Consider the following 72089-nt stretch of genomic DNA (forward strand, 5'->3'; position numbering starts at 1 on the left):
GCTTTGTACTAGTGGGTCCCTTTAGCTTCTCGCTAGGGACGTTTTAATAATTTCGTTGTTCGAAATATTATTTTTCGTATTAATAATATTAACATGAATCATGAATGAACATCTAAAGCTTAACATCTTATTCATATGTTTGTGTGTGGGCATGCGTTAGTATGTACGTAGGTACGTACATGTGTGAATTAGATAAATAGCTATCGCATATATAATAATTAGTTTGTGAGTTCGAATCAATTTGAATTCATATTCTTATTAGAATGTGATTTACATATTGTATTTTACTTTGATAATTGCACTTTTACATACATATTATAATTTGTTAGAGAAACGGTCAAAGTTGAATTGATTACAAAATTCTTCTCGTGTGAGTTCAAATATTGTTGTGTATTTTGTCAGTCTTCCTATTTATTAGATTAAAACAAATATCAAAATCAAGAGAAAAAACTAATGGATTCCACATCTCATTATTTTATGAGTATGAAGATAAGTGAACAAATTAAAAGGTAGGAGTATTTTTAATTTTCCTAATCATATTAAGCTCGATGGTGTACTCATCTTTTACTTTTCATTTTTTCTGCGTCAACTCAGTGTCTCCTCATTTTCTCTTCACTCTGACTCTTCAAAACTTAGGAAATTGTCACATTCACTTCACCTCAATGTTTTTTTTGTTAAAATAAAACTATTATAATTTAAAAACTATAATTTAATAAATAATTAAAATTAATTTAAAAAAATGGTTAATAAATGCAGTTAATAAAAATGCAAATATTACATTACTTGGAAATAGAAAAGTACATAATTGAAAAATATATGAATCAAAAAGAACGAAACTAAAACAAACTTCGAGATCAAGCCTAGTCGAGATTTTTTTTTTTTTGATGTCCGTCTTCATCATTAAAATCATTTGAAGGCCGCCTTCCTAAAGATGGTCGGTGCTTTGCATAAAAAAAATTCATATCTTTCAAGCGTTGTTTTTCCTCATGCGCCTTTTTTTTGGCCACTTTATCTTTTTTCAAATGCTAAACATTTAGTGAAATTCAAATTATATTCTTCGAAGCTCATTGTCATTTTTTGTATATCTGTCCCACATGAGCTATGAAGTTTTGCTTGTATTACTGCAACAGTAGTACTGAAGTTCATGAAAATTTTGTCTAAGTGTGAGATCACCTACCTCAACAAAAGACAAAAAGGATAGGGACATATCACTAGAAACAAGGACAATTATCACTGGAATGTTTCAGTAGAGTATAAGGGAAATGAAAGGGGATTGCACGAGAAAAGATGGGAAGGGAGGAGGTGATAGCCTTAGAAGAGGGAACGAATGTGGAAGATTGATACTTGTGGAAGATTGATACTTCCAAGTGTTGGAGGTGAAAGGAAAGAGATTGAAGAATTAATAGTGAAAATTAAGGGGATATGAAAGTGGAATATTACTGGAAAAAGGGTGATGGAAGTGAAAGATCTTGTATGCTTATGAGTCATATTAAAATGATATTGCTAATTACCATATGATCTGAATGGTCACACTAACAACAACTTGATACAATTGATTATTTATTAGAAATTGATTTTAATAAATATTCAATAAACTCTTATAATTATTTGGAAAATATTATTTCATGGAAATAATGATTTTAAAACAACAAATAACACATTATTTCATATGGTATAAATTAACATGTTATGCACAACCTTTTCGACTAGATGAATTCCTTTTGTCTTTTACCAAAAAGTCAAGTTTTATAATTTATAAAGGAAGTGTATAAAATTTAAACTCCATGCTTTCTTTTTATAATGAAAACCATTGCCTCTTATGAGGTATGGGTTCTTCGTTTGTTTAGTAAAAAGAAATCAACCCTAGGATGCATGCATGGACATAATAATGAATTAGGGACATGTTTGCTTAAAGTGCTAATAACTAATTGTTAATATCTTCACTTTATACATATAGACATGAGACTTGCATTTGGTTCTTAATACTTCTATGCAAAATCCGAATTTGACACTCCCTCTCTCATTCTCTCTTGCTTTTGAAGACCAAGAGTTCAAGTTACTTGCATTTTTGCTCTCTTGAAAGTATTACTTTAGTTTTACTTTCAAACTTAAGAGTTTTATCACCAAGACTAGCATCTTGAAGTCAAGTTGAGTTCTTGTTGGTGTCTCAAAGGTTCCACATTCTTCATCAGCTATCAAGCCTCCCTAGAGGACCAAAAGAACAACAAATGTTGTTATCTTCATCATCTCTTTTATGGTTGTGTTTTTATCTTTCCATTTCTTGCAAGATGATCCTTGGTGGGTTGTTCACTACTACAAAAACACCCTTTTACGACACGCAAATGCGTGTCGTAAAACGCTCATACGACACACATATGCCCTTATAGCACTTAGTTTAAGACCAATATTATGACCAAACTAATTTACTTCTTCAGTATCACCATTTCTTCCAATCCAGTTTTATAACTTAGTTCACAAAACCATAATTTCAGCATACTCATTGACTGATTGACCAAAGTCAAATTGCTTACATTTTGTCATTGTTGCATATGATTTTTATTGCCACTTCTCCTGGATCAGTGGCTCCAGCTTTCAGATCTTTTGCACGAACAACTGTTGAAAAAACACCTTTACCATGTGCTGCAAGAACTTCATACCGGTTATCAAGTATATCTCCAAAGCGGTAGCCTATATGTGAAAAGGGTAAATGAGGAAATCAAATTACCTGATAATCTTTCCAAGTGGAATAAATAGTTGCGGATCCCTTTCTCTCTCCTATTCCATCGAATCCATCTTTGCACCAACGCCATCATTCCTTCTAACTTCAGTTCTGGATGTGCAAATGGTCCTATCAAGTAGCCAATGCTCTTTCAAGCATTTCATCGAACTCATGTAGTGCACTTCTCAAATCCTATTTTTTCTAGAACACTTATCAAATAACCATAACAGAACACCTCCAGGCCTATACTTTTCTTGAACATCCTATTCAACAAGTAAAGAAGAAATGTATAGAAACACAAAATTAGAGAGGTGGGATCAAATAAAAGAGTTGTAAAGAGATATGGTTGGTATGTTTTAAAAAGAAAACGAGATATAAACCTCCCCTGTCACTTAATTGGTCATGATGTACTTGATTGTTATATATTCTGGTTGATATTGTCGTGAAAACACCTGAGCCTTCAATAATGGTAGAATTCTTTATATTTTCCAATTGTCGGGGGTCTACCTCGTGTACAAAATCAATCTACTGTACAAAAGCTTCTCCAAAAAAAGAATAATTGTAAGTTTGTAACCGCAATGAAGGGCGGTCTAGAGGCTCTTCCCCAATAGGTGATTAAAAAAACCAAGATCGATCTTCGAGAGGTGGATGGAGCGGCTCCTTGAGATATTATGGAGTTCTGGACTTGGTTGAATATTTTTAGGGAAAGAGAGAGTCCAAGGAAGGAGTTGGGATCGAGCCGTCGTAAGAGTCTTCAATGACGGGGCTGAAGGAGAAGCGAATGTGCAAAAATAAAAAAAGAAACTCAGAGCCCTAAACCTTAGATGGCATCTTTTGGTATTTCGGTGGTGATTTGCGAGGTTGTATGAGGTTTGTTGTTGTCTATAGCTACTGTCGACTTCACCGGAAGCTACAGAGGGCGCTCGTGTAGTAATACTCTAAATCGTCGGCTTGCTAAGAGTAAGAAAATGAGTTCATTTCTAATGGAACCCTAGCTTTTCGTCGATTTTTTCAAGGTTGAAGCGGAAAATGAGAAAGAGTTAGGGAAACAAGAGTGAAATGCTCGCCATTCTTCTTAGGTGGACATGTTTGCGATTTTGTGTGGAATAAATAACAAAAAAAGCCCTAGTTTCTTATCAGGAAGAATGGACGCGCGCTATAAAAATAAAATTATAAAACGACATCCTTTGACGACACACATTTTATGAAAAGCACCCTCCGTATTTTTTATTCTTTCTTTTGTGACATTAATTTTAGGGCACGCAAGAATGTGTGTCCTAAATCCTTCAATTTTGGGAGAACTGACATTATTTTTAGGGCACACACTTTTGCGTATCATAAAACCGTGCGTATCATGGTTTGCGTGTCAGTAAAGGGGTATTTTCTAGTAGTGGTAACTTGTTTATTTTGTCCAAAGATCAAGTCTTCCATTTGCCATGTTTTTCAAGTTTATGAAATTATTTTTAAACTAAAACCCAACAATTGGTATCAGAGCCACCTTGAAAGTTTGGTTAAATTTTATGATTTTTGGAAATCTTAGTTTTTGGAGAATATGGATAACTTGGTTTTGTTTAAAAACAAGTTCATACATATTTTCTTTGACAACTTCTTAATTGTTTTTTTATGTGACAAAAACTTACATGCATTTTTTGTCACTTAAAAGTTGTCTTAGAAAAACAAAGATTGTTTTATGTTTATATGTATTTTAGAGTGCATAAACAAGCATTGGACCATTTGTGTTGTTATTTGTGTGATTTGGTTAAAAATCGTTTGTAAAATTCTTTTATTCTTAAAGCATGTAATAAAAGTAGCTAGTTTTTATTCTTGTTGTTTTTATGTAATAGATTGGTTTTAGACTAAATTTATTTTATGAAAAATATAACAAGATGAAGATGGAGGCCATTTTTGAATATATCAAGATGAGTTCACGGTTTTATAAAGATTTTATAAAAGTTCATAACTTTTATAAAGTTTTTATAAAATTGCAACAAAGTTGGTTGTTTTTGTAAGTGGGAGCTTAGAGATCACATGAAGAACAAGTTGTAATATTTGGTCCATTTGTGCCTTATGAAGGACTTAACACTTTTGTATTGGCTCACAAACGTGTTATCTAGTTTAAAGCTTGTTTATGGCAAATGCATGTTTGTGTTGTTTATTTTTAATGAAAATATTTTGTGTGGTTGATAAATTAGATTTTCACAAACTCAAACTATTTTTTGGACAAAATAAACATCACATGAATTTTGCTTTTCAATTTGCAAAATGAGAAAATAATATGATACAAGTTATAACTTTAAAATAAAAACCGGTTTTATAAAATCGTTAATAACGACAAATTTTGAAATTGTAAAATTATAAATCTAAAATGGTGATTTTATGACTTATTCAAACTCCAACATATTAAAAATAAAAGGAAGTTTTATTAGGTCATACAGTATACTTCAAACGAGCATGTTCGTGGTATACGTGGCCACAAACCACAATCTTGCACATTGTCCCGATGTGTCGTCGTGCGTCGTGGTCGTGTCCATTCTTGGTGGCTACGGCGGAGGCGGAGGTCCAATGGGATTTTGAGGCTTGCATTCTCAACGGTCATTTTTTCAAGTTTTTGATTTTTTTTACAAACTCAATACCTGTATAAACACAATAAAACCCTCACTTTTCATCAACTTTTACACCCTCATTCTCTAAACCAAAAAACACATGGATTTCTTTAAGAATTTTGACTCGGATGATGACGGAGAATTCATATCGACCTTCTTCAACGTTGTGCAACATCTTCATGATGAAGAAAGTTTGAATGTTGCTCGTATAAGGGCGGTCGTCAATCGTGATCGCCAAACCGCACACGACTTATTGGTACGTGATTACTTTGCCGATAATTGTCTTTATAATGATGAACGGAGATTAGTTTTTTTTTTACTTATGTTTGTTTGTTTGTTTTTTTAATTTAGGTTATTTAAGGAATGTAATGTTTTTTTAATTCTAGGTTAATTAAGTAATGTAGTTTGAAGTTGTATTTTTATTTTTGTAATTAATGAAAAACTAGTTAAAAAAATTCAGTGTTTTTTATTTTCAAAATATATAATTTTATTGTATTTTTGATTTAAAAATAATAAAAAAAAAATGGTGTGGAGTGGAGTGGTTAGTGGTGGGTATCTCATAGGTTTAATGGTAGTTAGTAGCGATGACGTGACACCCACCACTATAGTGGTTGATGGTGGATATAATGGATGGTCTTAAGTAATAAATAAGGTTCTATAAGGCTCAAACTCAAACTTAATATTGGATATTATCGTTAAAATTGAACCGTGTCAAAATTAAAAAACTGGGTTTTATATTTGAACCTTAAATGTGATTTTTTGAAAATTGATACCACGATTAATTGGATGCATGCAATTATCATGATATCACATTTTTAAAATAGAATAATAAAGCATTCAAATCCCTTTTCAAAAGCAAGTCTATGTCATCCAACTTTAGAAACATTTGCACACCATTTGTATAATGCTTGTGGGATAAAGGTCGCCTAACCACTTGTGTTATCTTTTGGTGGCCAAAGTATTTTTACGATTTCTATAACCAAGTTATATGTCAATTATATAAGTTTTTTTACTTGGATGACTTGATTGGAAACCTCTTGTGATAAAGGTCACCTAATCAAGAGTGTTCCAAGGCATAGATGAGACCAAACATGTCAATTTAACAAATGGATTGTTAAGGGTCTCATACATCTAGGAATTACAAGTAGTGTAATTAATAAAATCTACTTACCTTGTTAAAATTGAGTAAGTGGGATAAATGTCACCTAACCATTTATTTAAATTGTAACTTAGATCCTAGACTTAAAATAAATAATGTTTTTGGAAACAAAAGGGTCTTAGTTTTAAAGAATTAAATACTAAGTAAGACTTTGTTAAAGTTTTATAGATGGCTCCACCAACTATTGTAACACACCACCACCCAATGGACATTCGATCAATGCTTGACAAAGAAAAACTGGGCCACTCTAACTTTTTGGATTGGCACAGAAATTTGGGAATCATTTTAAAGCAAGAAAAGAACGACTATGTCCTTGAATCACAAGTCCCGGAAAAACCACCTTTTGTCCCAAAGGTTGCACATGATGTTTGGCTTAAGCATGTGGATGATTCACTTGATGTTTCATTGCTTATGCTTGCCACAATGAAACCTGATCTTCAACGTGATCTGTAACTCTTCACTGCCTTTGACATGATTGAACATCTCAACAGATGTTTGGTTAAAAAGCTAGGACTGAAAGATTTGAAACTGTTCGAGCCCTTCATGTCTGCAATATGGAGGAAAATGGGAATGTGAGCACTAATGTTCTCAAGATGAAAAGCCATCTGGATCAATTGGATAAATTGGGCTCTCCATATCCACTATACTTGGCCACAAACTTAATTCTGAACTCATTGCCAAGTCTTATGATACTTTCATCATGAACTACAACATGAATGAGTGGGATAAACCTATCTCTAAGCTGCACAAGATACTCAAAACTGCAGAGAAAAACATCCCAAGGAAACCCCCACGTGCTCATGATCCGATAGGGACATGTCAAAAAGAAGAAACATGGCAAGAACTCTAAAGGGAAGCCACAAGTTGGCAAGGGCAAGGGAAAGAAAGCTCCCTAAAACCCATCACCCAAGAAGAATGAAAAGGTTGCTAAAGATGACACATGCTTTGAGTGTGGTGTCGTGTAACATTGGAAAAGGAATTGTCCTAAGTACCTTGACAGGTTGAAGAACAAGAAGGCCTGAGAGGTCACTTCAGGTATATCCATTTTCATGATTGAAATGAGATTATTTACTTTTTCGTCAAATACTTAGGTATTTGATACTGGTTGTGGAACTCATATATGTGATTCATTACAGGGGTTTCGAAAGAGTATGGAACTGAAGACATATGAGATGGTTTTGCATGTTGGCAATGGAGCACGTGTTGCAGTCCAAGCATTAGGATATTTTGATTTATGCTTACCATCTGGTTTGTACTTAACATTAAACAATGTGTGTTTGATTACTTCTATCACTAGAAACATTATTTCAGTTTCACGTTTAAGGAAATCTGGTTATGACTTCAAATTTGTTGATGATAATATTCATTCCTTCTTGAATGGAATATTCTATTTTGAGGCTAGACAAATAAATGGAATTTATGAATTGAACCTAGATGACACTTCAAATGTAACACTTAAATTTGCAAAGTTTCACTTTTAACACCCTTTATTGAAAACCCTTTCATTTTGGTCCTTTAGTTAGTACGCGGGGTGTACTAAGTGGTACGCTTGGCGTACTAGCCCGATGTATGATCGAGGATATCACCCACGTACGCGGGATGTACGCAAGGCTGGGGAAAACCCTAATTTTTAGGGTTTGTGCCCTATTTAAATGTCTTAAACCCCATCGTGGACCTCTATATACCAGCCTCCATCCCCCTTGTCCCAGAAACGAAACCCTAGAGTGATTTGGTGAGTTTTGAGCTTGAAAGAGTTTTGTTGGTGGTTTGTGAAGGAGAAGAAGAAGAGGAACACTTGAAGGAGTGGCTTTAGCTTGTAGATCTAGGGCTAGCTTCCCATTTTCAAGCTTTTTCAGGTAAAAAACTCACACCTTGATGATCATATATGTTAGATCTAGTTTTTGGGGTATTCTGTGCACTTTTGAGTCTTTTGTGTTAAATGTGAGCTTTTGATCTACTACAGAAGCAATGGATGCTAGATCTTAGATCCATTCAGTCCCCATGTTCATAAAAATGTCAACTTTATGGAGTATTTGGAACCATACATGTATTAAAACCTTTGTTAAGCTCTTTTTGAGCTCTTGAACCCCATTAAGCCATGCATGTATGTAAAGTTGCCAACTTTACGTGATAAGTAACCTTTAGGGACTAGATTTGAGAGTTTGGAGAAAAAGTCTTAATTGTTTAAGTGCTTAATGAATAAGACATGAGGACATGGGGGAGTACGCTAGGCGTACCAGCTGAGTACGCCTCGCGTACTCAACAGTGGTGGTTTTGGTCTTGAAAGTTTGGGCGTAGTTGGGGCATTAGACATATGTTTTGGGCTTAGGGCTAGGATGTTAGGCTTCCTTGGATTTTAGGCCCATGATGGATATTGGGCCTAATTTTGAAGATTGGGCCATAATTTGGGCCTTTTGAATAGTTGTGTTGGGCCTTGGCTTTGGGCCAAGTTAGATAAAGGGTAAAATGGTCTTTTACCTTGATCATGGGCCAAATATCTTAGACTTTTGGTTATGGGTCAGAATCCAATTAATAATTAGATGTTATGGATTTTGATAGCGCGGGGATTTTCCTGGCCAGCAGTCAAATATTCATTCGAGTGATTTAGCAACTAGATGTGAGTTTTCTCACCGTGTTTAGCGGGTCGAAGGCACCAATGCCGGCCCATGGTTTATTATGTTAGGATGCTATATGTTTGCGTGACTCTTGCATGTGTTATGTGCGTGTATGCTTACCAGGCAAGGCCCGATGTCGGGCGGGGCCCAATGACTATTATGTATGCTATTATCTTTGTGATTATCGCATGTGTTTGTATGATTATATGTTTCTATGTTTATATGTATATCGGGCGGGGCCCGATGCCAGGCGGGGCCTGATGACTGACATATTTTATACCGAGCGGGGCCCAATGACGGGTGGGGCTCATTATGTATTTATTATGTATGGTATGTGGTATTTTAGGGAACTCACTAAGCTTTGTGCTTATGGTTTTCAATTTATGTTTCAGGTACTTCTGGTTCGAAAGGGAAGAACTCGTGATGATTGCAGTGCACACACCACCTCGTTCCATATTTTTGTGATTACTCTGATGTTTCATGATGTATTTGACACACTTTGTTCTATCTTGGTTTTTATGATGATGTTTTGATTACAGTTTTATTAATTTAAAAACGAAATTTTTGGTCTTAAGTTTTGGGACGTTACATCAAACGACAAGTCCCTTTATCATGTTAACACTAAAAGGATCAAACAAGGTTTGAACCAAACATATCTATGACATTGTCGACTTGGACACATAAACAAGAAGCGCATATCACACCTCCAAAAGAGTGGACTTTTGGGGGCAAATGACACTGAGTCATTTGACATATGTGAATCTTGATTATGTGGTAAGATGATAAAGTCCCCTTTCTCCGACACTAGTAAAAGGGCAAGTGTTTTATTAGACATTATAGACACCGATGTCACACCCCCAAACCAGAACGGCGGAAACGTTCGGGGGCGGAAGACTTCAGGTAAGTATCACAACACATGCAATATAGTAATCAAAGTACAAACAACCATTGCATTAATAAGTATAAGTTTTACATAAGTGTTTAAACATTACATATTCAAACACCAAAGTAGGTACAGTAGAAGACAAGAGTCGCGGTACGGTACTAGGTAGTCTTCTCAAAAGCTTCAGGAGTGTACCTGTCTACTGGATTCCTAAGAATACAAGTTATTTTGAAAGAGTAGATCAGCATTTAGGCTGGTGAGTTCATAAGTATTTTATTTCTATAAAGTATACTCTAAGTTCTTTGGAAAAGTTCGCTGGTTCCTCCAGAAAATCCTATATTTCCTGAGGTGATAAACTGATAACCTCAATAGTTCACTCTGCAATTTCTTAGTTTATACTAATTATATATAACCTAATATCGAATGGACAGTTAAATGGGTGTATCTGCCCTAAGCCCACAACCAAACAAGGAACAGGAAGTAAGGCGGAAGTCACACATTTCACTGTTAATCGGATATTACTTATGTATAACTCTGATGTAAAAACTAAGGAATTATAGAATTAACCACTAAAGGTCATTTATGTTATACTAGTTTACAGAGAGTGAATGACTAAGTTCCAATTGTAAAAGTAGTTTAATCCCATAAACCGTTTCATTTGTAAAAGTAGTTTAATCCCATAAACCATTTCATTTGTATAAGTGGTTTAATCTCATAAACCGTTTCATTTGTAAAAGTAGTTTAATCCCATAAACCGTTTCTTTTGTAAAAGTAGTTTAATCCCATAAACCGTTTCATATGTAAAAGTATTCTTAGTTATATCTGTTCTACAGTAAAACATTAGTATTAATCATGGAAAATATTATATTATCCATAATACTGCTTTGTGGTTTTAAATGTTCCAAAACCAGAAGTACAAGTATATTTTCCATACTTGATTTCATGATACGTAGTTTTTACTGTAAGTAAAAACTAATAGAAGGTATATTTGGTCAGGATGTAATTATCTTTTTCTTACTGTTTTAAGAGAAGTATATTACTTAGTAATTTACTCGTTGTTTTATCCATGTGAGTTCTATTAACCATACTAATATTACTGATGTGCCTGATGCGACGTTCTTCAGGCGTCGGAAACGATATGATATTTGACACCCTAGGCCTGCCGGCCAAACTGTAGCGAACAGTGAAGGTGCGGGATTGTCAGTCCCATATAGATCTATACACAAATTCACGCCCTCTCTACATGAGATTCTGGTTAATAAGTCAGGACTTAAGGTCGTACTTAGATAAGTACACCATGAAGAGTCTCACAAATTTATTATTTCAACGAGATTTACGATGTGTTATTACCCCGAGATTGCTAACCCTGGTACACTGTATTGTATCCTTGTTAATGTAAACCCGATATGATGTATTATTACCCCGTGATTGCTAACCCTGGTACTCTGTATTGTACCCTTGTTAATGCAAACCCGGTATGATGTATTATTACTTCTTTAATAGATTATCCATATACTAAAAGTATTATACATATCCTGGTATAGGTAAATGAATTGTTGGTACTTTCCTTGGAATGTGAATCATACTTGTATATTTAGTTTTGAATCATAAATTATACCTATTACAATTTATATGTTCTATCTGATTAGCATGATTTCTCATGGATGAACACCTTTGCTCAGCATGATACAAAGGTAATGATACCGAATGAGGTAACCTTTTATATTCATATATATATATATATATATATATATATATATATATATATATATATATATATATATATATATATAATTAAGAAGAAAACGACCTTCGGACACATAACACCACCTTAATTCCACATCCAAACAAGGAAAAGGAAATAAGATAATTCATTAGTCCTAAGCCATTCAAATCTTATTTATATATTTATACATATATAAACATGATTTTGGCAATTATAATTTGAAATAATTTATAAAACCTTTTTCAAAGAATTTAACGGAGTTTACATGACTTTAAAGATTTAACATGACTTTAAGTCATTTTGGAAGTATTTTGGTAATCCTTAAAAATATAAGGAAACCCTTTGTGTGATTATTATCACATACAATTATTAACACAATTTATATTGTGTTAAACTTGTATCCCCCCCCCCCCTAAAAAGCATTTAAAAACCATTAAAAATGTAGATTATTGGGGTATGAACTCACTTCATAAGTGGTGATTTGGGCAGCGTTTCGTTTCTATAGATGATCTTTCTCGAAGAAACCGCGAGTTTTGGAGTAAAAATCGGGCTTTATGCGGGCAGCACTTCAACTGGAAAGAGGTTATCTTCTCGAGAATTTTGGGGCTTCGGGGCATACTTCGGGTTTTTGATACGATACCAGGGCCTTGGGGATTTTAAATATGCTTGTGGGGGTAGAAGATGTGAAAAAGGATGAATTTTAGGGTAAAAGGTGTGAATTTCGAGGAAGACCTCGCACCCTTATATAGGGCCGAAGTCTCGGACCGAAGGAGGTTAGTCATCAGCACGCGTCGGACATGCGAAGGGGACACGGAGGCTAGATGCACGTGCGGAGGCGTCTTAGGATCCGTCTTAGACGGTGCCTAGGACGCGAGGCGTGTCGGATGCCCACTGGACCTCGGATTCAGACCTATCAGCGATGGACACGAGTGGACACGGGGAAGCCTCGCATTCGAGGTGACATGTCCGGATTGAGGCCATGCGATTTTTCCCGGTTTTCCACTAATTCTCGGTTTTTGAGCAAAAAACTTCTAAAATTCATAACTTTCGCATACGAACTCCGTTTTTGACGTTTCTTTATATGCACGCGTAGGTAAAATTATACTCTACGACTTTCGTTTAGACTTCGTCGGCTAATTTTGAAGTTATTTTTAGTTTTATTATTTTTAACAGACCGGGACAGGAAATCCGTTAAAAATTCATAACTTCTTCATCCGACGTCCGTTTTCGTCTGTCTTTTTACCGTTGTACTACTTTTGACGAGACCTTCGATTCTCATTTAAGTTGTGTCAGCTAAATATCGATCAATTTATATTTCGAATTTTTAGTTGTCTACTGCTAAACCGAAACTTAGAAAAATCATAACTTCCTCATACGAAGTCAGATTTTTACGTTCTTTTTATGAAAGTTCTCGGTTTAACATATTCTACAACTTTCATTTAGATTGTTAAGGCTAAAAAGCCTTTTATCGAAAATTCACTTTTTACACTGAACAGTGTTTTGTCGGTTTTGTCGTGGATCTTCGATTGGTCATAACTTCTTCGTTATAACTCGGATTTCAGTGTTCTTTATATTTTTGGAAACATTGTTACAATCTCTACCACTTTGTTCATCCCAATCACGATTATTGGTCAATTTATTTTTGACCTAAATTTGACTAGTGTTACATTATCCCCCCGTTAGAGGGAATTTCGTCCCGAAATTAAGTCTAACGTGATACTCATGGACTAGGGGAAAGATGTGGATATTTTTGTTTCATCTAATCTTCCCTTTCCCAAGTGAATTCAGGTCCCCGGTTTGTAATCCAGCGAACCTTCACTAACGGGGTAAGATTTTGCTTGGTTCTTTTGATTTCCCTATCTATGATTTCCATTGGTTCTTCTACAAAGTGTAGACTTTTATTTAACTTGATTTCATCGAGTGAAATAACAAGTGTTTCATCGGATAGACACCTCTTTAGATTAGATATGTGAAAGGTGGGATGAATGTTATTAAGTTTTTGTGGTAGTTTAAGTTTATAAGCTACAAGACCGATTCTGGTAAGAATATCGAATGTTCCTATGTACCTTGAATTTAGTATTCCACGCTTTCTCAAGCGTATCTTGTCCTTCCGGGGTGAGACCTTCATATGACAAGGTCATCAACCTGGAATTCCAAGGGTTTTCTTTTATCGAAGCCGTAGCTTCTCTGATTAACTCTGGAAGCTTTATGTCGCTTCCTGATTCGTATTTTCTTTTTGGTAGTTTCTTGGAATAATTCCAGTCCAGCGAGGGTGTTGTGTGGAAATTGGACCTCTAGCAAGTTGCGTATTACCTAATTTAGTCCAGTGCAGATAGGATCTGCACTTACGACCACAGGAGGTTTCGAATGGAGCAACTTTAAATGCTATCATGGTAAAGGACTCAACTAATTGGTAAATGGGTATCCCATACTTTACCATAGTCGATCGCATATGCTCAAGACTACTCTTGTTCCCAAGGATTTTTGAAGTGACTGCCTGAGCTGGGAGATGATTCTATTATCTCGACGGAGATAACAGTTATTGCAACACTGTACACTCTGACTAATCTCTCTATCACACGTTCTAGTTATGTTCTCTATTTGCCTGTTTCTTCAAAATTGTAGGAAGTGCGCGGACCTGGCTAATCTGTCGACGATCACCCAAAATGGCATCAAGTCCACCTGTTGCCTCGGTAACTTGATTATAAAGCCCATTGTAATCCGCTACCACTTCCACTCAGGTATCTCCGGTTGTTGTAGTAAGTCTATGGCTTTTGCTTCGATAAGACTCATACTTGGCTCATCCACCATCACCTCGTGTATACAAGTCGTATATAATTTAGATTTCACAAAACATTCGGATGGGTGACTCTGCCCCAGGTCCACAACCAAACAAGGAACAGGAGATAGGGCGGAATTACACATCCTAAATCTTGTTAAGTCTAAATTATATACCACTCTCGTATATACACTTAGCAGTGATAAATTAACCTGATGAGATCTTAGTCTCTATTCTTGAACTTGACCTGCGGTACAATGATTTTCCTATGAGATCTATTGGGTACTTCGGTGGTTACTGACTTCTAAGACTACTTCGGTGCTTTTCGTTTGAAGTTTCATGTCTACTGATTAGGCCTAAAGGGTGTGGTACCCTTCGCATGGGTACTTCTGAAGTTTTGAAATGAGAGACAACCTAAGGGTTTTCGTTACGGATTGGAAGAATTTCATCTTATGGCTGATTAAGGAAAAAGTTCTCTTACACAGCATAAGAATTTTCACATGGTAAGGGCCAGACCAAACCATGTCGAATGAGGATGTTGGAATTTTCTCGACAAAATAGATATTAAGTCGTTCTGGGAGGAATGATTACTAGGATGATGAACATTCCTATGTACCTAAGTTTTCAGCACTTCCGATTTTATTTTGTTATTACTGTTACGAATCCCCTTTTTTATTCGAAATTGGTGGGTACTACCAATACGAGGATTCTGATAATTTGAAATTATGAACTTTCATGAAATGATCCTTACTAGGTCTCTCTATAATCGCTTGGTGTATACAAGTCATGTATAATTAAGATTGGTAAGAACTTTGACTGAGCAACCCTACCCTAAATCCACAACCAAACAAGGAACAAGAAATGAGGCGGGATTACTTACTCTAAGTATACAAATCTTAATTATAAATGACCCTTATGTATACACTAAGTCATCATAGCTTACCTGTTAGGGTTTCAAATTTTATATAAATGATGTGATTTAATTTGGACGGGAGAGTAATCATAATTATAGATAATTATCGGGGTTTGGAAGCGTACCAAAATATAGCAGGGTTCTTTGATGCCTTCCCATGCATTGGTGTCAAACTCCTCCTGCTCCCCCATCGTTCTTCTCTGTTGGACAGTCCCTCTTGTAATGTCCTATTTCACCACAAAGGTGGCATATTAGAATGGTTCCAACATTGGTAGTTGAAGTGATGAACTCAACCAGAGTTCTACAGATGCGGGCGGTGTGCCCCTTCATGTTGCATCTATTGCAATTCAGCTCTCGGCAACCTCCATGATGATAGTAGTTGCACTTGATGTAGTGGGGGAGGTTTCCTAAGTACGGCGTGGTCGGTGCTGGAATAACAGGGTTGATGGGGGTATTTACTGCCCCAGTTTGTTGCCCTCTATTAGGTTCTTGAGTTAAACAACTCCCTTCCTTGTTCTCGAACTTTCGTTTCAGGATATTAGGCTTGAGGTTCGAAGTGTCCTTACAAATAGGTACTCGTTGTTGTACTTGGCCATCACCACGATCGGGGTTACCGATAGCATTACCACTAACATTTGCATTGTTAGCCTTAAGGTGTGTCATGACAGCTGCTACAGCTGCTGTGACTGCAGCTTGAAACGTAGCCGCATCTATTTGAAGGATTGGTGTTTTGGTGGTGGGTTGGTTACGTTTCTTTGGAGGCATGATTCTGTTACATGATAAGAAAATGAGTTCGTGAGCGACTATCGTTGGCTCTAGATGTATTCCAACCATTTGTATCTACGTATAAATCTTTCGTTTTGTTATATTGTTCTCAATGATTCGCCCTGCATCCCTATGATGCAGTCCTGGTAAGGAACAGAAATAAGTTTCTAGAATGGTTATGAACCGAGTATCATCCGAACTAAGTTACCTTCGATTGGTAGATATCGTTTTCAAACTTTCGAAATGATTTGAAAACAATTCATAATAAAGTCTACATAAAATGGACTTATGAATTTGAGAAGTAATCACTATCAATTGAGATTTCGTGATCTGATTTATTGTTATTAGTCGTGACAAGAAAAGAGGATAAGCTCAAAACCTAATGTGAGTAATGTAATCACTAGCTCACTAGGTTGAATCGATTTACTAGTTATTACTTAGATGAAAAGGTGCTCAAACCCTTCACATGAATCACGCGTGGTTTTCCTTTGTTCTATGTTCTATTCTGGGTGGTAATGATTTGTTTTCTCCTGGTATCTATAGGATGTCCTTCTCCTCCGTAGGTATATTGAATTCCCGAGCTATCTTACTTCCGATTCTGACACTGATTCCCATTACTTCGTAATGAAGATTTTGAATCTCGGAAGTTTATGCGAATCTCTCATTGGTGTCCTTAATAGGGTAAGGGCGCTAAATGATTTCTATATTTTATTTACTTATCATCTGTTTCTTTCTCGGAATTCTCCTAATGAAATTTTGTTGGATCCTCCTTGACGCTTCTATTGATTGCTATAGTAATTACATCTATCTAAGGGGTTTACACGAGAATGGGAATGTCTAAAGAATCTATGAGAAAATTTAAATTTTTACGAAGGTGATCCTTTCGGGTCCTTCTATAATCACATGGTGTATACCGATTATATATAATCCAGATCAAATAGACCTTCGAATAAGTAATCATACTCTAAAACCACATCCAAACAAGGAAAAGGAAGTAGAGTGAAAATCACATATTTTAAGTCTATGAAATCTCAACTATATATAACCTTAACGTATCCACTTAGTAATTATAGACCTATCGGAAAAGATCTTTTTAACATTTCCCCAAAGTTATTTATGGTATCTAAAATACTTCCATGGTGTTTTAGTTATGAGTTTAGACTTCTAAATATAAGAAGTTGATAAGTTTTCAGTTTTCTTGTTATAGCATCCTAAAATACTCCTATAGTATTTTAATCTTTATGTTTGGTTCTAGAATTCTTCTGGTACCTAGGTAATTTTTAGACTTTTTGCAACACTACAATCACTCCCAAACACATGTTGGTCATATCTCAAATGAATATAGTTGATCAGGCTATATTGATCCCAGATATGATTACGTCACTGTTTAGGTTTAACTGTAATGTCCAACATCCAAATACTTTTATTTTGTTCTTCTTGTGATACTCATTCTAGTATATATATTCTGCATGTACTCATACTTTTATAAAATATTGTTATATTTTTAAAGTATAACTCTTGGTCATAGTGTTTTTATCCCAATGAGTTTATAGTTGTATATCTTTTATGACTGATATACTGAGTTCACTATAAACAATGCTCTGATAACAATCTGTCACACCCCCAAACCAGAACGGCGGAAACGTTCGGGGGCGGAGGACTTCAGGTAAGTATCATAACACATGCAATATAGTAATCAAAGTACAAACAACCATTGCATTAATAAGTATAAGTTTTACATAAGTGTTTAAACATTACATATTCAAACACTAAAGTAGGTACAATAGAAGACAAGAGTCGCGGTACGGTACTAGGTAGTCTTCTCAAAAGCTTCAGGAGTGTACCTGTCTACTGGATTCCTGAGAATACAAGTTATTTTGAAAGAGTAGATCAGCATTTAGGCTGGTGAGTTCATAAGTATTTTAGTTCTATAAAGTATACTCTAAGTTCTTTAGAAAAGTTCGATGGTTCCTCCAGAAAATCCTATATTTCCTGAGGTGATAAACTGATAACCTCAATAGTTCCCTCTGCAATTACTTAGTTTATACTAATTATATATAACCTAATATCGAATGGACAGTTAAATGGGTGTATCTTCCCAAAGCCCACAACCAAACAAGGAATAGGAAGTAAGGCGGAAGTCACACATTTCACTGTCAATCGGATATTACTTATGTATAACTCTGATGTAAAAACTAAGGAATTATAGAATTAACCATTAAAGGTCTTTTATGTTATACTAGTTTACAGAGAGTGAATGACTAAGTTCCAATTGTAAAAGTAGTTTAATCCCATAAACCGTTTCATTTGTAAAAGTAGTTTAATCCCATAAACCGTTTCATTTGTATAAGTGGTTTAATCCCATAAACCGTTTCATTTGTAAAAGTAGTTTAATCCCATAAATCATTTCATTTGTAAAAGTAGTTTAATCCCATAAACCGTTTCATTTGTAAAAGTATTCTTAGTTATATCCGTTCTACAGTAAAACATTAGTATTAATCCTGGAAAATATTATATTATCCATAATACTGCTTTGTGGTTTTAAATGTTCCAAAACCAGAAGTACAAGTATATTTGCCATACTTGATTTCATGATACGTAGTTTTTACTGTAAGTAAAAACTAACAGAAGGTATATTTGGTCAGGATGTAATTATCTTTTCTTACTGTTTTAAGAAAAGTATATTACTTAGTAATTTACTCGTTGTTTTATCCATGTGAGTTCTATTAACCATACTAATATGACTGATGTGCCTGATGCGACGTTCTTCAGGCGTCAGAAACGATATGATATTTGACACCCTAGGCCTGCCGGCCAAACTATAGCGAACAGTGAAGGTGCGGGATTGTCAGTCCCATATAGATCTATACACAAATTCACGCCCTCCCTACATGAGATTCTGGTTAATAAGTCAGGACTTAAGGTCGTACTTAGATAAGTACACCATGAAGAGTCTCACAAATTTATAGTTTCAACGAGATTTACGATGTGTTATTACCCCGAGATTGCTAACCCTGGTATTCTGTATTGTACCATTGTTAATGCAAACCCGGTATGATGTATTATTACCCCGTGATTGCTAACCCTGGTACTCTGTATTGTACCCTTGTTAATGCAAACCCGGTATGATGTATTATTACTTCTTTAATATATTATCCATATACTAAAGGTATTATACAAATCATGGTATAGGTAAATGAATGGTTGGTACTTTCCTTGGAATGTGAATCATACTTGTATATTTAGTTTTGAATCATAAATTATACCTGTTATAATTTATATGTTCTATCTAATTAGCATGATTTCTCATTGATGAACACCTTTGCTCAGCATGATACAAAGGTAATGATACCGAATGAAGTAACATTTTATATTCATATATATATATATATATATATATATAATTAATTAAGAAGAAAACGACATTCGGACAAATAACACCACCTTAATTCCACATCTAAACAAGGAAAAGGAAATAAGATAATTCATTAGTCCTAAGCCATTCAAATCTTATTTATATATTTATACATATATAAACATGATTTTGGCAATTATAATTTGAAATAATTTATAAAACCTTTTTCAAAGAATTTAACGGAGTTTACATGACTTTAAAGATTTAACATGACTTTAAGTCATTTTGGAAGTATTTTGGTAATCCTTAAAAACATAAGGAAACCCTTTGTGTGATTATTATCACATACAATTATTAACACAATTTATATTGTGTTAAACTTGTATCCCCCCCCCCCCCCTAAAAAGCATTTAAAAACTATTAAAAAGGTAGATTATAGGGGTATGAACTCACTTGATAAGTGGTGATTTGGGAGCGTTTCGTTTCTATAGATGATCTTTCTCGAAGAAACCGCGAGTTTTTGAGTAAAAACCAGGCTTTATGCGGGCAGCACTTCGACTGGAAAGAGGTTATCTTCTCGAGAATTCCGGCGCTTCGGGGCTTGCTTCCGGTTTTTGATACGATATCGGGGCCTTGGGGGTTGTAAATATGCTTGTGGGGGTAGAAGATGTGAAAAAGGATGAATTTTGGGGTAAAAGGTGTGAATTTATCGGAAGATCTCGCACCCTTATATAGGGCCGAAGTCTCGGACCGAAGGAGGTTAGTCATCAGCACGCGTCAGACATGCGAAGGGGACACGGAGGCTAGATGCGCGTGCGGAGGCGTCTTACGATCCGTCTTAGACGGTGCCTAGGACGCAAGGCGCGTCGGATGCCCACTGGACCTTGGATTCGGACCTATCAGCGATGGACACGAGTGGACACGGGGAAGCCTCGCATGCGAGGTGACGTGTCCGGATTGAGGCTATGCGATTTTTCCCGGTTTTCCACTAATTCTCGGTTTTTGAGCCAAAAACTTCTAAAATTCATAACTTTCACATACAAACTCCGTTTTTTACGTTCTTTATATGCACGCCTAGGTAAAATTATACTCTACGACTTTCGTTTAGACTTCGTCGGCTAATTTTGACTTTATTTTTAATATTCTTATTTTTAACAGACCGGGACAGGAAATCCGTTAAAAATTCATAACTTCTTCATCCGACGTCCGTTTTCGTCTGTCTTTTTACCGTTGTACTACTTTTGACGAGACCTTCGATTATCGTTTAAGTTGTATCAGCTAAATATCAATCGATTTATATTTCAAATTTTTAGTTGTCTACTGTTAAACCGAAACTTAGAAAAATCATAACTTTCTCATACGAAGTCAGATTTTTACGTTCTTTTTATGAAAGTTCTCGGTTTAACATATTCTACAACTTTCATTTAGATTGTTAAGGCTAAAAAGTCTTTTATCGAAAATTCACTTTTTACACTAAACAATGTTTTGCCGGTTTTGTCGTGGATCTTCGATTGGTCATAACTTTTTCGTTATAATTCGGATTTTAGTATTCTTTATATTTTTGGAAACCTTGTTACAATTAGAATCTCTCAAGCCCAACAATTAGAATGTTTACTTGTTTTGTATAGTATTAGTGTTGCGAAGTTGTTTAATCGATATGTCGTAATAATCACCAATTTGTTTTATAACGATTCATAAATTTATAAAATAGTTATTTTTCTATTTAAAACCCATAAGTTATAAAGTTTTGTATATTTTGACCCAATTATTTTATTATTAACATAATTGACCAAAAATATTAGTTTGACGTATTCAGCCCCTTATTTTGGTAAAGTTGGCAATTTTTAGCCATTTTTATGAAAAATGACATATTAGGTCATTGAACTATATTTCTTGACATTTTTGGCCTAAACACTTAATTAAATAATGTTTTAGACCCAAAATTTTATTTTGGACAGTTTCAGCCCCTTAGTTAAAAGATTTGCATTTAAATCCACACTTTTCGCAATTTTTACAATTTTTACCCAAAATCCATAATCTTTGCATTTTTAGTCCCTTTTGATAAATAAGGCCATTTTAACCCCTGAAATAGGTTTATTTACGTTTATAGCCCCTGTTTTGAGAAAACTTTCCATTTCAGCCCCTTGAAGTTGATTTTTTTCGCATTTTTGGGCCTAAATAGCCGAAAAGCCCAAATTTTAGCCCATTAGGCTAAAATTTACATTTTTAGTCCTTTAAAAAGCCTAATATTTATAAAAACTCTTATTTTGGTTGTTTTGACCTTTTGATCCTTGTAGAAACCGTGAATGACATCTTTTTCCCCATCTTTTGTTTATTTATCAAAAATAGTCCAATAACAAATTTTTATGTTGTAGTGTGTTATTTTAAAGCTTGTATAGTAGTTTATCTTGACATGTTAAGTGAAATATGACCTAGATCACATATTTTTCCTTCTTGAACTATAGATCTCGAAATATCTTTCATTTTTAGCACATATTTACCACAAAAACACAAGAAATCACACATAACATACAAATACACATAGATCTTCACATTTTACTTGTATTCTCCCCCATAAATCATATGAAAACCGAAAATAGAGGGGTATGAACTCACCTTTTCTTGTTGTTGTCGGTTTTGAAGAAAGAAATGGAAGAGTTTTGGTCCTAGTAATCCTTCTTGGGTGGATCTCAAACTTAGAGTTTTCTAGGATGATGATCATGAGTTTGTGTGAGTTTAGAAGAGATTCTTGATGAAATAAAGAGACTAGATTATGGATCCAAGCATCAACTTACCTAGGATGATGATTTTTGTGGAAGAACCTCCTTGAAATGTTCCAAGATCTCGAAAATTTGAATGGAGAAGATGAAGCTTTTCTAGAGAGAGTGTGTTTGAAAGAGGTTGATGAAATATGTGTGTGTGTGTGTTGTGATCTTCGGCCGTGAGTAATAAGAAGAGGGAGAAGAGAGATATAGTGAGTTGACATGCATGGAAGTATGGGAAATTATAGCATTGTTACATGTTGAATAATAGGAAGGTGGCATTTCCTAGTTAATTCTCCCCACCATTCTTCTCGTTTTCATTTTTTTTTGTTTTCTACTTGGGCCGAGAGAGAGAGAGAGAGAGAAGGAAGAGAATGGCTTGGGCCTTTTGTGCTTGAGTCCATAATATGAGGCCCTATTTGATAATTTTCGGCCCATTGGGCTTTTAGAGTAGTTCACGGCCCAATTTAGCATAAAGGAATGGATTTGAGTCTATTAAAGCTATTTGGATTTGTTATGGCCCAATAAGGCACATTAAAGGTAAACTAGTCCATTTTAGGCTTATAAGGCCCAAAAAGGTTAAGTCTTATGAGAGTGGGTCCAATGAGAGCCCATTTAAGAGTTCTAAGCCCAAAATAGTCACATTGGAAGTTTATTGGCCCATTAGGCCCAATAAGGAAATCCTAGTCCATAATGGACTTAAATCGGGATTTCTAGGGTTTCCAACCTTTTGTAGACTATTTGAGCGTTTGTATGGAGTGTTTGATGGAATTTGTTGTCATTGAATAAGCATCATACATGCTTTCAAGTTTTAGTTACAATGTTATCCTTGTTAATTGTTTACAAAGCATCAGAATTCCTAGTTGTGACAGTCTGAGAGGAGAAATCAGACTTTACTTGATATGGTTCTGTAACATCCCAAAAATCATGACCAAAAATTTCATTTTTTATATAATAATCATAAAACAATTTTAAGAAAACATCATCAAGTTATTTCATTTCATCAAAGCTAAAGATCATATGTCTCAAAAGCATGTCATAGTATAGTAACAATGTCAGAGAACAATCCCAAGAACATCATAGTGCGGAAAATAGTGGTGTGATGTGCTGCTACCGTGTCGACTCCTTTCCCTGCGAAGAAGAAGGACCTGAAACAAAAAATATAAACCGTAAGCACAAAGCTTAGTGAGTTCCCCCATCATACCACATAACATAAACACATAATGCCTATTCCTCGGTATCTTTCAACCGGTATCTGACTGGCATAACCGAAAGGTGGACTACCCTTCGGTATCTTTCAACCGGTAACCGAGAGCTGACCTCCCATTCGGTATCTTTCAACCGGTAACCGGGAGCTGACCTCTCCTTCGGTATCTTTCAACCGGTAACCGGGGACTATTTCACCCCTACCACTACCACATAATAACATAACATGAACATACTGCTAGGCATGCATGGGTACTGTCTACCCCTTCGGTATCTTTCAACCGGTAACCGGGGACTATTTCACCCCTACTACTACTAACACATATATCATAGCATCCTAGCACATAAAGCATATCAGATAGTGGCATACCAGACAATTATCACAAAGACAATCATCTAACAAACAACTCCTACTAGTGGGCCGACATTGTGGCCTTAGACCCACTTTTACTGGAAGGTAACTCACCTCAATGTCGTACAGTAAATGAACTGTCCTCGGTGTTGGGATCAACTCTCCTCAAAAATCTACACATAACATCTCTTTTAATTACTTTTTCAAACTTATAACCCCCTTAAGGGTCAATTCTGGGTAATGGTTAAAGTCAAAGTCAAAGTCAATGCCCTGGTCAAAGTCAACATCATGGTTGACTCAACTAGCCGAGTTGGTCCATCAACTCGTCGAGTTCCATAATTCAGAGAACCTCGAATCCGCGATCTAACTCATCGAGTTACCCTCTAACTCGACGGGTTTCTCCTTATAACAGAATCGGGACTTTCCATTTGAACTCGTCGATTCCTTCCTTGGACTCGTCGAGTTCTCCTTCATACAGGTCGGGACATTTGCTCATTGACTCGTCGAGTTCATCCTTGGACTCGTCGAGTTCTTGACCTTTAAGTCCATAAACACGTCTAACTGGTTGTATCATATTCTAGACTCAACAAGTTTGCTAAGTAACGGAGAAGGTTGGGGAACCACGACCCAACTCGCCGAGTCCTAAGAACGACTCGTCGAGTCCCCCATGATCCAAATCTATCCAGTCGATTTCAGTCGGGCTTAATGCATCCAAAACATAGATTTTGCCTCCTAGGGTCGATATAACACGTAAAGTTACAAAGTTTACGTTCATGAATGGGCTACATAGCTCAAAAAGCCCTAAAAAGTGGTTCATGGGATGCATGAGACTCCCATGGCCATAAAGTTGGCACCTTTATGCCATAGAGCCCCTCAAAGACTCTGGATATGAAGTTATTACCCCAAAACATGGTTTCATCCATGAATGCATCCAAAAATGGCTCCTTAAAGCCCTAAACTACACCAAGAAGAGATCTAGTAGATGAATGGACAGGGTATAGACTTTATACCTCAAATGAGATGGAAATGGAACACAAACTCCGGATCTACTTGCTTCCTCTCGAACTCCCAAGCTTCCTCTTCCTTCTCAAGCTTCAAAACCACCAAGAACACACAACAATGGCTCAAGAACACTCAAAATGGGCTAGGGTTTCGTGACTGATGTTTGGAGGTGATGGAGGCTAAAGTTGAGGCCAGATAAAGTGTTTAAATACGGTGCAAACCCTAAAAATTAGGGTTTCATTATGGCAGCCCTACTCGTCGAGTCGAGGCTCTCGACTCGTCGAGTAGATTTCGAGTCCCGCGTCCAAATTTCTCCCATTCCTACTTGACGAGTTTGGGGCCTCCAACTCGTCGAGTCCCTTTGTAAAAATGCATAATTCTTATTTAAAATACGTACCAGGAACCGGGCATTACAGGTTCGATCCATGATAAGCAAGAGTACTCTCCCTTTATCCTTTTGGAATTATGCCTTACTCACCACACCCCGTGTCTTGAATATGGCACCAACTAAGAAGGTAGATAAGACACCTTATGAGATGTGGTATGGAAAAGCTCCATCCCTATTTATATGAAATTTTGGGGTTGTGACGCCTATGTTAGACAAGAGGCTTCCAGCAAACTCGAGCCTAGGTCTACCAAGTGCATCTTTGTAGGATATCCTAAAGATTGTATAGGATATTGTTGTGATATGTTCTTCGAGCTTAACGTCATCCCGGAATAGCTTCGCCTAGGTTAAGCCTGAGAATCACAACAAAGAAAGAACCGGCGTTAGTCATCGTCCGCGAGGTGGTCCCAAAACGAAGCTCCGACTGTCTAGTTAGTGGTCGTATGAGAGAATTAGGTTTAGGTATGGGATAGAGAATGAGGCGATCCCTTCTCTTGGAGAAGAAATGATCCTTTTATACCTGTTATCTTCTACATGTGATCCCAACATGATTTTTTGTCCCGTCTGGGCCAACAGGACGTGGAGGATTCCTATTGGCGGATCGTGCACCACTAGCAGTTATTTGCTATTGGTGCAGAACTAACAGAGGACAGCGCCTTGGGCGCTACACTTATCGCTATGGGGAGTGGCCAGTACTATTTTGTTGTTTTTAGACCGGAGTTTCTCGTTCTGAATTGGACCTTGGCGCTAGAGCGCCGGGGTCTAAGCGTGACGCCGCGAGGGTGAGGGCCCAGGCCTAATTACTTAAGATGGGTAGTGACCGTTAGCTAGGTCGTCCTTTAGATAACCATTTTGTTATCTTTGATGTATTCCTAGAGGGATACGTTAACAAGTACCCTAGGCTAGTAAAAGTCAGCGATAGCTTGGGATAGCTGAGTTGTTCTGGCTTAGATCATGACACGTGGTTGGTGGAGATGGTTCTGAAGTCCATTGATGTGACGGAGCCGTCTGCGCAAACGGTTTCATCATGGCAACTGTTCGATTTTCCTGCTTTGTATTTAAAACTTCCTTTATCGGGATCGGTTTTACTTTCTTTTTTCTACTTCCTCTTCTTCGATTGCCTCTACCTTCTCTTTGCTTATTTTCTCTTTCGTCTCGTCTTCGTTATTGGAAGGCAATGGCGTCCGCGTGATCTGGGAACGATCCAACACCAGAAGAGTTTGAATCCCTTCAGTTTCAGTTTGGGTTTATGCCATAGCACGATATGTAATTTCCGAAGGAAGGGCTATCATCTATCAACCACCGACAGGGAAGGTTGGAGTCCATGTGTCGATTTTCGAGGCAGTGTTGCGGTTGCATATATCCGATTTCTTTGATGAAGTCATGCATGAGTATGGATTCTCTATGGATGATCTTACTCCTAATACCGCCAATAAGATCGTCGGGTTCGAATTGGCCTGTCGGGCCTTGGGTGCTCTTTCCCAACTTCGGACTTTCCAGACTTTCTTCAATTTGTCCACCCAGTCTGGTGTACATAGTTTTTCTTAGCGGCGAAATACTCACGCGTTCATCGTTAATCAGAGAGCGCCCATGAAGAATTGGCAGGATCAGTGGTTGTGGGTTAACAACGACCTGGTTATCCTCGCGTGGTCATCTCCTCGGATTGAGCACCTCAACTGTCGGGTGTCAGTTTGTCTGTGGTTCAGGCGTTGAAGGGGATTTGCTTCAACGGAGAAGACTGGGAGGACTGCACCCAGGTGGCGGCAAGGATGAGCGCTGCTCGTTTTGTCGGTTCATGTTATACAACGTAATATTTGAGCTATAAACATTATTTAATCAATAGAATGTTATAATTTGTATTTTGATCTTTGTGTAATTATCATTCCATGTTTAGTGTTTGTTTCTTGATTCAGTTGGGGCAAGCCACTTACGATGTATTAACATAAAAAATGCAGTGGTTAAAATATACTTAAAATTGATATAATTTTTTTTGAAGTACTAAGCGATAGTGGATTAGATTGTTTTTTTAAGTTAATAGATTAGGTTTCTATGAGATTTTCTTAAAATAAAAAACTAAACAAGATTACAAAACAAATTTTATTTATTTTGTTCAAAGATTTTACAACCTAAACCACAATCAATTCCAAAATCGTTTCAAATCCCAATTCTTTCACAAATATAAAAATATTTTGACAAATTCAAATCCTCAAAAAAAAACCATCCAGCAATCCAATCGTCCTTAAAGTTCTGGTTTTAGTTGCAGGCCAAAGCCAACCGACCCCACCGAGTCCATGTCGATAAGCTCCGTATCATGATGCCACGATCCACCTGAGACGGCCGTTGACATTGAACGAACTGATTCTGATTCTGAGGTTCAAATGCGACAATTTCTCTCGGCAGGCCGGAATTTTAGCTCTTTCAATTTTGTCATCTTTCCATATTCTAATCGTCATTATTATATAGTGGATGGATTAGTCCCACATCACCTTCGGATTCTCTCTCCTCCTGTTTGCTTTATCTCATACACACGACCAATAAGGTAAAGCTATAACAAACCCTATTCATTCTAATTTTGTATCATCAGCGATTCAGGTTTATCTTATTTTGATCGAAATACATCTTCTTCCATCTCTTTACCTGATCAAAATACATCTTCTTAACAAGCGACGCGACGCGACTTAATATTAGGTTCGTTGATTTGCTTTTGACGTTTGATGTTTAAGGTTGATGAAATACGGTTGGTGAATTCATCGATGATCGTGATTACAATCGTATCGATATCGAAAGGCGGAATAACTTTACGTACCTCGTTCTTCGAGTTTTTTTTTATGATTCTTCAATTGAAAAAGATAAGAATCATATGATATACTTTTTTCTTTGATTATTTATCTCAAAGCATGCAAATAAACTTTATATATGCATCTACACACGCAATTAATCAATCGTTTCGTTCTGTTTATATTTCTTCGTGGAGTTATTGTGAATTACTTGTTTCTGTTTAGGATTTTAGGGTGGATCCTAGAATTGTTGAGCTTTCTGATTAGTAATTCGTATATTTCTTGCTTCAATTTAGGATTTTAGGGTTTTCTATGGCTTGATGATGAGTTTTGTGGCAGATAGGAGGCTTAAAGGGGCAGTTATATGGATGTAGATTATAGTAAACAGGCTGTTGGTGGGATTGCTGCCCCAAAAAAAAGATCAGTCACTGCTTTGAAAGATACTGCTGGCTCTCAAAATGGAAGTCCTCAATTCTGCAACCGAATTGGTTGCTGTGGCAGACTTAACCACACTAAACTTGCTAAAAACAAATGCCTAGAGAAACCAAAAGCTTCAAGTTCAAAGCCTTCCTTCCGTTCATCTTCTCTCAAGGAAGTTACAGGAAGTTCATCAAAGACTTGTTCTTCAGTCACCAATGTGAAAAAATCTCCATCAGAATCCGAGAAAAAGAAGATAGAAAGGATCCCTAAAGAATCAAGTAGTCTTCCAAAAGAGTCTGGAATTCAAGAACGTAAGTTGAAATCTAGAAACACTGAAGTTTCATCATCAAGCTCAAGGGTTAAGAAGGTTTACACTCAAAGTGGTTCCTCTGTGATGGAAAATAGTCAAAACGAGTCAAACAATGGCAGGAGGAGAAGATTCTTTCAAGGAGAAAGCAGTTCATCTGGTAAAGGGAAGAGAGTCATTGGGGTATCAGCAAATGAAGGACGCCCTGTTGTCTCTACTTCTGGAATTTCCATTTCTGACCCTAAAAACTCAAGAAACTGGACAGCTTGCAGAGCAAACAGTGTTTCATCAGTGAGGACAAAGAGGTCATTGAAGATGGACCCTTCAAAAGAGTCCATTGACTTATCATCGGTCAACTCTGCTGATGTGGTTTCTGATTCATCACATGCTGAAACTCTTTCATCTTCAGAAGAAACTTCTGTTACTTCTTCAGATCATCCTGTTGTCCGATTTGTGAATCAAAATGGAACACGAAGTTATAACATTGATGGGATTGCAGATGTAATTTCTCTCATTCTGTTCAAAAGACATTAATACCCTTGTGGTGTGTATGTATTAATAATCTTGTGTGGTGATTTGTAGGTACTATTGGCACTTGATAGGATTGAACAAAATGAGGAGTTAACATATGAGGTAATTAATTAGTCTTTAATCTCTATTGGAGGGTAAATTTGTAAATAGTTCTTGACCAATTTTTTTTTTTTATCTACAGCAATTACTCTCACTTGAAGCAAATTTATTCCTTGGTGGGCTTAACTTGTATGATCAACATAGGGACATGAGACTGGATATTGATAACATGTCATACGAGGTTTATTTTATTTTCTAATCTGTCCTTTCTATTTTTAGAAAATCTGTTTGTTTTATGGTTTTATGGGAAGCTTTTTTTTATTGTTACAGGAACTACTAGCACTTGAAGAGAAAATGGGTACAGTGAACACAGCATTATCTGAAGAAGAATTATCAAAATGCATTAGAAAAAGTGTGTACGAGTCTGATGAAAAAATGAGGCATAGTTTGGGTGCAGAGGACAACAAATGCAGTATTTGTCAGGTGATTATTATTATCTATTAATTTTGATGTAAAAAAGTTGAAACAATTGGTATTAAGGGTTACATAAAATGTGTTACAGGAGGAGTTTGTGAGAGGAGATGAAATAGGAAGATTGGGATGCAAACATGGTTACCATAATTCTTGTATAAACCAGTGGCTGGCATTAAAGAATTGGTGTCCAATTTGCAAGTCTTCACCAAAACCTTCTTCATCTTCTTCTCTTTTATAAAGAATCCGATATGATAATCGTACAAATCACATGTCATTTTAGTCTTTCATTTTCTTTTCATATGTACATACATTAAAACATAGATTTCTTTTTGGAAAAAAAAACATTAACCCAGGCTTCTTATATATAGCCTTGTGGACCCATTTCAGTGGAATTTACTTTCTCTTTATGAGCATTGTGGTTTATTTGTTACATATTGCTATTATCAGTAAAGAAATGAAAGTATGTTGCAAAGAAATGGAAGTTGTTGGTATTATAGGTAAAAGTTAATGTATGTTGTTTATATTGGTAGAAAGAGTAAAGTATTTTGTACCTATATTCAACTTACTTACATTTCACTACAAATATAAGCATTATGCTATTATTTGTAAATAAATGAAAATACATTGCTATTATAAGTAAGGAATTGTACGAACATTGTTGTTATGTGTAAAGGAAATGCAAGTGTGATGCGGTATTGGGTTACATATTGTTGTTATGTGTAAATAATATATATATATATATATATATATATATATATATATATATATATATATATATATATATATATATATATATATATATATGCACGTTGCTATTATGGGTAAAAACCGAAATACATTTCCTATATTGTTAAAAAGAGTAAAGTATGTTGATATTTCTTGCAAAAAAAAAATTCTTCGTTTAAATAAAAGGAATATCAATGTAGTTTCATTAATTTGTTGATTACAGCGTTCTACTTTCATTTCTTTAAATTACAATATTGTACTTAAAAATTCTATTCACTGTAGTAATGTCATCCGAATGCAAAGCAATTTTTAAGGCCATATTTTGGTAGATTTTTTAGACTATAATATGCCGTGACAAAAAAAAGGTGAAAGTATAATGATACGATTTGGTAGATTTTTTCAAAGTACAATAGCTTAATAACAAAGGTTTAAAAGTAGAACGTTATAATAGAAAATGAAAGTAGGATGTTATAATACACAAATAGATGAAAGTAGATTTGCCATGTGGTAGAATACCTACCTTTTTTTGTTTGAAAGTATGATTTTATAATACACAAATAGATAAAAGTACGATTTGGTAGGTTTGAAAGTAGAACGTTATAATAGAAAATGAAAGTAGGATGTTATAATTCACTATTTTTGCTGATGATAATAATAAGTTGTAGGGTAGAATAACTATCCTTTTTTTTCATGTCGATTTTTAGAGTACATAAAAGCTATGTGGCAAGATGAAAAGTGTATTTTAAGAGTGATAAAAGCAATGTATTTTCAGGATTGATGGTAGGGGTGTGCACCAAACCGCATAAATCGCCCGTACCGCACCGCACCGCATAATGCGGTTTAGAACTTTTGCGGTGCGGTTAACGGTTTGTTATATCGTTAAACCGCACTATGCGGTGCAGTTTGCGGTTTTCAATTACAAAGTCGCGGTTTAAACCGCACCGCAAATATATATATATATATATATATATATATATATATATATATATATATATATATATATATATATATATATATATATATAAAAGAAAGTGTATTGTTTCATCACTAGGATTAATAAAATAGTAATAATCGTCTGATTACAAGTTCGTAACAGTTAGAATCTTATGTTAATTAGCCTAAAATTAGTGAATATAGTCATACAATAGGAATTAATTAACAAACGTACTACAGAAAGCAACTTGTTTTTGAGTTTTTTTGCAAAACATTTCTAGTTTCTAGTTTTATATCTCAAAAGATCGAAATGTTTTTTAGATTTTTCAAAAGTTATAAAATGTAGCAACTCATCAAACCGCAAAACCGCACTTAAATCGCACAAACCGTCCGCATCAAACCGCACCGCATAACGCGGTTTTGAACTTTTGCGGTGCGGTTTCAAAAAAACTCAAACCGCATATGCATTGCAGTTTGTAGTTTTGACTTTAAACCGCACCAAACGGCACCGCGTAGACCCCTAATCGATGGTATATAATTGTTGGGTTTAAAGGAAATTTAGATTGGTTTATAATTACCAACCTAGATGACTTGTTATATCTATTAATTTATACTTGATAATATGGGATATCTACAGAGAAGTTCTAATATTTTGGGCAAATTTTTAATAAAGTCATAAATTTTATTTTTTGAATAAAATAGTCCTGACTTTTTTACCTTTTGAATAGAAAAGCCCAAGAAACCGGCTAATTTATTCACTTTAGCCATTTTTGACCTGTTCAGTAGGTCATGGGACCAAATTGTTAATTTTTCGAAAATAATGGGACTTTTTTGCAAATTTCGTCAAAATTTTTACTTAATGTATAAACATATTTTTTACATATCTATATCTATTTTTACGTATTTGTGTATTTTTTATGTTTTTATATGTATATATTTACGTATTTTTATGTATTTTAAATGTATAAACATATTTTTTACTTATTTATATGTATTTTTAACCATTTTACATAATTTTTTATGTATTTTTATGTATTATGTATTTTTATGCATTTCTATGTATTTTTACGTATTTATGTATTTTTTAAAGCTTTTTATATAGATGTTTAAGTATTTTAAATGTATAATGTATTTTTGACGTATTTATATCTATTTTTAAGTATTTTACATATTTTTATGTATTACGTATTTATGTATTTTTTTTAAGTGTTTTATATAGATGTTTTTGTATATTTATGTATTTTAAATGTATAGACGTATTGTTTTATGTATTTATATGTATTTTTAAAGTATTTTACATATTTTTTTGTGTGTTTTATGTGTTTTTTATGTATTATGTATTTATATGTATTTTTGCGTATTTATGTATTTTTTTAGTTTTCTTATATAGATGTTTATGTATTTTTATGTATATTAAATGTTTAATTGTATTATTTTTATGTGTTTATATATTTTTTACGTAAAAATAACACAATTAAACATTTAATATACACAAAAATACATAAACATCAATATAAGAAAACTAAAAAAATACATAAATACGCAAAAATATACATAAATACATAATACCTAAAAAACACATAAAAACACAAAAAAGTTATGTAAAATACTTAAAAAATACATATAAATATGTAAAAAAAATACGTTTATGCATTTAAAATACATAAATATACAAAAACATCTATATAAAAATCTTTAAAAAAATACATAAATACGTAATACATAAAAAATATGTAAAATACTTAAAAATCGATATAAATACGTAAAAAATACGTTTATACACTTAAAATACATAAACATCTATATAAAATGCTTAAAAAAAATACATAAATACGTAAAAATATATAAAAATACATATAAATACATAATACATAAAAAATAACACATAAAAATACATAAAAAAAATATGTAAAATGGTTATAAATACATATAAATAAGTAAAAATATACGTTTATACATTTAAAATACATAAAAATACGTAAATATATACATATAAAAACATAAAAAATTCAAAATACGTAAAAATAGATATAGATATGCAAAAAATATGTTTATACATTACATAAAAATTTTGACGAAATTTGCAAAAAAGTCCCATTATTTTCGAAAAATTAACAATTTGGTCCAATGACCTGCTGAACATGTCAAAAAGGGCTAAAGTGAATAAATTAGTCGGTTTCTTGGGCTTTTCTGTTCAAAAGGTAAAAAAATCAGGACTTTTTTATTCAAAAAATAAAATTTAGGACTTTATTAAAAATTTGCTAAAAATATTGAGACTTTTCTGTAGATATCCCTTGATAATATTCCATGAGGAGTGAAGGTAGATTGTCATGTAGTTGTGTGGGCATACCTTTTAATATTTAGTAAGTTGGTGAATTCATGAAAACATTAATTTAATTAGATTACATTCATACAATATATATTACAAGTAAATAGTTAGTTGATAGGGTTGAATGTGCATCTATATCCTAAAAAGTTTTTCCAAAATTTATTGGACAACTAGATGAATGTGTGCATTTTGTATAATATAAATTAATATTAATAGATATATATCTTAAAAATAACTAATATATCGCTATTAACTATGATAATTATTCTTATACAAAAATAAAAAGTTTATACAAATTAGTTAATGTATTAATTAGACCAAAGGAGATCTATTATTAGAAATTAGAAGGCTGAAAGGGAAAAAAACTAATACTTTAATTATTTTCAATTTTGATAATGATGGATTTTTTTTAATTATTTTCAATTTTGATAATGTTGGATTTTTCAAATGATTATTTTTAATGTAATGTAATTTTCAGTTTTATATATATTTTTAGTTAAAGTTAAGTTTTGATTTAATATTTTCGTCAAGTATTTGTGTTATTTAAATTAAAAAAGAACTTTTGGAAAAAAAAATATTTAAGAAAATAGTATCAAGCCATTTTAGTAGTTTATTTGATATTTAGCACCATATTTAAATTAAAAACTTAAATACGATAGGTTGGAAATTAAAATTTTAGTATTATAATTAAATTAATAAATTCAAAATATTTATAAAAAAAATAGTCTAATTGATTACATATTAATAATTAACATGCTATCTTGAGAAGTATCATAAATTAAACATTTAATATGACAAAAGCCTTATATAAATAAAGTAAGTTTATGATAAATAATACATTACAACCATTTTACGAATAACTAACATGATGTATTTAAAGAAAAAAACTAAAAGGTGATACAAATATGTTATATATTAATGTATGAATTATTTAAAACAACAAGGTGTTGACCCGTTCGTGCGTTGCGACGGGACAACCATGTAGTTTTCAATTGCATAATTATGTGTCGATATAGCATCAATGATTATATTTTAAGCATTAGATTAACGTTGTTTGATATAAAAGTTGGTTAATGTACAAAATCACAAACAAATGATTTCCCAACATGAACAATCTATCTTATTAATAGATCAGAACGTTTTCATTTACTTACAATAGAAATCTCACTACAAATTCCTACACTACTCTCAAAAGATTACACTTAATAGACCAAGAACAGATCCAGATTATGAACATTCTCACAAGACTATAAAACCCTAACTTCGCAGATTGAGGTAAGAAGAACTTGAGAGAGAATGAACAGATACACTCCTTTTTTCTGAATGAACTCTTATCTATTTTTTCATTTTAATTACCTGACCCAAGTCTAAGTACCCTTGGAGTATCCAAACCCGGAATATGACCCAAATGTATAATCCTGCAATCATTTGAAATAATTTATCATACACAAACTAAAATAATAAAATATTTGTAAAAGAAGTCAACTATAAGTTTGACCAACATTAAATCACACATTTTAACACCTCCCCTCAAACTGATAGTTGACAAACTTAACTAACTTTAAAAGGATCAAACAAACCAAGAAGATTAACAAGAATATCATGTTGAGATACATTAAGTCCCTTAGTTAACATGTCAGCTATATTTTTACCTGAATCTATATTAACCAATTTAATTATATTGTTTGAAATTTTTTCTCTTATGAAATGCACATCAACTTCAAAGTGCTTAGTTCTTTCATGAAAAACAGGATTTAATGCTAACTTGATAGCCGAATCATTATCACAATACACATTACTAGAATTTGAAATATTAATACCAAGATCAAAAAGCACTTTAATTATCCAAATTATTTCACACGTGACAGAACCTAATGCCCTATACTCAGATTCTGTAGAACTTCTAGAAACTGTGTTTTGTTTTTTACTTTTCCAAGAAACAAGAGACTTGCCAAAATAAACACAATAACCTGTTACAGATCTCCTAGTTGACAGACATTTGGCCCAGTCAGCATCAACAAAACCAGAAATATCATATGAACTACTTTTAAGAATAGAAATACCCTTTCCTGGACTAAACTTCAAGTATCTTAACAATCTTAACGCAATTTCCAAATGTGACCTTCTTGGACTATGCATAAACTGACTCAAAGTCTGCACAGTATAAGAAATATTTGGCCTAGTAACTGTTAAATATATTAATTTTCCAATTAACTTCTGATATTCAGTAATATTATTTAATAAAAATCATTTTTATCCAACCCTTCTTTATTAACCTTTTGACAAGGATCAAGTGGAATTTTTACAGGTTTACAGCCAAGCATGCCATACTCATGTAATAACTCCAAAGTATACTTCCTTTGAGACAAACAAACACCACCTTCTATATCAATCACTTCTATCCCTAAAAAATACTTCAATTTCCCTAAATCTTTGATCAAAAACAGAGATTTTAAAAAAGTTTTGACACTTTCAATTTCAGTTAAACAATCACCTGTAAGTATTATATCATCCACATAGACCAACAAAATAACAGTAGAACCATTTTTAACTCTAACAAATAAAGAAAAATCATTTATACTCTGTTTAAAACCAAAATCAGACAAATAATTGCATAACTTTTCATTCCACTTCCGTGGAGCTAGTTTCAAGCCATATAAAGATTTTTTTAATTTGCAAACACGACTATCCCCCTTTGTATGATAGCCTTGAGGTAATGTCATATAGACATCCTCATCAAGACTACCATACAAAAAAGCATTGTTAATATCTAACTGAAACAAACCCCAACTGTTATTAATAGCAATAGAAATAACAAGTCTAACAGTAACTAACTTTGCTACAGGAGAAAAGGTTTCAGCATAATCTAAACCCTCTCTTTGATTATACCCCTTTGCAACAAGTCTTGCTTTATACCTATCAATTTCTCCATTAGATTTATACTTTATCTTATAAATCCACCTACAACCAATTGGTTTTCTGTCTTTGGGCAAATCAGTTATATCCCAAGTATTATTTCTGTAAAGTGCCTCCATCTCATCATTCATTGCTTTGATCCAATTAGGATCAGAACAAGCTTCAAGATAAGATTGAGGTTCTAAAGTTTTGTTAAGATTATAAATAAAACATTTGTTTTCTTTGTTTAAAAAAGAGTAATTAACAGTTTTTTCAATACCATATTTGTATTTCCCTTCAATGACATAATCATTAAATTTTGTAGGAATTTTTGGAGTCCTATAAGGTCTGGAGGTCGGATCAGAGTAACTAGAAGAGGGCATTAAATGAGACTGACTAATTTCCTCAGTCTGATTAGAGGAATTGGGGTCATCCTCATCAAACCAAGGCACATATAAATGATCATCCTCAGTAGTATCTGTAAAAGTAGTATCTGTAATTGGGACAGAATGACCAGTATTAGAGCCATTAGTTGGATGGGTTACACCCAAATCATCAGAAGTAGAACCATCAAACAAGGATTCAGACACAATAGACTCATCATAGGAAAAAGGATCAAGGGACATGGATTTAATTTGACCAGAAATCAAATTTTTAGTAGAACCTGGCTTCTTCATTTTAAAAGGAAAAACACTTTCATAAAACTTCACATCCCTGGAAAAGAAAGTAAAACCAGAATCAAGACTCAAAAGTTTATAACCCTTTTTCTCTTGAGAATAACCAATCAACACACATTTTTCAGATCTTGAGGAAAACTTATCTAATACATTCAATTTTGTAGCAAAGCACAAACAGCCAAAGACTCTCAAGTTATCAAATTTAGGACTATGCTTATATATTTTTTCAAAAGGTGACATTCCACCCAAAACAGAAGATGGAGTTCGATTGATTAGAAAAACAGCAGTTAAAACTGCATCACCCCAGAATTTTAAAGGCAAACCAGATTCAAACAATAGAGACCTAGAAACATTTAGAATGTGTCTATGTTTTCTCTCCACAACACCATTCTGTTGTGGAGTGTATACACAGGATGTCTGATGAATAATACCTTTGGTTTCAAAAAAATCTTTAACTTTGTGATTAACAAACTCAGTACCATTGTCAGATCTTACAATTTTAACTTTAACAGAAAACTGATTTTCAACCAGATTTAGAAAAGACAAAACACAAGAAAACACTTCATCTTTTGACTTAAGAAGATAAACCCATGTCCCCCTAGAAAAATCATCCACAATAGTCAGAAAAAATTTAAAACCCCCAACTGAAGCTACTTTGTATGGACCCCAAACATCAAGATGAAATAAGTCACCAATGTTTTTAGAATTATGAAGACTAGTAGTGAAAGATTTTCTAGTTTGTTTAGCCTTGTGACATATTTCACAAGGTGGAAGCGACTTATTGTTAAAATTCAGTTTATCTTGTAAAACATTTAAGGCTTGCTCAGCTGGATGACCAAGCCTACTATGCCAAATTAATTTTGAGACAAAGCATTTAATAGTACTGGAATTGCAAGAGAGCTTGCCTGAGGGAGTACTGGAAAGATAGTAGAGTCCCCCTCCCTCATTACCAGTCTCCATGGACTGTGAATCCTGCACCATACAATTATATTCATCAAATAAAACTTTGCATTTACTATCTTTGCAAAGTTTATGGACATACAAAAGATTTACATTAAATTCAGGTATGACAAACACATCAAATAAAATAAGATTATTTGAAAGACTCATATTTCCAATTTTTTGAACTTTAGCAGTTGATCCATTTGGGTGATCAACTCTCAGATTAAGATTAGACACATTAACCACATCATTAAGATTGTATTCAGATGAAGTCATGTGTTGATTTGCCCCAGAGTCAACAACCCATTTATTAGATTGAAAAGAGTTGTTAAAGACATAATTACATGAAGTACCTGCCATATTGGCACTAGCAGTTACTTCATCCACAGATTGTTTATCACTGATAAGTTGATGAAGCTTAGAAAATTGATCCCCAGTGAGAGACCTAAGATCAGAAGAGATAGAACTGGAAGTGGAAGAGTCACCATTACTATTATTAGATGTAACATTATTTCCAGAGAAAGACTTTTCAGCGTTATTATTAGAAAAATTGTTACCAGAAGAGTTGTTAAAACCTTTATTGAAACCATTTCTTGGTTTGAAATCCTTAGGATATCCAATCAATTTAAAGCATTTTTCAATGGTATGACCCTTCACACCACAGTTCTTGCATTGAAGATTTTGATTAGGACCTCTATTTCTCCTATTATCACTAAACTTACTGTTGAACACAGAGGTGGTTTGAGACTTAATAGAAGAATTGGACACAGAACCATTTTTTTGAAAAGATTCTTCTCTAGATATAATAGAAAAGGCAGTTCTAACATTAGGTAAGGGATCAGTTAGGAGAATGTGACTTTTTACTTGATTGTAACAGTCATCAAGCCCACTTAAGAACTGCATTAGTTTCATAAGTTTTGAATGGTTATTGAATTGGGTAGAGGCAGTACAAACACATTCAGTTAAATTTGTTAAACCATCAAATTCTTTCAATAATGAATCAAGTTTATTGTAGTAGTCAGAAACAGATAACCCGTTCTGTGTCAACGAGTTGATTTTTTGATGAATGTTAAAGACAACAGATCCATCTGATTTAAAATAGGTTTCATTTAGTTCATTCCAAATGTCAACAGCCTTTTCAGAGCAAACATGTCCTGCACAAATGGTTTCAGAGATAGATCCAAGAAGCCAAGAACACACAACAACGTTTGCTCTTTCCCATTTAAGAGATTTAACCGGATCATTAGCAATTTTAGTTACTGTTCCCTCCACAAATCCAAGTTTGTTTTTGGCTTTTAGAGCTCTAGTCATAGAGCTTTTCCAAATTCTAAAATTTTTGGTTCCAAGAAGCTTAAAAGAAATAATAGTTCCAGTTACAGTGTCGGTAGGATGAATATACAAAGGATAATCAACATCTGGTGTTTCAGTGGACTTAGTCCCTGATCCACCAGGAATCTCACCAGCAGTCATAGAGAATAACAATCACAACAGAAAACAAAGAGAAACTGAGTTACTTAATGACCAGGATATTAAGCCAATATGATGGTGAACCAAGATCAATAATCAGATCTCAAAGAAAAAGAAAGAAAACAAAACAGAAAAGGTAAAAGAATGAGAGCAAACAGACAATGAACTCAACAGACCTGAACACAGGATACCAGGACGAAGACCCTGAACAGAAAACAGTGAAGAAGACTTACAGCGAGAGTTATTATGTCTTCTACTCCAGCAATGAAGATTCACGATCTTCAAATCAACACGTACCCGCAATTAGATGAACACAGAATTAGGGTTACACAACCCTAGGTTCGATTTGTAACGTATCAGACAACAATCGCCTCTCCTAGGGTTTGTCCTACCAGAGTTATTTCAGATACAAGGTCCGATCTCGACTTCGAGTTAACCGGAGCCTGAATCCGTTCTCTAAGAAGGTTAACAAACCCTTATTTTGGAGATTAAGCGATCTTCAATTTACAGTCGTTTTAACACGAACCACCAGATGGATTCCTTTGAGTCTCCAAACGATCTGCACAAAGAAAGACAAATCGCAGTACCAAAGAACTCGAAACAAAAAACTAATGCGGAAGAAGGAAGAGAAACTACGAACACAAACCTTTATGAAGAACTTCAGTGATGTCGTAGAATCCCGATTAGAGCACCGATGGCTCTGATACCATGTACAAAATCACAAACAAAGGATTTCCCAACATAAACAATCTATCTTATTAATAGATCATAACGTTTTCATTTACTTACAATAGAAATCTCACTACAAATTCCTACACTACTCTCAAAAGATTACACTTAATAGACCAAGAACAAATCTAGATTATGAACATTCTCACAAGACTATAAAACCCTAACTTCGCAGATTGAGGTAAGAAGAACTTGAGAGAGAATGAACAGATACACTCCTTTTTTCTGAATGAACTCTTATCTATTTTTTCATTTTAATTACCTGACCCAAGTCTGAGTACCCTTGGAGTATCCAAACCCGGAATATGACCCAAATGTATAATCCTGCAATCTTTTGAAATAATTTATCATACACAAACTAAAATAATAAAATATTTGTAAAAGAAGTCAACTATAAGTTTGACCAACATTAAATCACACATTTTAACAGTTAAGGTTTGATAATATTTTGGAATGTCACTCACAAAAAGATAGTTCATTGGTTGATACAAAACTATTTGGAATGTCATTCACAAAAAGATAGTTCATCACTTCATTGGTTGTCTGCATTTGATGTTGCAGTCTATCTAATATTATTTATTAAGCACTCCAACCTCCATTCGAAATAGTAAACAATCAATTTTTGAAGGTATAATCCATCTTCATATGTTTTGTAATATATGATTGTAATTTACTAATTAAATTATTGTTTTGTCAGTAGATTATGTGATTTTTTAAAGTTAATTCGTTACTTTCTTTCACATTGTCTACTTTCTTATTAACGGAATCTTAATCATTATCGATGCACACATGTGGTTTCCTCAACAAATGTATCATTCATAAACAAAGATGGGTGGTTTCCTCAACAAATGTATAATTCCTAAGGCTTTGGGGTATCGTCACAAGTGGTTTCTGAGTGAAGAGGAGGCCATGTCATTATTTAACCATTTCATAACCAATCCATTAGGTTGTAAATGGTGGTTACTAGTAGCTAGACAGTAAAGATGCAAAAAGAAGAGAGAAAATGTGAGGGAAAGAAGAGGGAACCAATCAAATTGATCATCTTACTCCATCTTCACAGCCACTCCAAGCCACTCTACAACCAAGTCATCGGTCCATGAGGCGGTGTTCACGCATCCTTTGGACTGTTACGTCGGAAATCACGTGTCTCTTTGCCCACCATTCTGATAGCCTAAACAAAGACAATACAAAATCATTGGAAAAATATCAAACTTACTTGAAAAATCTAAATTATCACATAAACTTACTCGAGTTTCATCCATGAAGATATGAAGGGGTATCAATTTTTATTGAAGAATGATTTTTTTAAGGCTTTTACTGTTTATGGGGTACCAATTCGGTACAAGGAATATGTTGGGGCTGATTTATTTATTTATTTTTGAAGATTTTGTATAATAATCCGTGCTAAGGTATAGTATTAATTTTTCGGTTTGGGTTCGGTATCTTCGGGTAAAACTCAGTAAACTAACTGGGTAGTGGGTACTACTAGACCTGTCAATGGGGCGGGTTTTGACCCTGATTCGCTCCAAACCCGTAAGAATTTTACGGGTTTGGATTGTAATTTTCGATTCGTTTACCCGTTTACGATCCATACCCATTTACCCTTTTAATAAATGGGTCGGGTATGGATCATTGTCGATCCGCTCCACTTATAACCCACCCCATTATATATATATATATATATATATATATATATATATATATATATATATATATATATATATATATATATATATATATATATATATGACAACAAAATATACAACTTGATGTCTAAGTAAAATATGATTTTTATTGTATTGGACTTTGAGTATTTATTAATGTACATCTTGCTTAAGTAGACATTTTATTTTTTTGAGAAATATTACTTTGTGGAACACATAAAAATTATGAAAATTTAATATTATAAAAGGGTCGGGTTAATGGGTCAGATATTCGTCGATTCGCTAGATATGGGTATGGATTCGACTATTCAAGACCCTGAGGGTTATTGGAGCGGGGCGGGTCATGTTTTTATTTTTTTAAAACGGGTTTGGATCAATGGTGATTCGCTCCAAACCCGTCCCATTGACAGGTCTAGGTACTACCGAATAATGGGGTAACAAGGCAAGTACCGGTTCGCATTTGGGTCTAAATACCGGTTCGGGTTATGTATTTGATCCGCTTTCGAAATGAAGTGTCTGACTTGTTCCGGTTGTGCTGAAGCCTGAATGCTAGTGCTTTTATGCTCAAGTTTTAACATCGATTGAGACCCAGAAAATGGCGTCTGTCTCTTCCTTATCCTTATGCTTCCTTTCTGCTCATGCCCAAGCTCGCTCCAACAAACCTCGTAAACAGCTTGCCCCCAAAAAACCTAATCCCAAAAAGTTCAACAGCATTACTACCCCTCGTCCAGAGTCTATTTTCTCCGTCTCAGGCGGCCAAGCCACCACCTACACTCGCCTACCTCCCAGAGACGATGACTTCTCCGATTCCTTTGCAGAGATCAAACTGTCCGATTTGGCAGCATCGATGCAAAAACAAAAGAAGCCTTCCTCCGGTAGTAAAGATAAGACAGAGGATAATGCAGAAATAGTTAGCGATGAAGAGGATTCAGGGTTTGATTATGGGAAATTTGAGTTATATGAGGTAAGTTCCGATGATGAAATTGACGGCGACGAGTTTGAGGAAGACGAATTAATATTTGAAAACAAAGCGGAAGATGAATCAGGATTTGAATACAAAGGGGAAGAAGACGAAGGAGAAGGTGAAGGCGAAGAAGAAGATGAGAGAGAGAAGGAGAAAGGAGTGCCTGCAGTGATGAGATGTTTCGACAGGGCGAAAATCTACGTGAGGTCAGGAGACGGAGGTAACGGCGTGGTGGCGTTCCGCCGTGAGAAATTCGTGCCTTTCGGCGGGCCATCCGGTGGTGACGGCGGAAGAGGAGGCAACGTCTACATGGAAGTCGTTAGCTCTATGAATTCTCTGTTACCCTTTAGGAATAGCATTCATTTCAGGGCTGAAAGAGGGAGTCACGGACAGGGGAGCAAGATGAATGGAGCAAAAGGAGAAGATGTTGTTGTGAAGGTACCACCTGGAACGGTGGTCAGAGCCGCCGGAAAAGATGGAGCTCCCGGAGATTTCTTGTTAGAGCTGTTACATCCAGGTGATAGGGCTTTATTGTTGCCTGGTGGAAGAGGTGGAAGAGGAAATGCTTCCTTCAAATCAGGAGCCAATAAAGTGCCTAGAATTGCAGAGAATGGTGAAGAAGGTCCTGAAATGTAAGTTCTCCATAACTTTTGTAAATCATTCAATCAATTTCTATAACCCACAACTTTTAATCATTTGTAATGCTGTTTTTTTTTTACAGGTGGTTGGAATTGGAGCTAAAATTGGTTGCTGATATAGGAATAGTGGGAGCTCCAAATGCAGGAAAAAGCACCTTTTTAAGTGTTATTAGTGCTGCACAACCAAACATTGCAAATTACCCCTTTACAACTCTACTTCCTAATTTGGGTGTTGTTTCATTTGATTATGATGCTTCCATTGTTGTAGCAGATCTTCCAGGTTTACTAGAAGGGGCCCACAGAGGCTTTGGTTTAGGCCATGAGTTTCTTAGACATACGGAAAGATGTTCAGCTCTGGTATATTTCTTTTCGCATTGATCCAACATTTTTGCTAAATGACCAAAATACCCTTACTGTGAATTAATAGTTGTGTGATGGAAATGGAGGCTTAGGTACACATTGTTGATGGCTCATCTCCACAACCAGACTATGAATTTGATGCAGTTAGACTTGAGATAGAAATGTTCAGTCCCGAACTTGCTGAAAAACCTTTTATAGTTGCATACAACAAAATGGATCTTCCGGAAGCTTTTGAAAAGTGGGAATCATTCAAAGAGAAGCTTGTTTCACGTGGGATTGAACCTTTTTGCATTAGTGCAATAAACAGAGAAGGGACTCGGGAGTTGATTACTGCTGCTTATGAGCTTGTAAGACAAGGAATTGAAGATTCAAAAGATGAAAGTAAGCTGAGTTTATTAGCCACATGTTTTTCTGTTTTATATGGACTTAATCTGCTAACTAAAACACAAAATGAAAATGAACATGTTAAAAAATAATGTTATATTTATTATTATTCTAATTAATCAGCAAATGGTGTCTAATGCAGTTTGGAGAGATCCTGTAGAATTCAGCCACGTGGCTGAAATGGTGAAGAAGCAGCGAACTGCTCCCATTGATGAATTTGAAATTTCTCATGATAGTGCTTCAGATACATGGCGTATTGAAGGTGCAGGATTGCAGCGATTTGTTCAAATGACAAATTGGAAGTAAGTTTTTTCTCTCTCCTAAATAAAATATTAAAATAAGATCTTCAATCCCAAAAGTTCTTATAATATGTTGTTTTAGAAGGGCTACTTTCATTTCTTTCTGTTACATAATTGTACTTTTAGTTTTATTCTTATTAAAACTTTTACTTGTTGTATAATAAATAGATACATGGATTCCGATAGAAGGTTCCAGCATGTTCTAGAAGCATGTCGTGTTAACAAGACTTTAATTAAACGTGGTGTGAAGGAAGGTGATACAGTCATCATTGGCGAGGTATGTTACTTTGTTCTCAAACTGATTTCCCAAAAATACCCCTCAAAAACAAACAAGAAGAAAAAAAAGACATGAATAAAAACTTTTTACAAAGTTGGAGTAATTATGGAAATGTTTGTTTATGGTAGATGGAGATGATATGGCATGATTCTCCAACAAGTTCTGGTCCAAACAGGAAGGTATCTACAGAATCTGTTAAATGGGCAGACTGGAAATGATCCACGTGTACTTCCATGTTTTTATTTTACTCAAACAAAGGTGCTGATTATTTATAAAGGTATGTATATATACATATATCATTAATTATTATTTCAAATTTATAGCCTAGTGCAGTGCTTTAATCTCAAAAACATTAATTTTTTTTTTTTAAATCTTAATTTTTTAATGCACATATCATTATGTGCAGTGCCTGACGTCACCAATGGTCACTGACCAAGAGCAGCAGTTCCTATACAAGTTAATGTTGTAGTTCTATTTTTGGTAAACTGATATATGCATGGTCATTTTGGTAATATTGTGCTTTCTATGTTTGAAGCAATATAATGTTCGATTTGACATAAGTTTTATATAAATATGTAACTGGTTTTCTCAAGACCATGTCTTTGTATTTGCCTGTTAAAATAAACATTCCACACTATTCATTTACATGCAACTCACCAATAGGTGTAATATAATCCAATGTTGTATGCTAATGCTATGGTTGCTTTTGTGAACCAACAGACATTTTTACTATATCTAATGCAATAATATTCATCTCAATTCCACAATTGGTGATCACATTGAAGTCATCTTGATTGATCTTGCATCCTGTCCCATAGATGTGGTGTATTCAAGAATCTTCATACCTTTCGAGAGTCGTACACACCACTCTTTTGGACAATATGAGAGCATTTTACTTCTCCTTCTTCCTTGTTTTCTTAGAACATCATTCGACTAATTAGGATCTCTGAGGACTTACACGTGTTAGTAATACAATCAACACACTTTAAGAAGCGAGGAAATATAGGAACACATGAACTTATGTTGTATGCTTCCTTCACGTCAAATGAACCATTTATCTGGTTTGTGACTAGCATTGAGTCAATGTTTTTTTCATAGAGGTTTTGCGCCTGTTTTCTGTGTTGGTCTTAGACTAGCTATTTTTGCCTTGTTATTTGAATATGCATCTCTTGAGGTTAACCTTGATTCTAATTGTGAGAATTGTGTAAATGTCCCTTGCGTAACTACAATACATGTACTTTGGTCTTTGGTCTGATTTCATCCTATGACCACGTCGTCTACGTAGTCATCTATGTTTCTTCCGTATATGGTTGGTGCCTTGTCTACTAGCTTGTGATATTTCATTACTATATTCTTGAGTTTGAAAGACATCTTATGGTAGCAAATTGGCCCCTTATCTCAATAGAACATTGTCTTTTCTTCGTATGTTATAGCCATTCGACTAAGGGGAGTGGAAGTCTAGGCATATATTTACGTCCAAAAGGGCAAAATAGTCAATTATGAGAAAAATATGAGAACATGAAGTTGTGACTTCATGAAAATGACCAAAACAAGTTTAAGTCAGTTAAAAGGGGCTAGATGAGTAAGTTCAAGATAAAGAATGCATGAGAAGATGCGTTTTGGCCAAAAGGGTAAAATAAGAAATTTTATGTTTTGGGCTAACTTTGTGACTTAATAGATTAGGATCCTAATAAGTCAGTGAGATATGACTTAACAGAAGTCTAAAGTATGTTCCCACCTTCGCGTGGATATAATGAACATCGAAAACGGATAAGAAACAAAGAAGTTATAAGGGTTAGAAGTTGGGACAAAATTACCACAAAGTTGGAATGAAATCAACCAAGGGAGCTGTTGTCAAGCAGCTACCGCGGCACGGTGGGTAGATAACCATGTCAGTGCGAGACTTTGTCGTAAGATAGAAAGACAATGCACTTTGCCCTGCGACACCGTATACGAGTGTTACGGCGTGGTGGTCAAAGTAGGATGTTGCAACGTCCGCAGATTCGAGCTAGTCAATTTAGAAACAAGCGTTAAAAATGACTTTTTGATAGAAGATTATTTAGAATAAATAATCTTAACCAAAATATAGTATATGTCACAAGGATTCCGTACATATAAAGAACGCTGAAACCCAACTTATAACGAAGAAGTTATGACTCGTCGAAGTTTTGCGATAAAACCGGCACAAGGTCACGTATCGTAAAAAGTGAATTTTTGATAAACTACTTTTTAGCCTTAGCGATCTAAACAAAAGTCGTAGTATATGTTAAACCGAGAGCGTGCATTTAGAGAACGTCCAAATCTGACTTCGTTTGAGGAAGTTATGATTTTTCTAAGATTTAGTCTAGCAGTGCACAGCCCAGAAATCGAATTTTAGATCGATCGATTTTTATCCGACACAACCTAAATGAGAATTGAAGATCTCATTAATAGGATAAATGAAAGTTGTAGATCACGTCGCTACATACGTGTGGATATAAAGAACGTAAAAAACGAAGCTCGTATGCGAAAGTTACGGATTTTAAAAGATAGTTTTTGGAGTGACCAACGAGTGACACGTGACACCATCTCAGCCACAACTTCCTCCTCACGCCTTGCCACCAGATGGTGACACTTGGCACCCCAACACGTCGTGTAGGCATCAGAACACGCCGTGTTGGTCAGTTTCCCATCGTATAAATAGAGACGAAAATCACCCATTTTCTTCACACCTTTCCAATTCTCTTCTCTCAATTACTCCCAAACCCTTTTCTCCCTTACCTAACACTTCCTAAGTTTTAGAGGCGAGTCCCAGAGCGCCAAAAGGCTTCGAGAAGAAGAGCTTTCGGCTCAGAAGTTCTGCCCGAGCAGAGCCCGGTTTCTTGCTAAACCCCCTTGTAAGTGAGTTATGCTTACCATACTTTAAGTATAACTTATGTTTAAGTTCATTATCGTTATTATGGACCTATAAAGAAGATTTATCAGTGATTCAAAGTCGTTATACTGATTGATCTACTTACGGGAGAGGTGTCTAGAATGGTCACGTTGGCTTGGTTGGTGGATTTCAGAAAAACTATATGCCGAAATGGTCCTGCCTCCCAACTGTCCTGCCTGGTTGATCCTTACTTGATAGATCATTAAGTAGACTTTGAGTTAATGATGAATCTAGACTAATAATTAGTCTCAATAATTATTAGACTAAAATCTAGTAATAATGATACTAGGTTTCGTCGAAGGAAAAGAAAATTGTTAGAAGCGAAGCGCTGCCCGAATTACGAGTCATCACTTTAACAAGTGAGTGCATAGTTACTTTCATCTTACACATAGATATGAAATATTTAATATAAATTACGTGCTATGTGTATATATTATCTGTGTTCTTGATATTTATGCTGGATGAACAAAATATACATGTTTTATTCTATTTAAACTGTATATGTATTTTATACCTATAATTATGATGGGTAAAGATGGGTAGATGAATGATGAGAAATAAAAGATGATATATATGATGAGTGGTGGAAGATGATGAGAAGCCTTGATTTAAACGATGATCCAGTCATCTAGCAAAGTATAGATGACGATCACAGGCTATTCTAGACAGTCCAATGGAACGCTAGCATGTTTGCAACCTGTAGGTGTTTTTGAACTACATGTTCACCAGATGTACTCTAAAAACCATGGCAGCTATGGACTTAGTGTCTTATGAATGGACGTTGGCAGCTATGGATTTAGTGCCCTATAGATGAACGTTGGCAGCTATGGACTTAGTGCCTATTAGATAAACGTTGGCAACTATGGACTTAGTGACTGTTAGATAAATCCTGGTAGCGATGGACTTCGTGCCTATTCCTTAGGACAGTCCTTAGGAATGAATGAATGAAGAATAGATGATTCTTAGGGTAGATCCTTAATAAAAAAGAAGATAATGAGGATGGGAAGATGGGTTAATTGTTTGATGATTAAACATAATAATTATATTATTGTGGGTTGAAAACCCTATGTACTCACCATGTTTTCCAATCTGACCCACTCAGTTTATTTGTATCACAGGTATCGATGCGAAGATACATTACACTGAGAGATTAAAGGAGATGTAATTCATTAATGTAAATAATGTAAGGTCTGTTTATGCTTATGTTTCTGTATTGACGATGACATCCCAACATTTTAATATAATTAAAATACATTTTTTCGGAAATGCTTTGATAACATCTTTATCATGTTTTTCTGGGAACAAATTCCGCAATATTATTCTTTAAAATTGATACTCTGATTTTTAAATAAGCATAAATAAAAATTTTAAAATGACCGTGAAATTGGGGATGTCACAGATGCTAGTGGAGGAAGGGCACCACGACACAGCAAGCAGATCGCCACGACGTGGAAAGCAAGTGGCGTCCATTGAACGAGGTCAAATGGTCACTGTGGCACGATAAACAGATGGTCGCGGTGCGGAGTCACATCAGATAAAAAGGTTGTTAAGTCTTTATCTTCGTCATTTAACGCCCCCAAGTGAAGCTCTGATGATTTGCAAAAGGAAGAAGGGGCAAGAGGCGGTCTAGGGTGTTAATAGCTTGGATTGAAGGTGGAAAGCTTGTGAGGTAATCATATTCTCCATAATTAAGATAATTAGGTCTTAATGGTGTTTTGATGAATTGGTTAGATTGGTTAGCTTGATTATCCTAAAGATTAAGTATGATGTTATTAATAGTGTCTAGATGCTTTAATTAAGTTTAGAAAATGATTCCCATGGTGGAATCAATCTAATGAGAGTTAGGGTTTGAAACCCTAACTAATGATTATGTTTAATTGGTGGATTAGATGTTAGATTATAAGGAATTAGGTATTATTGGGTACTTATTCATTAATTGTTTGGGATTAAGAGATAGATAATGAAAAGATAGGAAGTGACCCATTAAGTGATTATTTTGACTTAAAGAGTTAATAAGCTCTTAATAGGCTAAGACAAGTATTAATAACTTGTATATGTGTATGATTAGGCCTAAGAGTTGAAGGATCCAGAATGCATCAATGGTAGAGTAGAGAAGAATATGATAGTTAGTCCTCACTAACTGACAAGGTGAGTTATTACTCTCTCTCTATCACACCCCCGAACCAGGACGACGGAAACGTCCGGGGGCGGATGACTTCATTGTATTGTATCATCACAATTGAATATAATTGAAAACATTGCAACCAACATCATACATTAAAGATACCAACAAACATTGTTTACAGATTGTATTTGTTCACAAATTTACACAAAAGTGGCATAAAATATGATGTTCCAAAATGTAGTAAATATCTAAAATCCATAGCCTGAATACCTGCTCACTGAGTCTGTAACAACCCATTATTTTCAAGTCTGTAAAAGTCAACCAAAGTCAACAAAAGTCAAACTTACTAATGAAAGTCAAAATTTATTGATTTATTAATTTATTAAGGCTATGTCACACCCCCGAACTAGACGGCGGAAAACATTCGGGGCCTTGTGTGTGACTTCATCTTGTAATATCATCACAATGTATATAATTGCAACAAGACAACACAATAATCATACATATCAAAATACAACCAACATTGTTTACATCAAGTATAGTATCATAGTTACATGCAAAAATATTCAATGTATGATGATAACAAAATATAACAAATTCCACAATTCCTGCTGACCTTTCCGCTTAACGATTCATTGAGAATACAAGTTATTTTGAAAACGTCAACATATATAATGTTGGTGAGTTCATAAGCATGTTTGAATGAAAAAGTTTTGTATTGTTCGTAAAACACCAGAAAATCCGATATTTTCTGTATAATAGTTTGAAAGTAATGTGAATAGTAGTTTATTGTATAGGTCCTTGTTTATTGTATATGTGACCTGTAAAGACAGTATTTGGAGCTGTGATAAGTTCAGCTATCTTTCAAACTGTGATGTAAGTTTTCCCCACTGTACTTGTGGGTCGAAGACACCAATATCGGCCCACTAGGTTATGTATCATGCTATATAGGATGATGTTATGTTGGTTATATGATATATTGGTAGACCTGTATGATTACCTGTACTTGATGGTTATGTGTTTATTTTTATCTATTGCATATGTCGACATATTATGATTGGGTTGAGGCGGTCATGCTTTGTGCTGAAGGCCAAGATACCCAGGGCAGTCGCGATGGGTTGTAGATCATGTGAGGCGGTACAGTCATAACAAATGCCCGAAGAGCGGTCCAGATAGGCTGTAGGCCCTACGAGGCGGTCCAGTCAGGCTGAAGGCTCATATTTGCATGCTATTATCTGTTTGGTTGTGTGTGGTACCTTGGGGGAACTCACTAAGCTTTGGCTTAAAATTTGCTTTTATGGTTTCAGGTAGTAACCTCTAGGTTTTGAGAATCTTGATTTTCCTCATTGTTGCTACAAATTGGAAGAAGTTGTATATGGCTTAAAGCAGGCACCCAAGGCATGGTATGAAACTCTTTCTACGTTTCGTATTGAGTATGGATACAAACATGGGGTCATTCATCCTACCCTCTTTCGATCTTCAAGTAAAAGGGGCAAGTTGAAGACTTGATTGTGCACATCATCCTAGATTTCATGTGTTTTTATGATTTTGAGATACTCTGATTCATGATTGTGACTTTTGGGAACTTGTTTTGTAAAACTTATGGATTTTGGAATGGTTTTAAAAATAAAGTTTTTCCTTGATTTCTGGGATGTTACACGATTCAATTTGTAATCAAATTACCTTCCCGACCTTCACTTTTTATTTAATAACCCCAACCTTTTTAATACTTACATAAATAACTCTCATATGAGTAAGCGTTCGAGATTTGTCCTCGTGGTTCCTACCATTTTTTGAGTTCCTAGATGATTATATATATATATATATATATATATATATATATATATATATATATATATATATTACTTACATTTAGAAAATAGATATATTTAATTATTAATGAAATCTGATTTCCTTCCTTCCGTATTCGTAATATTTCGTATCATTGACATTGTATTGAATTTGAACATCAATGAAGACAATACAGAGGCTACAAATTCCAACATACTTTAAGTTGTCATTTGGTTCGTTCTTTTTAGTATAAATAGTAGACGACATAAAATTATTTATGTAGCTTTCAAAAGATCATAAATTCAATTTTTTATATTGTTTCAATTTGAAGGTCATCATGAGGAAGTCAGTGTTGGAGGAAGAAATATGAATTCTAGCATGAATGAAGTATCGAATTGGTTTTTGGATATTTTTTAACAATTGCACACTGTATTATGAATGTTTTCATTTTTCAGTTTTATTTGGATGTTTATGACTTTATGTTGAAAACCTTTTGTTTATATTAATCATTTTAATCACTTTATGACTTTATGCTGAAAATACCTCATTTTTTTAAATGTGTTGCTTATTTATTAAACGTGTTACGTGGTTTGGGTTCGACCCACTAACCTATGAACCTGCAAACCCGTATACTTAAACGAGTTATATAGTTGACTTGAGTTGAGGTAGGGGTGACAATGGGTTGCGTTGGATCATAAACAGGTTGACCTGTTTAATTAAATGAGTTGAAAATATCTATCAAACCCAACTTGTTTAAGTAAATGGGTTAAAAATTCTCAACCCAACCCAACATTTTTAGTAAATGGGTTGAAATCGGAGTGACATGTTTATTGTTTTTCCAAGTAAACCTATTTACTAAACAAGTCAAACCAAGGTTGACCCGTTTCAATTTTCACATAAAAAAAACCCTTAAAAATCAAATAATCCTTCAAATAAAATTATATACAATTTAAAAGCTATAATAATTGTTCAAGTTTGAATATTACACAACAATAACTTTATATGCCAATAAAACAAACACAAAAAAGGGTTTACAACCATAAATATTATAAATGATTAATTTTTAAATTCTATGCAACTTAACCATCATTTTTACCAACTCGAATTTTAGTAATTGTTACTGACTTATGGTTTTTTGATAAATAAAAAATAATCAAAATATAATGATCAACTAAATAATAATAATAAATAAATATAAATTAAAAAATATTTAAAAATTTTAAATAGGTTGTCGGGTTTTAAATGAGTTAGAAATTTCAACTCTAACTGAACCCATTAAATTAAACGGGTTGGACGGGCTGACCCATTTAATTAAATGAGTCCAAAATCTTTACGCAGCCTGCTATTTATTGTTGGTTTGACGGGTTTGGGTTGGGATTGCCACCCCTAGGTTGAGGTTTTCAACCCGTGACCCGTCGATCCATATATTATATGGGTTGTTTTGAGTTTATATTTTTTGGCTCGCCAACCCGTCAATCCGTGACTTGCTAACTCGAACACAACCCGATTGTCAGGCTTAATAATCATGCATGTGTGTATATGTGAAACTATTAGATTTCTTTTTATAAACTTGGACGGAGAATAGGGTAGCTAGAAAAACCATGTTAACCGGAGAAGACGATTGGGGACTCATCGAATCTATGGATTCCCGAAAACCGGCTAAACCTATACCAACTGGTCATAATAAATGATATTTTTTGAACATAATAAACAAGTTTAATTACGAAAAAAATATAAATGACTAAATATATATACAAACTAAACTATATTATGTTTATAAATCATTAACCCATTAAAATAAGAGAAATTAAAATAGAAAAAAAGTAAGTTAAAGAAATATTTGATTTCTTTTAAAATAATACTAAACCAACAAATCCATGATATTTTTTTTGTTTATTTACTTTTATTCAATCGATTGAAATCAAGGTATACGTACATGATACAAGTAAGTATACATGTGTATACAAATTTCAGGGTGATACCCATTCCTGCCTTATTGTTACTCTCACTTGCATCAGTTTCCCGTGAAACTTACAAGGTGAGTAAACCCTAATCTGATCTCTAATTTCTATTCTTATCTTCTATTCAACACCCAAGTAATCGAAATTCCTGCTTTGTTATAATCGTTGATTCGATTGCTTTGCGCATGTGAACTGCAATTACGAAAATAATGACATCGATTTTGATGCGGATGTACATAGGATGGCGAGTGCGGTAGATGCTGTCGGGGAACCGATTCCGACATCGGCGGTGCTAATGTCGGCATCGAAGCACATCGCCGGTAGATGCAGAGGCGAAAATCTAGCCTTCCTCAAATGCAAGAAGGATGATCCCAACCCTGAGAAATGTCTCGACAAAGGCAGCCAAGTTACCCGTTGCGTCATGTCCCTGTAAGTGTATAGTTTCCACCAGGATATTACCTTGATTTCAATGAATCTACACACAAACTAATGAATTATAGGTTCACTAATAAGTGAACTTGCATAATATAGTCTGATTTATGTTAAAGTTTGTCTGAGTATTTGATGGAAGCTTGTGTATTCAGTGAATTAAGCTGTAACGAAGCGTAGTACTTGTATAAATCTGGTGATTGAGTTAAGCCGATTAAGCTACTTCTGACCTTTTGGATTTATGTGGTGTTCTAAAACATTTTCTAAGCTATTTCTAGGCCTCTTTTTATGCACCATGTTCATAAAAGAGCACCAACATTTAGCTCATTGAATAATCCTGAATTTTGTGGATACCCAATGGATGCTTATGAGACAAACTAGCAATACATCAAACATTCTAAGGAAGGATCTTATGAGACAAATTATGCAATACATCAAATATTCTTGAAGGAAGGATCAATAATCGCTTAAAATCTAAATGAAACTTAAGCAATCTAAAAAACAAGAAAATCTTATACATTATAGCACTCTAGAGGGCTCATGATATTGTATGTAATGTAATGTAATCTAGACTTTCTAGGGGCTCTTGTTGGTGTTGGAGTGCTGTTTTCAGGTAATATATATAGGCCAAATTGCAGGGGAGAGCAACATTCTTTAAATTTGATTAGAATACTTGTAAAACTTTCATAATAATTGAGGATTAGAATACTCTTTATATGTTAATTCATTATCAGATGATGGGCTGTTAACACCATTGATTTACCTTAATATTGGCATTAGCTACAACACATAGTCCAAGATTTTGAGTGAAACAATTTCAACAAATGGAAGTTCATCATCGAACAATTTATGTGGTCTAAATATTTTGTGTTAATTGCTAATCAGTAATTGGTATTATCTTATTCTTAATTGGTACTTAACTAGGGAATGTAAATAATGGAATTATGAATAAGGTATTTTAGCCATTTATATTTTTTTCATAGTTAAAAAAAAAAGAATAAAAGGAATCACATTATTTCTGGAATAGTCCATTTCATCTGATCACACAAATCAAACAACTTATTCCATTTTTTACCCATTTCCATCATACCAAATAATTGCAAATTTTGTTAGTGTTTGTAAGTCTATTTCAGATGTACTTTTTGTATCCTTTTAAGTGCTAAATGAAAAAAATTGCAACATACTTTCATTTACGTGTTTTATGTTTTATTTCTGTTACAATATTGTATTTTCAGTTTTTTTTTTGTCTTCTTAAGGCGTACTTTTTTCTTATATTTGAACACTTTACCAATAACAACAGTGAATATTTACTTTGTTTATGGATGAGATTGCTATAATTGGGTAGATTTTTCAAATGTACAAGTTCCAATGCTTTAATAGAAAAAAATATAATAATTAATAAACAAATCAAATAATCAATAGAAGTGCATTGCTATTTTGTTGCATTTAAGCCTAAATTATGCTATATGTATGGGTTGTAGGCTGAAAGATCTTCATCAGAAGTGCACAAAAGAGATGGATGCTTATGCTGGGTGTATGTACCACAATACAGATGAATTTGAATTATGTCGCAAACAACAGAAAGATTTTGAGAAATCTTGTCCGTTAAGTTGAACCCATGCTGCCCGAATTTTCCGGGCAGTGTTTTCGGTCATTGAGGTTGCCCTTGGAAAAGCTAATTTGCATTGTTCAGATTGAAAATAAGATATGAATGTGTAAACTTTGGTATCTGATTGGAGTTTCCATGTTTTTATTGCGTATTTTGTTGATGATTGTTGTATGGAGTAAAACGTTTGTTTTATCGGACAGCATTTACTGCTTACTTGGTTATTATTTCCAAGGCCAAAGACAATTATAGTTTGTGTTTTTTTAACTACATAAATATATTTTTTTTCAAATATTGAGTATTTTTTTTTCCAAAAATACCAACATGGGTCTTCCGGTAATGAATCACAAAAAACATTTTTCTGGTTAAAGTTGTTTTTAAAAAAGAAATTCAGAGGTTAAATAATAATAATAATAATAATAATAATAATAATAATAAATTTATTACGGTTGTTAAATGGAGCAAATTTCAAAATATAATGGTTTTTCTAGATTTTAAAGTTTTATGCATCGAGTATTTTGAAAACAAACTAAAGTCTAGTTAAATAAATAAAAAACCTTCCAATAGTTAAACCGGGGTGTTTGAATTCTGTCTAACTAGGCTCATTCAAACCTTGTTCTACTTGGTCCGGGTAAATGTATTTGGTACCAAGTTTATTTTGTCTTTTATTCGGTCTGTGGATGTGTGGATGTTTGACTCGGTCCTGAAGGAAAAAAAAACACTAAAACGTTGATCGAGATAAAAAATCTTCTTTTCCCTCCTTTGCCCTTCTCATTCTCTTCTCAAACGCTTTTTTCCTTTAGCTCCCTACCTCGTTCATTCAAGCAGCTCCTCCCTTGCCTTTGTCGTCGTCGTCCACCACTATCCAGTGACACCCAACTCTAATGGAACCCCTCCTCTCTAACATAGAGGGAGGAGATCAAGTTCCTATGGAGTTTTGTGATTGAAGGTAATGCTCGAACCAATGCTTGAATTTGTTAGGGCCATAGGTTTTATGGATGTGTATTGTTGTTTGATTCATTCATATACTCTAAATCATGTATTCGGTTGAGATTTTGTGGGTTTATTGAGGTTTTTTTGTGGTTTGCTTAGGAGTAGGAGTTCAAATCTATGCTAAATTTTTTAGTTCAAAGTGAGGAGTTCTAAGATGTCATACTCTCGTTTTATCTCTCAATAAGAAGTGGAAATTGAAACTGAAAGCCTCAACTTGACTCTCCAAGACCTCTAATCACCAACCAAAACTGAATTGTACTTGGAAATTGGAGATTGGAACTTGTTTCTCAGCATAACCGCTCAATCCCTCTCCGGTTAGTAATTGATATTTTCTATCCACCTAGGCCACACAAGGGGTAGATAGCCTCAACTTATGCACTTGAGGATTATGTAGGAATTTACTCACAACAAACAATACAAAATAGTTGTCAATTTGGATACCCAGGATCTCATAGTCACAACCAGTCCTAGCATAATATGCATAAGTAGGATGCTTAAAACAATTTCCAAAAAATATAGCCTTTTTGCTTCTATAAGCAATTCATTTTCAAAGATGTCACTTCATGAATGCACATATAATTCACAAAACAATCAAGGTTTACATATCATACCATATAATGAAAGCCAACAAAACTTATCAAAATTTCAAAAGCAAGATAGCGTATGTGTGTTCTTGGTAACTCATCTTGATCTAATCTTAGTAATACCACAATCTTCTTTATTTGGCTAGGTTTCTTCAAACATTATGCTTCCAAATCAATTACCTAAAATCATCATTATAATGTTGTCAAAAAACCAATATACCATTGTATGGGTCAATTTGGTATTCTAAGGGCACAAAGCTTCTTAAGTATCATAATATGAAGGATAGAAGTAGGGATGAGCGTGGGATGGAACCGGTACCGACCGCTACCGTTCCCGATTTCTCGAAAACCGAATTTGATCGAAAGTCAATCTATCACACCCTGTTTCGAGTCGTTTCATAATTCGGGATCGTGACACGAAGATCAAGTATCATAAGGCTTCAGGCTTTTGGGAAAGAGAGGTTTAGACCCATTTTGATGTGGGTAATGTAGATTACGGGATCTAAGAGTTTGGTTTGTCTTTGAGTCAAAGGGTAAGACGGGAAAAGTGATGTTTTAGACTTCTTGCATGAAATATGGATTTTTGTTCAGGAAGTTTTTTGTAACACCATGTCCCGAATCGTTCCTATTTCGGGGTAGTGACCAAAGATCGGGTATTGTCAGGATTAGGACCTGTGAGGGAATGAGATCTGGACCCATTTGAATGTGGGTGGCATAATTTAGATGATTCGGGTGTTCGGTTGTGTTTTGGAGCCAAGGAGGTATTTCGGTAAAGTGTCAGATCGGGGATTTATGGAGATTGGATTTTTGTTTGGGAAATTTCAAGGAAAATGTGAGTTGATATAAGCGTAGAGCTTCTCGTTACCTCTTCGTAGATATAAGGATCGTCGGAAACAGACTTATAACGACGAAGTTATGGCCTTCGGAGAGTTGTAGGGTTTGAAGCTAACCCTAGTACGCGGGGTGTACATAGGGAGTACGCGGGGCGTACTTGTGCCAAGGTCAGTATGCGGGGCGTACCTCGGTTTACGCTAGGCGTACGATGAAGAAGGATCGCGACTCATGTGAGGAGTACGCTAAGTGTAATGGCAGTACGCGGTGCGTACTCCTGATTCATGCAAACCCTATTTTAGGGCCTTGGACCCTATTTAAGCTTATTTTCTCTTCACCAAACCCTAATACCTTCAGTCTCCATCCCTTTTTCCCTAGAATCGAACCCTAAGTGCAATTTGGTGATTTTGAGTTTGGAATGTGCATGATGGATGTTTTGTGAAGAAGAAGAAGAAGAGAGTCATTTGGAGATACGACTTGAGCTTCTAGATCCAAGAATATCTTTCCATTTGCAAGCTTCCTAAGGTAAAAAGCTTTAACCTTGATGATATTTTTGGTTGGATCTTCTATATGGAGTTTCTTTGGCATTATTGAGTCTCTTGATGAAAAGGTGAGCTTGTGATCTACTCCAGAAGTAGTGGATGTTAGATCTAAGCTCCAATAAGGTTCTTTATTCATAAAAATCGAAACTTTATGATAGATTTTGGTCCATGCATGTATTAAGCTCCTATTAACTTCTTTTTAAAGTGTTGAGTCTCATTAAGACGTATTTGTAAGAAAAGTTGGAAACTTTATTGGTTAAGACCTTGCCTAGGGACCATATCAATGTTTTGGACACCTGGACTTAACCCATTAAGAGCTAATGAGGGGTTTGGAGTTCTGACTAGTACGTTGGGCGTACGAGGAGGTACGCTCAACGTAATTTGAGGATTGTGCATAAGGAAGTTGTATATTGTGCATCTTGGTCGAGTACGCGGGGTGCACGTCTTGAGTACGCTGGGTGTACTCCCCAGTGGGTCGTTTTGGGATTTTGAGGCTTGGGCCATCGGTGGGTTCTCTTAGTGTAGGCCTTATTGGGCCATTTGACTTCCTTTTGGGCTTTTTTGGATTTTAGGCCCATAAAGGGTTTAGAGGACCCAATTTGGAAAATTGGGCCATAGTTGGTTTGGATGTTTATGTTGGAATTTGGGCCTTGGGCCAGGTTATGGAAAGGGTAAAAGGGTCTTTTACCCTAGCTTGGACTCTCAGTGTAGATCAGGACCCGATTATTGATTGGATGTTTACTTTGTGATTTATAGCGCGGGGAGTTTGTTATCGGGCCAGCAGCCAATGATTCTTTCTGCGAGATTCGGCAGTGCAATGTGAGTTTCCTCTCTATGTTTAGCGGGTCGAAGGCACCAATGCCGGCCCATGGTTTTTATGCTTAGTATGCTTGTTGTCTGCGTGACTCTTGTATGTGTTATGTGTTATGTTTACCGAGCAGACTCGATGATGGGCGGGACCCGATGCCAGGCGGGGCTTGAAGAGTATACTGTATGCTAGTGATTTGTATGTGTTTTTATGATTACCGGGTACAACTCGATGCTGAGCGAGGCCTGGTGACTGTATTATATGCTATTGTTTTATGATCATTGTATGTGTTAGCATGATTATATGTCTATGTGTATACTGGGCATGGCCCGATGACAGACGAGGCCTAAGAATAACAGGTCTGTATACCGAGCGGGGATCGATGACTGGCGGGGCCTGAAGCCTAATGGGACTCGATACCGGGCGGGGCCCGATGGAGGGCGGGCGCCCAGTATGTGATTTATTATGTATGGTATGTGGTATCTTGGGGAACTCACTAAGATTTATGCTTACGGTTTTCAGTTTATGTTTCAGGTACTTTAGTTTTCAAATGAAAGAGCTCGGGATGATTGCAGAGCACACACCACATGTTTCCGCATTTTATAATTTACTCTGATATTGATGATGTATCGATACATCTGATAACCTTGGTTTTATGACTGCAATATGGTTTGATGTTTTATTAATCTAAAAATGAAAAATTTTATGGTCTTATTTGTGGGATGTTACAAGTTGGTATCAGAGCCTTGGTTTGAGGGATTCGGACACACTCTCGAGTGTGTCTGAACTCAAATTGTGGCTGAAGGTATTAGGGTTTGGTGAAGAGAAAATGAGCTTAAATAGGGTCCAAGGCCCAGGTTTGCATGAATCAGGAGTACGCCCCCTGTACTGCCATTACGCTTAGCATACTCCTCACAAGAGTCGCGATCTTAGTTATATGCAACTTGTATACACTGCATAATTATAGGAGGACCCGATAAGGACCACCATAAAAACTTTTAATATTCTTTAGACATACCCATTCTCGCACGACAACATAGTTAGATATAACCACTCCACTACATCAGTCATCAGAGGAGTCAAGGAAAATCGAAAAGAAATTCATAAGGAGAATTCTGAGAAGGAAACGGATGAGGATCAAAGAAATAGAGAAATCATCAAGGACCTTTAACCTATCGAGAGTAGATTTGAGAAGCTCACTTAAACATTCAAATTCAAACCCTCCATTATGAAGTAATGGGGATCAATGTCCAAAACTTGAAGCATGACAGAACGGAGATTCAACATGCCTGAGAAGATCAAGGACACCATATAGATACTAGGAGATAACAAATCATTACCACCAAGAGTAGGACAGAGAACAGAGGAAACCACTCGTGACACATGCGAGGTGGTAGAGAACTTGATGCGTCATACTAATAACTAATAATGGATATAACCTAGTGATTTGGTGATTACACTACTCACACTATGTGTTAGGCTTATTGCTTTTTCCGTCGTGACAAATAACAGTAAATCGAGTCACGGGATTTCAATTGACGATGTTACTAATTAAAAATTCATAAGTTTATTTTAAATAAACCTCCGTTATGAATTGTTTACAAAACACTTTCGGATCATGATGCATTCAAAGCTAAGATAACCTAGTTCTATTGACATTCGATTTATAATCGCTACCGATATCTTACTCACCTTTCATCTTTAATCAATATGGCAGAAAGATGCCGCCTCGTAGGTATATCAGGCGTAACAACAACACGCCAACAAATCCACCACTGCCTCCACCACAGTTTGATCCTGTTGCATTTCAGGCTGTCATAACTGCCGCTATAGCAGCTGTCATGACTCAAATTCATGCAAATGGTGCCAGTGGGGCGGGAAATGGTACTAACAACTTTAACTTCGAAAATAGCCACGGACACCCTAGGGAGTGTACATACAAAGACTTCATGAACTGCAAACCCAAATCCTTTAGTGGAAGCGGGGGAGTCATTACTCTGATGCAATGGTTTGAAAAAGCAGAATCGGTATTCGAGATTTGTACGTGCCCGGAAGGAAGCAAAGTTAAGTTTGCTGCCTGCACCTTCTCTGATAGGGCCCTTACATGGTGGAATGGCCATGTCAAGTCCCTAACACTCACGGTGGTGAATTCAATAGGATGGGAGGGCCTGAAAGCAATGATGATAGATGAGTACTGCCAAAGGGGCGAGATACAGAAGCTAGAGCAAGAACTGTGGAACCTTACTATGACAGGCTCTGATATAGTGACCTATTCTGATAGATTCAGTGACCTAGCGGCACTATGCCCTGGGATGGTTACCTCGGAGAACAAGAAAGTAGAGAGATACATCTAGGGACTATCTCCTCAGATTCAAGGACATGTATTAGCTTCAAACCCAACTACTTTCGACAGCGCTAAACGCTTGGCCCAGAGACTCGTCGACCATGGAGTCCGCCAAGGCGTGATAACCCCCACTCCTGAGCTAACAAAAATGGACGACTATAAGCGAAAGTCGTGGAGTAAGGAAAAGGGACAACCAACACAAGAGGCCTCAAAAAGACAACAGATAGTTGTTGTTCATACTACCATAACACCTTCCACTCCAGCACCTACTAGTCGGTATGCTGGAAACCTTCCAAAATGTAATAAGTGTAACTTTCATCACACGGGAGCTTGTCGGGGGATGCATTGCAAGAAATGCAATAGGAAGGGACACATTGCTCGTTTCTGTAGAGCACCGACACAACCAATCTCTCAGATCCCCGACTGTTATGGGTGTGGCGAAACTGGACACTTCCAGAGAGATTGTCCAATAACAAGGAACTCTGGTGGAGATGGAAGAATACTGATGATCACCGCAGGAGAGACTATTCCGGAACCCCTGTGAACAACGGTATGTTTTTCCCAATAAAATATATATACAAAGCTTAACTTTCTACTAAAACTAGCACCAAATAAAAAGTAATTATAAATTACTTTCTCGTCTGAACAAATCGCAACATTCATATAAGAATTAAGGATCCTTACGGGTGAGCTATGATGGTTTCGGGTGTACAACAGGGTGATTTATAATTAAGATTTTGTGGGCTTAGAGTGAGTGATTCCGCCTCATTTTCTGTTCCTTGTCTGGTTGTGGATTTAGGGCAGAGTCACTCAGTCGATTGTCTTCCCAACCTTAATTATACATGACTTGTATACACTAAACGATTATAGAGGGACTTTGTAGGGATCATATTACGAGATTTCACCAGTAATTACCAAAGTAGTCCTACTACCTATACTAGCTAAATGTGGTACAAATATTCGCAACAGTATTAACAAGAATAAAACAGAAGGCACTAAAGACACATACATAGAAGATGCCATCACTCTAAACAATCGATTTAACGCCCATTACGATAAGAAGTTCCCAAGTAGCTATTAGAAATGGATTGGCTTGGTCCTCACTATACCAGCTCCATGTGCTACGGAAAGACCCTTCACTTTAACCGTCGACTAACGGAACTCTTTCAACCTATAACGACAAACCCGACACAACTCCCAAATCGTCTCTCGTTTCAAAATCCCGAAGTACTTACGTGAAGAGTGCAATATCTTTTGAAACCTTCCCGAAGTATTAACGACAGACCATTTAGGAATAGCACGCATACAACAAGTCAAGATCAAGCACAGAGGCTAGGAATGAATACGGTTAACCTATCATGTCACACCCCAAAACCGGAACGACAGAATCGTTCGGGGGTGGAGGACGTCATGTATAGTATCACAACAATGCAAAGTAGTAAACAAGCAACAACATCATCCATTGCATTAATAATATAATTTTAATACAAGTGTGTTCTGTGAAGTGTAATAGACACCAAAAATATGAATCAAAATAAAAGATGAGTCTTGAACAAGCTCCATCTTCTCAAAACCTGGCACCGGTACCTGTCTACTGGTGACCTGAGAATACAAGTTATTTTGAAAGAGTTTATCAACTTTAAAGCTGGTGAGATCATAAGTATTTTAGTGTCTGTGTTTGTATGAAAGTGTTTGTAAGTATGTGATGTATAAGTTTGTAAATGTTTGAACTCTCCTAGAAAACCCTATGTTTTCTACTAAATGTAGCCTTCTACCAAGGCATCAAATGTTTGTAATTGTTTGAACTCTCCTAGAAAACCCTATGTTTTCTACTAAAAGCAGCCTTCTACCAAGGCATCAAATGTTTGTATGTAAGTCTCTTGTAAGAGTATGTATTTTCCCAAATCTGACTATCATTAACCAAAAATATAGTTTTTACATTACTGTTCATTGTGTGAAGATCACGAAGTGAATGCAATGGGGAAATAAAATAGTACTGTAGTGTTGTATTAAGTAACTACTGCTGTACTAACTACCTTAAACCAATTGTTATTTAAAGTACTATGTGATCTGCCTGTACCATACTACCGACTAGAAACACGACGATGTAAGACGTCGTAAGAAATGACGTTTGGCACCCGTAGACTTGCAAGTCCCACTATAGCGAGCAGCAAGGTGTAGGATAGTCAATCCAGTATAGATCTATACACAAACTCAACGCTCTCCACTTAAGGAGATTTTGGATACAAAACGAGCCATGACAGGTGATGCCATGCCCCGTTACGTGGCTCACATAACTGTAGTAGTGTTCTTGTATATGTATTGTGTGTACTAGCTGTATTGTATGTTCTCTCTCTGTCTAGTATGTATGTATGTTCTCTCTTTTTCTCAATATAGTATGTTCTCTTGTATAATGTATAGTGTGTACTAGCTGTATTGTAATGTATAGTATGTACTAGCTGTATTGTAATGTATAGTATGTACTAGCTGTATTGTATGTTCTCTCTCTGTCTAGTATGTATGTATGTTCTCTCTATCTAGTATGTATGTATGTTCTCTCTGTTTCTCATAATAGTATATGTTGACTCATGTATGAACTGACTCATTGTATGTTTCATTGTTCTAGTAATAGTATTAGTAACTTCCTAAACTATACCTATTATAGTTTACTAGCAATGTTGTTTGTATGAATGAACATGTTTGTATACCTTTGCTACCCAAAGGTATTGAATAGAAAGAAGGAACTTTTATATCTATATACATATACATAATATATAACTAGGATTCAAACGACCTTCAGACAAACAACCGATACCCTAAGTCCACAACCAAACAAGGAACAGGAGGTAAGGTGAGCTATCAGTCATAAGTCCTTTCAATCCTACTTATATAACTATATCTATATAGATACACATTTAACATAATATAAGTTTAAAAGAGTTTAATAAAAGTATTTGACATGTAAAAGAGTTGGTAAAACAGTTTGAAGTAGTTTGTTTGATAACACAGTTTGAAAAGTAAGAAATCCACTTGTTTGGTAGTTATTAATCACATGTGATTGATATAATAACTATAATAGTTGAACTTATATTCCCCCCCCCCCCATAAAAGCATTTAAAATCATTTAAAAGGTTGATTAAGGGGTATGAACTCACCTGTAGTGAGTAGTTTGGAAGAACGGATGGTATAGGATGCTAAGTGTCAAGTGAAGATTTGAACACACACAAGGATCCTAGTTATCATATAATAACACATATATGTATCCAATTAGTCATTTAACAACTAATTAATCATGTAAAGACACCCTAGAACATGGAAAACACTTTGATTCAAGTGCTATAAGTACCAAGGATTGCATCTAAGGATTGTAGGGCTTTGCTTTTGAGTTTATGGTCCAAAGGTAAACTCTTCATGAGTTTACGGTTTAGGGTTTACGGTCCTAATGGGTTTACGGCCGTAAACCCATGGTAACTTCTACCATTTGGTGTTTTAAGGTCTTACAAGTCAAGGTTAAGCATACTATGATCAAGTCCAAGCCTTAGGAAGTGATTGTGGCACCATTGCACCACCTTTTAGAGTTTACGGCCCATGGACCATTCCTCATGAGTTTACGACCGTAATGTCATGTGTGCTTGGTTATTTTGTTTGTATAAGGTCCTATACTCCACAAGGAAGTGATCTAGACTTGTATCCAAGGCTTAGTAAGGGACTAGGGCTCACAATGGCCCTTTCATTAGAGTTTACGGTCCAAGGAGATTGCCTTGGCTGTAAACTCTTATGATCTTAGGTTTCTTGTTGTTTTCTAGTTGTTTTAACAAGTGTATCAAGCCTATAACAAGCTAAGGTAAGAGTACTTACAATATAGAAGCTTGTAAGGGTGTTTAAAGTCCAAGAACACTAGTGTGTGTTCTTGATGAAATGAAGAACACTTGAAGATCTAACAAAATGAAGAGATTTCATGGATGAAATCATGTAAGATCACTAGATGATGAAGGATATCAACTAATTAAGGCAAGAAACACTTACAAAGTTGAAGATCAAGAAGGAAAATCGGATGCTACTTGAGAGAGAATGAGTTTCTAGGCTTGAAATGGTAAAAAAGTGTATAAAATGACTAAGTGTCATATTTATACTCCTTAGAGTTTACGGCCGTAAACTCCATGTTTGGGCCGTAAACTCCAAACTCTTGGAGTTTTGGAACTTAAATGTTGCACACTTTACCCTAAAGTATCCTCTCTCCAGTTATCTCTTGAAGTACTAGGCTTTAAAACACTCAAACTGACTCCAAAAAGATTAAAAGTTAGCAGAAACAGTTCTGACTTCTATTGAAGTGAATGGTTGTACATAATAGAAATTTCGGGTTGTCACATATCACTACAAAGTGTATATATGACTTGTATACACAAGGCGGTGATAGATGAACCAGGTATGAATTCAACCATGAACTTCAAGACAAAGATTCCCTATACTACGAGTGAACATGCTAACATTTAGATGAACATAGGCAAATAAACCCAAATCCACACGACCTATACCGATCAAAACAACAGACAGGGTAATGAAGGTCCGATGGAACACCCACGCTAGGATCTGGATTCAATAGAGAATAAGGAGATCAAATGGAATAGAAGTACACACATCTTTCCTCAACCATTGACAAGATGCATAATATCACACATCAGTAATGCACAGAATAATATAGCATATATCACAAAGACAAGATGCATAATATCACATATCTCAATATAAGCACATAAGACCCTCCGGTCGATAAATCAAATAAGACCCTCCGGTCACACAACATTACCACTCAGGTAAGTATAGTGAGAAGACTCACCTCGTAAGTAAACAAGTAGATCTAGTACCCCACGAACAGTCTAGACTCCGCTTACATAATATAATTATCTCTAATCAACAATTTGTAATAACCACCAGGCTAACTCTACCACTAGGTCCCAAAAAGGTGAAAAGACCATTTTACCCCTCTATGGTCTCCAAAATCCACTATGACCAAACCCTAAAAGTCAACGGAGGTCAACACTTGAGTCAACAGTCCATGTTGACCGAACTCGGCGAGTGCACCTTTATGACTCGTCGAGTTCCTCCTATCCTCAGAAAAACGGGAAAACCCCAACTCAACTCGTCGAGTTGTCTCACCAACTCGTCGAGTTGTAGCACGCTCAAACTTTTGGAGAAACCCTTGCTGACTCGCCGAGTTGGCTCATGCACTCGTCGAGCCCCTCTAGACAAACTTTCATTTCGATGATTCTAAGCAGAAATAATGTCCCAAACTCTAGATCTAGCCTCCCAAGGCTGAAATACCACGTAAAGCTGCAAGCTTTACGTCCATGCATGGCATCTAGGGCTCAAAATGCCATAATAAGCTCTATATGGGTCTAATGCATAAAAGCTTGCCTCTAGCTTGATAAAGCTTGGATCTTTCGACTCAAGGGACCGCCTTCAGTCCAGATCTGATGTCTTAACCTTATGCCATGCTCAAATGACTCAATACCCAAAAAATGGATGGAAGAAAGTCCTAAAACTCCCTAGAAAGAGATCTAACAAAATAAATGATAAAGGTGGTAGCTTTTTACCTCCAAACAGAAGCTAGCACCGAAAAACTCTTGATCCAAAAGCCTCTTCTCGTTCCAAGCCTTGATGCTCTTCACTCCCCTTCCAAATGTGCACTAGAACACTCAAAGTTAACTTCTCTCCTTCTCTCAAATGGAAACACACGATTAGGGTTTCTCACAGAGGGTTGGGATGATAAGGGAGGCGGAAATGAGGGCTTAAGATCCTTTAAATAGGACACAAAACCTGAAAATTAGGGTTTTTCTCACCCAGTTCCTACTCGTCGAGTCGGCGTCCTCCGACTCATCGAGTAGACTCTAAAAGTCCCGCGGCTATCTCAAACTCTACTCGATGAGTTGCGGCCTCCAACTCGTCGAGTTCCCTTTTCAAAATGAATATAAATAATTAAATAATATACCGGGCGTACCCCTAGTACGCTGCGAAGACACAAATGAATACTTGGATCACTCATGCCATGACTCCCACCTCCGAACTGGGCCAAATACTTCCTTTCCAAAGGCCCTATACCTCATGACAAATGATAATTAGGCCGCAACCCCGAGCAACGAAACACTTTCAAAACCGGGTGTTACTGATTGTGCACATCATCCTAGATTTCATGTGTTTTTATGATTTTGGGATACTCTGATTCATGATTGTGACTTTTGGGAACTTGTTTTGTAAAACTTATGGATTTTGGAATGGTTTTAAAAATAATTTTTTTCCTTGAGTTCTGGGATGTTACATGATTCAATTTGTAATTAAATTACCTTCCCGACCTTCACTTTTTATTTAATAACCCCAACCTTTTTAATACTTACATAAATAATCGTCATATGAGTAAGCGTCAGGGATTTGTCCTCACGGTGCCTACCATTTTTTGAGTTCCTAGATGATCCTATATATATATATATATATATATATATATATTACATTTTAAAAAATAGATATATTTAATTATTAATGAAATCTGATTTCCTTCCTTCCCTATTCGTAATATTTCGTATCATTGACATTGTATTGAATTTGAACATCAATGAAGACAATACGGAGGCTACAAATTCCAACATACTTTAAGTTGCCATTTGGTTCGTTCTTTTTAGTATAAATAGTAGACGGCATAAAAATTTTATGTAGCTTTCAAAAGATCTAAAATTTAATTTTTTATATTGTTTCAATTTGAAGGTCATCATGAGGAAGTCGGTGTTGGAGGAAGAAATTAGAATTCTAGCATGAATGAAGTATCAAATTGGTTTTTGGATATTTTTAACAATTGCACTATGTATGAACGTTTTTATTTTTCAGTTTTATTTGGATGTTAATGACTTTATGACTTTATGTTGAAAACCATTTTTTTATGTTAATCATTTTAGGGCTAATAGCATAAAAGCCCTTAAGTTTTTAAGAAATTGTCGGTTTTACCCTTTGGTCTCTTTTATGTTCATTAAAGCCGGATATTTGGACTAATTGTGTCATAATTTTCATTTAACAGGTAACTAACCGGTTACCCGGTTAGGCTCTCCACTTTCCCTTTCTTCTCCTTCGCACACATAAACATACACTCCAAAATCGATTTCCAGGTTTGTCTCGAGAAGCTTTCTAACACAACACACACCAAAATCGATTGAGGGATGGAATGGATTATTGAGAAGAACAACTCTGTTTGAACATATCTTGAACCCCACTACTTTTTTCTTCATTATTTTCATATTTGGAGTTGCTTCGTTTTTTATTTCTATCTGCAAATCTGATTTCAAGAAACGATTTTTTATTTCTATCTGGTAAGAGCATTGTCTACCTAATGAAATCGATCCTTGGCACCCCAAATACTAAACAGCTTCAGTTTGAATCTATCTTGAACCCCATCACTTATTTCTCTTTTGTTTTCATATTTGATGAACAGGGGAGCTACCAACACTCAAACTCATTCACATCCCAGATGGAATTATTGAAATCTGTCGGGCAACTTTACTCACGCCGTTAACCAATGCATTCCAACTGTTCGATAAAATGCCTCAGTTAGGTTCATCAAGTTCATACTTCTCAGTGGCTGTTGAGATGGTCAGAAAGAAATTCAAGCCAATTACAACCACATTCGGCATCAAACAAGCACCATGATTGTTGGGGTTTACACCATGATTGTTGGGTTTTACATCAGGATTCAGAGATTGTGTAAATTGAAAAAGACCATGGAAGCTAACGCTTTGCTTGATGGATTCTGCTCGATTGATTCTTTCAAGAAACATGAACCCTAATTCATATATTGACACATCTGATTCATGGGTATTGCATGAAGGGGAAGTTAATTATCTAGCCCCTTTGTTCTTATACAAGCGTAAGGTCATAAGTTGTATACAGTTGTACATATGCATCATTTTCTTATACCTGCATGAGAGAAAGAGGGTGTGCTTCGTCATTTTGGAACTTTCTGTTCTTTGTCTCTATCATAATCATATATATGGGGTTTATATGTGTATACATTAAGACAGTCATTTTTGTTTCCGTAGAGATGGTGATGGTTGGATAATTATTAGGATGACAAGATTTGAATATCTCAGGTGGCAGAGATGGTGTTTGTGTTGATGATGTAGGCTGTGGATGGTTTCTTTGTTGCAGGTTTTATTGAAGCAAAAAAAAGAAGAGAAGAAAGAAGTGAAGAAAAAGAGCACAGTCATTTTCTTTCAACATTTTGACCGACAGTTGACTGGGAAATTCCCTAAAAGGGCATAAATGCAAAAATTAAATCAAATATCTGGCTTCAATGAACACAAAAGAGGCCAAAGGGTAAAACGGACAATTTTTTGAAAATTTAAGGGCTTTTATGCCATTAGCCCATCATTTTAATCACTTTATGACTTTATGTTGAAAATACCTTATTTTTTTGTAAATGTGTTGCTTATTTATTAAATGTGTTACGTTGTTTGTGTTCGACCCACTAACCTGTGAACCTGCAAACTCATATACTTAAATGAGTTATATGGGTTGACTTGGGTTGATGCAGGGGTGGCAATGGATTGCAATGGATCATAAACGAATTGACCTGTTTAATTAAATGGGTTGGAAATATCAATCAAATCCAACCTGTTTAAGTAAATGTGTTGAGAATGCTCAACCCCACACAACATTTTTAGTAAATTGGTTGAAATCGGGGTAACCTGTTTATTGTTTTTCCAAATCAACCTATTTACTAAACAAGTTAAACCAAGGTTGACCCGTTTCAATTTTCACAAAAAAACCCCTTAAAAATCAAATAATCCTTCAAATAATATTATATACAATTTAAAATTTAAAAGGTATAATAAATTTTCAAGTTTGAATATTATACAACAATAACTTTATATGCCAATAAAATAAACACAAATAAGTGTTTACAACCATAAAATATTATAAATGATTAATTTTTAAATTCTACGCAACTCGACTATCATTTTTACCAACTCGAATTCTAGTAATGGTTACTAACTTATGATTTTTTGATAAATAAAAAATAATCAAAATATAATGATCAACTAAATAATAATAATAAATAAATATAAATTAAAAAATAAAAAAATTTTAAATGGGTTGGCGGGTTGTAAATGGGTTAGGAATTTCAACCCTAATCTAACTCATTAAATTAAACGGGTTGGACGGGTTGACCCATTTAATTAAATGAGTTCAAAATCTTTACGCAACCTGCTATTTATTGGGTTGGGTTGACGGGTTTGGATTGAGATTGCCATTCCTAGGTTGAGGTTTCCAACCCGTGACCCGTCAATCCATATATTATATGGGTTGTGTTGAGTTTATATTTTCTAACTCGCCAACCCGTCAATCCGTGACTCGCTAACTCGAACCCAACCCGATTGTCGGACCTAATAATCATACGTGTGTGTATGTGTGAAACTATTAGATTTCTTTTTATAAACTTGGACGAAGAATATGGTAGCTAGAAAAAAATGTTTACCCGGAGAAGACGACTGGGGATTCATCGAAACTATTGATTCTGAAATCCGATTATACCTATACCAACCGGTCATAATGAATGATATTTTTTGAACATAATAAACAAGTTTAATTACGAAAAAAAATTTAAATGGCTAACTATATACACAAACTAAACTATATTATCTTTATAAATCATTAACCTATTAAAATAATAGAAATTAAATATGCTTTTGATTTTGTTCTTGTTTATCCTCTTATCCATATAAAATAATGACACGCGTTTTAAAATTTTATTAATTTTATCAAAATACGACACATATCACTGTTTCACATGGACACGAGGATAAATAGAAAAAAAAGTTAAAGAAATATTTAATTTCTTTAAAAATGATACAAAACCAACAAAACCATGATATCTTTTTTTGTTTATTTACTTTTATTCAATCAATTGAAATCAAGGTATACGTACATAATACAAGTAAGGTCCCATTTGACAGTTGCTGATTGAGAAAGTCCCATTTGACAGTTGCTGATTGAGAAAGTGCTGACTGATAAAAAATTACCATTTTAACCTGCTGCTCTATATAATGATGCATGAAGTTATTGA

General features: G+C 35.1%; 3 protein-coding genes across 9 annotated transcripts; all 3 read left to right on the forward strand.

Annotated features, from left to right (window-relative positions):
- The first annotated feature begins 27462 nt into the window (after window positions 1-27462).
- LOC145115396 (uncharacterized) lies at window positions 27463-30195 on the forward strand. Of its 7 annotated transcripts, none has more exons than XM_079051686.1 (6): window positions 27463-27763; window positions 27948-29229; window positions 29311-29361; window positions 29441-29539; window positions 29629-29781; window positions 29861-30195. In XM_079051686.1, the coding sequence occupies exons 2-6, from the start codon at window positions 28366-28368 to the stop codon at window positions 30008-30010; spliced, it is 1317 nt and encodes a 438-aa protein (XP_078907812.1). In that variant the 5' UTR covers window positions 27463-27763; window positions 27948-28365; the 3' UTR covers window positions 30011-30195. The 7 variants fall into 7 exon arrangements, with proteins under 7 accessions (XP_078907812.1, XP_078907814.1, XP_078907811.1 ...); XM_079051688.1 differs by having other exon boundaries at window positions 28298-29229; XM_079051685.1 differs by having other exon boundaries at window positions 28341-29229.
- Window positions 30196-42672: 12477 nt separating this feature from the next.
- EMB269 (GTP1/OBG family protein) lies at window positions 42673-45648 on the forward strand. The gene is made up of 7 exons (XM_079051863.1): window positions 42673-43730; window positions 43820-44093; window positions 44189-44477; window positions 44623-44782; window positions 44948-45056; window positions 45185-45333; window positions 45463-45648. Exons 1-6 carry the CDS (start codon window positions 42730-42732, stop codon window positions 45272-45274), a joined length of 1923 nt encoding a protein of 640 aa, XP_078907989.1. The 5' UTR covers window positions 42673-42729; the 3' UTR covers window positions 45275-45333; window positions 45463-45648.
- Window positions 45649-53817: 8169 nt separating this feature from the next.
- LOC145111162 (NADH dehydrogenase [ubiquinone] 1 alpha subcomplex subunit 8-B-like) lies at window positions 53818-56109 on the forward strand. The gene is made up of 3 exons (XM_079047455.1): window positions 53818-53924; window positions 54088-54276; window positions 55758-56109. The coding sequence occupies exons 2-3, from the start codon at window positions 54089-54091 to the stop codon at window positions 55888-55890; spliced, it is 321 nt and encodes a 106-aa protein (XP_078903581.1). The 5' UTR covers window positions 53818-53924; window position 54088; the 3' UTR covers window positions 55891-56109.
- The last annotated feature ends 15980 nt before the right edge of the window (window positions 56110-72089 follow it).

This window comes from Lactuca virosa, chromosome 5, assembly GCF_052849685.1.
Source record: "Lactuca virosa cultivar CGN04683 chromosome 5, Lactuca_virosa_CGN04683_v6, whole genome shotgun sequence".
In the NCBI taxonomy this organism is placed as follows: Eukaryota; Viridiplantae; Streptophyta; class Magnoliopsida; order Asterales; family Asteraceae; genus Lactuca; species Lactuca virosa.

Bases quoted from the DNA above. Each gene is read 5' to 3' on its own strand.
- LOC145115396 (XM_079051686.1), top strand. From the start codon at position 28,366: ATGGATGTAGATTATAGTAAACAGGCTGTTGGTGGGATTGCTGCCCCA. The intron at 29,230-29,310 runs GTAATTTCTCTC...GGTGATTTGTAG, and splicing joins ACATTGATGGGATTGCAGAT to GTACTATTGGCACTTGATAG. The intron at 29,540-29,628 runs GTTTATTTTATT...TTATTGTTACAG, and splicing joins TTGATAACATGTCATACGAG to GAACTACTAGCACTTGAAGA.
- EMB269 (XM_079051863.1), top strand. From the start codon at position 42,730: ATGGCGTCTGTCTCTTCCTTATCCTTATGCTTCCTTTCTGCTCATGCC. The intron at 43,731-43,819 runs GTAAGTTCTCCA...TTTTTTTTACAG, and splicing joins GGTGAAGAAGGTCCTGAAAT to GTGGTTGGAATTGGAGCTAA. The intron at 44,094-44,188 runs GTATATTTCTTT...ATGGAGGCTTAG, and splicing joins CGGAAAGATGTTCAGCTCTG to GTACACATTGTTGATGGCTC.
- LOC145111162 (XM_079047455.1), top strand. From the start codon at position 54,089: ATGGCGAGTGCGGTAGATGCTGTCGGGGAACCGATTCCGACATCGGCG. The intron at 54,277-55,757 runs GTAAGTGTATAG...TATGGGTTGTAG, and splicing joins ACCCGTTGCGTCATGTCCCT to GCTGAAAGATCTTCATCAGA.